Source organism: Neovison vison, chromosome 7 (assembly GCF_020171115.1).
Source record: "Neovison vison isolate M4711 chromosome 7, ASM_NN_V1, whole genome shotgun sequence".
NCBI classification, from domain to species: domain Eukaryota; kingdom Metazoa; phylum Chordata; class Mammalia; order Carnivora; family Mustelidae; genus Neogale; species Neogale vison.
Genome location: NC_058097.1, coordinates 119,777,704 through 119,849,792, shown reverse-complemented (window position 1 = coordinate 119,849,792; position 72,089 = coordinate 119,777,704). Strand labels below are relative to the sequence as shown.

General features: G+C 41.2%; 1 protein-coding gene across 2 annotated transcripts; it reads left to right on the top strand.

The window, feature by feature from the left end:
- Positions 1-21,734: 21,734 nt before the first annotated feature.
- On the top strand, positions 21,735-62,588 carry SNX19 (sorting nexin 19). Of its 2 annotated transcripts, XM_044258218.1 has the most exons (11): positions 21,735-23,931; positions 26,093-26,231; positions 27,732-27,832; positions 27,949-28,068; positions 29,962-30,092; positions 31,406-31,502; positions 31,930-32,110; positions 34,802-34,931; positions 58,472-58,656; positions 59,884-59,971; positions 61,064-62,588. In XM_044258218.1, exons 1-11 carry the CDS (start codon positions 22,228-22,230, stop codon positions 61,194-61,196), a joined length of 3,009 nt encoding a protein of 1,002 aa, XP_044114153.1. In that variant the 5' UTR covers positions 21,735-22,227; the 3' UTR covers positions 61,197-62,588. The 2 variants fall into 2 exon arrangements, with proteins under 2 accessions (XP_044114153.1, XP_044114154.1); XM_044258219.1 differs by lacking the exon at positions 58,472-58,656.
- Positions 62,589-72,089: the final 9,501 nt, after the last annotated feature.

Sequence of the window (72,089 nt, the reverse complement as noted above, 5' to 3'; positions counted from 1 at the left end):
GCAAAGATCTGTGGTCTCAGGAGGCATAAATGGGTACAGCACAAAGGATTTTTAGGGCAGGGAAACTATTCTGTATGAAATCATCATAGTGGGTACATGTCATAATACATTTGTCAAACCCATCAAAAGCACAACAGAAAGAGTAAGCCCTAGATCAAACTATGACCTTTGGGTGATAATAATGTGTCAGTGTAGTTTCACCAGTTACAACAAATGTACCGTCTTGATGCAGGATACCAATAGAGGAAGGTTGTGCATGTGTGCAGCCAGAGAGCATATGGGAACACTCTATACTTTCCACTCAATTTTTCTGTGGTTATAAAACCACTCTAAAATATTAGGTCTATTTTCTGCAGAACTTGAATAGCAAATCTCTCCAGACTAATGTTTCTGAAGTCCTGACTCCTGAATAATCAAATTATGACCAGGACTGAAGTAGCAAAAGGTCATAATACATTGTAGATTTTTTTTTTCAAAAATCGTTTTTCTACTACTTCACTAAATAGTTATTGAAGCACTGAGCTAATCTCTGAGGGTCTAAAAATAATACAAAACCCTGACCCTGGTCTTTGAGGAACTCACAGTGCAGTGGGAGAGACAGACCTGCAAACAATCATTTGTACCAAGTAGTAGAGCCTTAATGCAATAAATTTTTGAATTGCTGCAGGAGCCCTTAAGAGAGATGACAGTTGGTTTGGAGGAAACTTTTGATTAATGCTCAGTGAACCATTATTCATTGACACCTTCCTACATGCAGTAAGTGACAACTCTGCTGGGCACTGACAATAGGGAAACAATAGGGAAACACAGCTCCTATTGGTCAGGAAGATCACAGTTTAAAGATCCCTATTTTAATTACCAAGGAACATAATATTTAAGCTGAAGCAGGAAACCCCTCCCAAAATGTCTGGTTACTAAGTAATTTTTTTTTGTATGTTCCAATCACAGACAATTAGAATTAAGAGGGACATTAGAGGTGTTCTATTACAGTGGTTCTCAAACCTAGTTATACATTAGCCTTATATGGCGCTCTTTCAGGAAACACCAATACCTGATTTTCCACCTAGTCCAAATAATTCAGAATATCTGGTGATCGGTAGTAAGTATTGATTGGTGCTTTTTAAATTTCCTTAAGTATGGGGCACCTGGGTGGCTCAGGTCATGATCTCAGGGTCCTGGGATTGAGCCCAGCCTTGGGCTCTCTGCTCAGCAGGGAGCCTGCTTCCCCCTCTCTCCCTCTGCCTGCCTCTCTGCCTACTGGATCTCTGTCTGTCATATAAAATCTTTAAAAAAAAAATAAGAAAAGAAAAGAAATGTAGAATCTAGGGCACTAACACAGATCCACTACATGAGAATCTTCATTTTAACAAGATGCCCACATATTAAAATTTGATAAGCACTGCTCTAAAGACTAATTTTATCATCAGATTTATCCAAGTTGTTATATATAGGTATAGTTCTGTGAATGAGTATTTTGGATATTTCCAGGTATTTTTTATATTATGGAAAATATTGCTATGAATAATCTTCTATGTCTCCTACTATACAGGTGAAGAAGTTTTGTAGAATACATACCTAGGATTGATGGAAAATAAACTACATAAATATTCAAATTCACAATGCCAAATTGCTTTCCAAAGTACTTTTAGATTCATGTACCTACTGAAGTATGTAAGAATTTCTATTAACTCACATTTTCTCTCACATTGAGCATTGTCAGGTTTCTTGATTTTTGCCTATTTAGTGAATGTACTTACTGTAGTCTTGATTTATATTTCTCTGATTTATTAATGAGTTCAAAAATAATTTTAAATGCTTTCTCACAATTTGTGTTTTCTCTTCTGTGTATTTTTCCAGTGTATTTATTGCATTATTGGGGTTTTTTTTTTCTTGTTGGTCTGGGGTTTTTATTTATAGATACAGATGTGTTTTCAATCACATGTTTTGCAAATAATTTTTTCTAGTATATACGTTCTCTTTCCACTTTCTCCAATGTGACTTATGATGAACCAATTCTAAGTTCTACCATAATAAAATTTATTTCTATCTTGGTTAGTAATTTTTGCCTTTTTTAAGAGATATTTCTCTACCCCAAGATCTAAAATATATTCTCACACATTTTCTTCTCACATTTTTAAAGATTGAGTTTCATATTTAAGTCCTTAATCTATCTGGAATTAATTTTCATGCTCTTGGTACAGTAGAGATGAATGTCTTTTTTTCTTTTTCTTTCTTTTCTTTTCTCTCTTTTTTTTTTAGTGTGGAGAATCAGTTGTCCCAGAACCATTATAGAATAGTCTCTCCTTTCTTCCAGTTGATCTGCAAGGCTCTCGTGTGCTGTATATTCATCAGTCTGTTTCAGGACTCTGTCTTATATCATTGAATAATTTCTCTATTCTGGCAACAATACCCCAGAGTGTTAATCACAATTTTATAGTAAAACTTGGTATCTACTAGGGCAAATCCTTCCAACCTCTCTTTGTCCTTTAATATTTTGTTTATTCTTAACCCTTACAATTTCCATTCAAGTTATAAAATCAGTCTGTCCTATTCCACTCAAAATATTGTTAGGATTTGTATTTAGACTATATTATAAATCAACTTGAGAAGAACCGATATCTTTTATGATATTGAGGATTTCTTTTCATGAACATTGAACACTAATATCTTTCAATCAAGTTTTATAATACTCTCCATGGTGTTTTTACATATGTTTGGTTAGATTTATATCTAAATATCTTTTTAAAATTTTGTTATTGTAAATTTTATTTTTTAATATTATTTTCCAATGTTCTGCTGATAAAGTGCAGAAATGAAAATAATTTCTATGCACTATTCTTTAACCATTTAGTCACTTAGCTAAACTGTCTCATTATTTTTAATTATACATCTATTAATTATCTGAAATTTATTTTTTTATATTTCTTTTTTCATTTTTTAAAATCATGATAATTGTATTCTTTAATCCCCGTCATCTAGTTCCCCTATTTGCACCCCCCACCTCCCCTCTGGTGACCATCAGTGTGATCTCTGTAGTTGAGAGTCTGTTTCTTGGTTTCTCTCTCTCTTTTTGTTTTCCCTTTGCTTGTTTGTTTTATTTCTTAAAGTCCACATATGAATGAGGCCATTTGGTATTTGTCTTTCTCTGACTAATTTATTTCACATAGCATTGTACTCTCCAGCTTCATCCATGTCATTGCAAGTGGTAAGATTTTATTATTTTCATGCCTGAATAATATTCCATTGTATATAAACCACATCTTTATCTATTCATCTATCAATGGATACTTGGGCTGCTTCCACATATATAATGCTACCATAAACATAGGAGGGCATGTATCCCCTTGAATTAGTGTTTTTATATTTTGGGGGGTAAATACCCAGTAGTATGATTCCTGGGTCATAGGGTAGTTCTATTTTTAATTTTTGGAGGAACCTTTATATGGTTTCCGCAGTGGCTGCAACAGTTTGCATTCTAGACAAGTCACTGTCTCTGAAAACAATAATAGATTTGTTTCTTATTCTAATCTGCGTATGTGCCAAGGACTGCTTACTATGTATATATATTCTCTTCTCTTTAGTAATATAACACTGTGAATCTCAGTTGGGATAATTGCTGCCTTGCAGCTAGGTATGAGTAAATGACCCTGTTCAAGGCAGTAAGTAAGCTGTGAGCAGAAATGATATGTGAAACTTCCATATCATAACCATAAGGACGGAGTATTGACTAAGACTTGGATATGGTATTTGGCTGTTATAGAAAACTCAACTGATTCCATATCCCCAAACAGCAGGCAGGAGATTGATACTCAGAGTCTTTCTCAAGAATCTCCCATTAATTGTTTCCAAGGACTGGAGAATGGGAGATAATCTAGTGGCAAAAATCAGATTAAGAATGGTGCCTCCTTTAAAATGAACAAGTCAGGAAACAACAAGTGTTGGTGAGGATACAGAGAAAGGAGAACCCTCCTGCACTGTTGGTGGGAATACAAGCTGGTGCAGCCACTCTGGAAAATAGTATGGAGTTTCCCCAAAATGTTGAAAACAGAGCTACCCTACAACACAGCAATCACACTACTGGGTATTTACCTCAAAGATACAAATGTAATGATCTGAAGGGGCACGCACACCCCAGTGTTTATAGGGGCAATGTCCACAATAGCCAAACTATGGAAAGAACCTAGATGTCCATCAACAGAGGAATGGGTGAAGAAGGATATATATGGGGGGGAGGGATGGAAAATTACACAGCCTTAAAAAATGAAATCTTGCCATTTGCAATGACATGGATGGAACTAGAGGGTATTATTCTAAGTGAAATAAATCAATCAGAGAAAGACAATTATCATATAACCTCTCTGATATGAGGAATTTGAGAAACAAGACAGAGGATCATAGGGGAATGGAGGGGAAAAATGAAACAAAATGAAACCAGAGAGGGAGATGAACTGTAAGAGACTCTTTATCTCAGGAAACAAACTGAGGGTTGTTGGGGTGGGGGGCAGGGTGGGAAGGATAGAGTGGCTGAGTGATGGACATTGGGGAGGGTATGTGCTGTGGTGAGTGCTGTGAATTGTGTAAGACTGATGAATCACAGACCTGTACTCCTGAAACAAATAATACATTATATGTTAATTAAAAAATTAAATTAAATTAAAAAGAGAAAGAATGGTGCCTCCCTACACCAGTCTTTGCAAATGGCCTCAATACAGCTATCACTAAATTGACTGAGTTATGAGCTAAGCACAAAAGATAAAACCTAAAAGAGTTTTGGAAGATATAAAAACTATAATCTGAAGAGATCATTGGGTGTGTTAACTTTTAATGGAATTGATTAGAAACTCAAAAATTGAAAGCTATTTGTATGTGGGACATTATATTAACACAAAAACAAAAGTATTGCCTGTAGAAGTATAAAACTGTTCAATCCTTAAAGCCACAATTGGGCCCCAAACTTGGACTAATAGGAATTGGACTGCAAAGATTTTGCAGTTCCAAAAAAGGCACAATTTCTGATGCTGACTCTAACTATGTGTATAGAGACCCATGGAAAGGGGGGGGGGGACACCCAGAGGGCAAAACAAGGAAAAATGAACACTGAACTTACTTCCAGAAGGCAAAAGCAAGGGCAGTCAACTGTGCTAAACCAGGAACCTGCTCTGCTCCCAGGACAGGAGTCTCATAATTCATGCCCACCAAGATTTGATGACCTTTAGTATTTTTCATTATTTGCTTTCCAAGTGAGAGTTTTCATTCTAATTGTATTTTTCTTACTTGTATTAGTAAAGCTATAGGCTGAGCTGTTATAGAAAAAGATTTCAAAATAGAAATTTATTTTGTTCCAAGCTAATAATCCAAATAAAGTGGACTCTGAGAAGCAACCTCAGGTCTTAAGCTGACCAGGTAGAACTGTTGTCCTTAATACATGATTGTAACCTCTTTTTCGGTGTCCAAGTTGTTATGAATTTCTTACTAGCTACAGGTCCAGAGTAAGCATGCTGTCTTTAAGGGTGTATCACAGAAGGTACACACATTACTTTTACATATATTTTATTGACCCAAATTTTGTCACTTGTCAGCACCAAGCCCCAGGGGAGTTTAGAAAATGTGGTCTCTAGCTGACCAGTTATGTCCATCCTGTAAAACTACTACTGATAGAGGAAAAGGATAATGCCTTCCTTGAGACAATCAACCATCACATTATTTTATGTGTGTGGCGTACTGGCATGAAGTTACTTCTCCCTTTATTTTGTTCTTTAGTAAACTATAAGAAGCTAAGGCCTCATGGAGAAAAATATGCATCATCCAGATAACCAGAATTTCAAACAAGATTCATTAGCTGAATGGGATTTTGGGTTATTAGAGAACAGTTTTACTCCGTGTGTGAAGAGAGAGAACACATGAAAACTTAGATGTCATAAGGTGAAAACTGTAGTAGTTATCTCACTCAAGTCTATGAGAGAAAATGTGTAAGGATATTCATCACAGCATTATTCAGTGAAAGGATGTAGGAGTAAGTCTAAGTGTTAATCTCTGGGAGAATAAATACATAAATGTGGTAGATGCACACAAGGTTCATTATTCAGCAGAGAGCAGCAGTAGATCAGATGCATACGTGAGAATATTGATGCATCTTAAAGGCATAACACTAAGTTAAAAAAGTGATTTATACCTTAACACCATTTATATAAGGGTAAAATACACTTTAAAATCTAACAATACATATATTGCACAAAGTCTGACAAAAATATACAAACTAACCCTATTAAAATGGCTACCTATGGTGAGGAAAGAACTAATAGTAAGGATGGAAAGAGAAATGTGGAAAATTAAAATAAAAGAAGATCCTATATATATACCAATATTATTGCCTGACATTAACTGTAAAGAAGGATTAAACACCCTCTGAATCTGAGTTCTGAAAAGAAAAAAAGAATGACTTATGAAAGAGGAGTAGAGAGCAAGTAGGAGTCCCACTACTGAAAAAGACCAAGTAGTGCAGCATAACATATATGCTCAATAATATTGTAATAACTCCCTCCATCCCTCCAAAACAACTATAAACCAGAAAAAATACACAAAATAATGCTAAGATGTTGAATATTAGACAACAAAACAAAGGGATCCCTCAGCAACAAGAACAAAGAAGGCTAATTCTACAATTGCCCTGCTAATGGTCTGAAGAGGGATTCTAGGCCACACTGCAGATAAAAATAGGCAGCCTTCCTGAGTTGAAAAGATGGAACTGGAAGTCTGAAGGCTAGGATGGCTAGAGCTTACGGAACAGAGTACTGGAGACAAGAAAGTTGAACAAAGAGAGAACTCCATTATCTGCAAAGGATCCTACTGAAATCTTCAACTGAGTACTGATGAGCACATGTAAAGGAGGACACTACTAAAAGCCAGGGGGAGACATACCAGAAATTATTAGAGGAAACAGTATCCAGCACTGACAGAGGATGGGAATAGTATCAGACTAGAAAACCTAGTGTACATGAGGCAGAGTACCCAGAAGGGCTTTACCTAAGCAGTAGGACAAAATCAGTCCTAAGCAAAACACTGCTCTGATCCCACCTAGCAATGCTATAAGATTAACCCTCAAAAGAATCAATTGTTTCCAAATGACTTAACCGTGTTCTAGAACAGCTCAAGGATATTTATAGGAATTAAAAATATTTAGCATACAGCAAGGTAAATTTTTTCACTTATGATATCCAATACAAATTTACACAAATTTGAAAAGGCATATACTCCCCTATGTTTATTGCAGCATTATTTAAAATAGCCAAGATATAGAAGCAGCCTAAGTGTCCATTGATAGATTGATAGATGTGGGATGTGCATATACACACACACACACCACACATATACATATATATTGATATATATATGAATATTATTCAGCTATAAAAAAGAATGAGATCTTGACATTTGCAAAAACATGCATGGACCTAGAGAGTATTAATTGAAATAAGTCAGATGGAGAAAGAGAGACACCATATAATTTCACCTACATGTGGAATCTAAAAAACAAAACAAATAAACAAACAAACAAAAAACATAAATAGACTCACAAATACAGAGAACAAACTGTTGGTTGCCAGAAGGAAGGGAGTGGGAAGATGAGCAAAATAGGTGAAAGGGATAAAGAGGTACAAACTTCTAGTTATAAAATAAGTCACAAGAGTGAAAGGTGCAGCATAACATTTATAGTCAATAATATTGTAATAACTCTGTATGATGACAGGTGGTGACTATACTTATCAAGGTGACCATCGCATGTTATACACATGAAGCTAATATAATATTTTATTATGTCAATTATAGTTCAATAAAAAAATTAAAAATAAAAAATTATCAGACATACAAAGTAGGAAAATATGCTAAATAATAAAAAAATAAAAATGTTAATCGGATAAATTATAAAACTTATTTTATAAATTATAAATTTATAAATAACTGAAAAAAACCAACCCATACAAATCACATCAAAACCACAATGAGATACCACTTCACCCTAGTCAGAATGGCTAAAATTAACAAGGAAATTAACAAGGAAATAATAGATGTTGGCAAAGATACAAAGAAAGGGAAACCTCTTCCACTATTGGTGGGAATGCGTGCTGGTACAGCCATTCTGGAAAACAGTATGGAGTTTCCTCAAAAAGTTAAAAATACAGCTACCCTATGACCCTGCAATTATACTACTAGGTATTTACCCAGAAGATTCAAAGATAGTAATCCAAAGGGGCACCTGCACCCCAATGTTTATAGCAGAAATGTCCACAATAGCCAAACCATGGAAAGAGCCCAGATGACTATCAATAGATAATGAATAAAGAAGTTGTAATTCATACACACACACACACACACACACACACACACACACACAACGGAATATGACTCGGCCATCAAAAAAAAAAAAGGAAATTTCGCCATTTGCAACAATGTTAATGGAATTAGAGAGTATTATGCTAAGCCAAATAAGTCAATCAAAGACAATTATCATATGATTAGAATTTAAAAACCACAAAAGAGGATCATAGGGGAAGAGAGGGAAAAATAAGATGAAATCAGAGAAGGAGAAAAACCAGAAGAGACTCTTAACTATGGGAAACAAACTGGGGGTTGCTGGAGAAGGGGGTGAGAAGATGGGGTACTGAGTGATGGACATTAAGGAGGGCACTTGATGTAATGGGCACTGGATGTTATATGCAACTGATGAATCACTAAACTCTACCTCTAACATATATGTTAATTAATTGAATGTAAATAAAATTTAAGTCAAATTTAGAAAATAAAAAAAACTGATTTTGTGCCCCCCCACCAAAAAAACAACCCATAAATGATATGGATGATAGGATTAGTAGACAAGGACATTATAATAACTACATTCTATATATTCCACAAACTAGAGAAAGAGTTAACATGTCAGAGATAGGGAAAACTTTTTTAAATTCCCAACCTTCAAGAGATGATAACTACAATGTCTGAGATAGAAAATATAATTGGTGGAATTAACAGTATATTAGACATTGCAAAAGAAAATATTAGTGAATTTGAAGAAATTATCCAGCATAAAACATGGAAAGGAAAAAGATTTTCAGAAGGCACATCATAATCAAATTACTTAAAGCCAGAATTTAAGGGAAAATTTTAGAGCAGCAAGAGATAAAAGGCATATTTCATACAGAGCAACAAGATAAAGATGATAGCAAACCCCTTATCGGAAACAATGAAAGTCAAAAGAAAGTGAAGCAATATTTTTGAAGTACTGAGGAAAAGAAAAAAAACGTCAAACATCCTTGAATTCCATACCTAGAAAATACATCTTGCAAAGGTGAAATAAAGACATTTTCAGGCATAAACAGGTTTGAAATTTTTTATTACTAACAGAATGTCACCAAACGCACACGGAAAAAAAGTTAAGGGAAGTCCTTTGGGCAGAAAGAAAGTCATATCAAAAAGAAATGCATGTACACAAAGAAAGAAGAGCACCAGATTCGAAAACTACACAAGTAAATATAAAATTCATTGTTATTACTTATATGTCTTCAAAAAACAGCACGTTCTTTAAAGCAAAAGCAAAAACACTAAAATATATGTTGGGATTTACAAAATATGCTGAAATCGAAAGTATGAAAATACTGCAATGTTCAGAAATTGAAAAATTATATTATAATATTCTTAAATTATATATAAAATGATATAATATTTTTTAAAGATTTTATTTATTTATTTGAGAGGAAGAGAGAAAGCTTGAGTTGGGGAGAGGGGCAGAGGGAGAAGCAGTCTCCTTATAGTGCAGGGACCCCAATGCAGGGCTCAATCCCAGGACCCTGAGATCATGACCTGAGCCAAAGGCAGATGTTTAATCGACTGAGCCACCCAGGCACCCCAAGTGATATAATATTTTAAAATATTTTTTATTTTAAATCCAGTAAAGTTAACATACTTATATTTGATTCAGGTATACAATATAGTGATTCAACAATTTTACACATTATAAAGTGGTATATTACCTGAGGATAGACTATACTGCTTTAAGGATGTGTATATAAACCTTAAATGAGAGGTTCCTGGGGCCTCAGTTGGTTAAACAGCCACCTCTTAGTTTCAGCTCATTATATACATACATAAATTTAAACAAAACCTTAAATGAAACACAAAAAATATTGCAAATGAGGCAACAAAGAAGAAAATATGGACTTTGCCCTATGGTATACCAAGGCAGTTCTGCCATGTCAATTTCATTTAGTGTTGGCCAATTTTTGGTCCATGTTTCAGCTAACAAACCAAACAAACTATTAGGGCCCCTTTCAAGTCTTGGAGCTGTACTATTAAAATGAGAATCTCTGCAAGAGGACCATATTAATAAATTTGCTCTAATCCAATTTTATGTGCGTTCCATCATTCTTCCACACCCTTCATATCTATTCCCACACATATTCCTCAGATTTCTCTCTGTATAAATTGGAAATGCATTCTGTTATTTTAGAATGCATACACTTCCTTTTATCTCACCCTTAAGGGCCTGCTGAGACTTGAATCTTGTAGATCTAGAAGCAATGAGGGGTCACATGGGGGTAGACCCTGAGAAGAGTTAGTAGTATCTTGCAAAGCAACTACCTCAGGAAAGTGTTTTATAGTTCCCTTAGACAAAGCAGGTTAATCTCTTCAAACAGGGGCAAGGGCAGCAAAGAAGTCTGCTTGCAGAGAAGACTCAGCAGAACTTAAGGGTTCACGATCTCCAGCTTCATCAGGATCTGTCCACATGTCCCCATCCTAGTTTTCAGGATCCTATTCCTTCCTAGACAATGTCCTTAGTTTAACAGAATATACCCTATAAGATTGAGAACTCAATTTGCTTTGTAATTCAGCTACTTGGAGGATGAGACTCTGAGTCTGGTTTTAAGATAGTATCCAAAAGATTAGGGAGATTATAATGTTATAGTGATTTTACCAGGTAAGATCTACTTGGGCTCTATGGGAGGATCCAAGTGACATCCCTTTCACCACAACTATGAGAAATAAATAATGAGGTGAGCCCCAGCATTCTTATCTTGGGTAATTCTTCTCTGTAGGCCAGGGATTACAGTAGGATGTGTTGCCTCTAAATGAGGATATTAAATGAAGGGAAATAATTGGATCCCAAGGTAGCATGGTGTTCAGCAGTGGCACTTAATCATCACAGAAAAGATGGGTAGACAGCATGTTCAAGGCAGTAATCAGAATAACCTGACACAGAGACTACACCATTGGTTCTTTGATCATTGTCCCTAGAAGAGATATAGATGGGCAATCTACTAAGTCAAGCAGAAGAATTTAGGCCAAGTGAACAGAAGTCTAACTTGAATCACCAAAACAGAAAATATTGCCCCTTCAATCAATTTTCAGACTTAATCAAGTTTTACCAGAGTGACTGTACATTGGAGAAAAGGAAAATAATTAGACTTTGGGGGATTATTGAAACATTGACTCTGAACTGTCACTGATTTTAGGAGATCCAAAATGTCACTGTGGCCCACAAGTCATAGTAGGAGCTATGCAGGTCAGATTATCAATAAGGCTCTAATTCAAGTCTATCCAACAGTGGGTACAATGGATCACCAAACACAACCCATGGTTATTTTCACAGTTCCAGAATGCATAATTGGAGTAGACATACTGAGCAACTGGCAGAATCCCCCCAGTTTCCCTAACCCGTAGAAGAAGGGCTAACTGTGGTGGGAAAGACCAAGTGAAAGCCACTAAAACTGATTCTACCTGGGGAGAGAGTAAACCAAAAACAATACCACATTCCTACATGGATTTTGGAGACTGAGGCCATCATCAAAGAGTTGAAGGATATAGGGGCAGTGGTCATTCCACATATTTCCATTCAAATCCCTAGTTGGTCTGTGCAGAGAACAGATGGATCTTGGAGATTGACAGTGGATTATCATAAATTTAATCAGGTAATGATTCCAATTACACCTGCTGTTCCAGATGTGATTTCATTGCTTGAACAAATTAACACATCCCTGATACCTAGTATGTAGCTATTGATCTGGAAAAATGCACCTTTTCTTGATACCTGTTAATAAAGCCCACCAGAAGCAATTTATGTTCATCTGGAAATAAACCTTCACTGTCCTAATTTAGGAGTATATCAATGCTCCAGCCTTACGTGATCATTCAGTCCACAGAAACTTGATTGCCTTTCCCTTCCACAAAGTATCACTCTGCCCCATTACACTGATGACATTGATGTGTTAGTAAGCTAAAACTGGCCACTATTCTAGATTTACTGGTAAGAAATTTGCATGTCTAAATATTAAAAAATTCAGATGCCTTCCACCTCAGTGAAATTTCTATAAGTCCATTATTGACATCTATGTCAAAATATTCCTATATCTTCTAGGTACAATACTTAGTGACCCTCTAGATTTTAGAGGCAACATATTCCTCATTTGGGCATATTACTCCGGCCCCATATACCAAGTGATTCAAAAAGCTGTTTTGAGTAGGACCCAGAACAAGAAAAGTCTCCGTAACACATCCAGGCTGGCATGCAAACTGCTCCGCTGGTTGAGCTGTATAATCCATCAGATCAACGGTGCCTGAAGGATCAGTGGCAGACAGGAACGCTACTTAGAGCCTTTGGCAGACACAGGTATTTTCTTAATAGAAATAAAAGGATATCTCCATACAAAGAATTGCACCCAAAAACTCACACCAGCATTGCCTGATATCGTTATAAACATTAAAAAATCCAATGTCGGGCGCCTGGGTGGCTCAGTGGGTTAAGCCTCTGCCTTCGGCTCAGGTCATGATCCCAGGGTGCTGGGATCGAGCCCCACATTGGGCTCTCTGCTAGGCAGGAAACCTGCTTCTCCCTTTCTCTCTGCCTGCCTTTCTGCCTACTTGTGATCTCTGTCTGTCAAATAAATGAATAAAATCTTTTTAAAAATTTAAAAATAAATAAATAAATAATAAAAAATCCAATGCCCAGTAACTGCTAAATGAATAAAAATATTATGACATATCCATTCAATGGAACATTACTTAGCATAAGAAGAATGGATCAAAGAACAACGGATCTGTGCTACAATGTGAGTGAAACTCAAAACAGTTATGCTGAGTAACAGAAGCCAGACACAAAAATATTTACAGTAAATGATTTCATTTGTACGCAATTCTAGAAAATACAAACTAATCTAAAGTGGAAAGAGAACAGATCAGTGGTTGCCTGGGGGGAGAGGGCAGAGCAATGCTGAGTGGGCAGGAGGAACGTTTTGAAGATGACACATATGTTATTACTGTGGTAGTGGTTTCATGGGCGTATATATGTCAAAGCTTAATCAACTTGCACACTTTAAGTATGTGAAATTCATTTAATGTCAACCATACCTTAATCAACTTAAAAATATTTACATATAAGAAAATAATTGCTTGGGGAAAATGGTTTTCTGTTTCCCATTCAAAATGATACTGTAGGCTAAATGTCTCTTATTATATTATATTATTATATTGTTATGAGGTTTGTTTTTTCCTTTTATTTTTATCTTCTTAAGAACTTTATACAAGAACTTTATACAATATAAAATTAGACAATATTATATAAATTTGGAATGACCATATTACATTTGGACTTTATTTGGGAGAATTGGCTAGTAAAACTCTCCAGTGTTTTATTTGTGACAAACTTTAAAAATATTATTTAATTTTTTAATAGATTAGACTTATCCAGACATCATTTTTCTTCTTGAAATTATATTTTAATTTACATTTTTCTAAAATTTTTCCATTTTGTCTCAGAGTTTGCTGTCGTAATTTTTTATCTTTAATATCTCCTATACCTGTAATTATGTCTCTTTTTTCTGACTTAATATTGTTATTGTGTTTCTCTCTTTTAGTCCCACTTTATTTCACTGTATTTTTTCTTCTTTCTATAGCAATCAACTTTAGAATTTCTTACCATCAACTTTTGGCTTTGTTGATCTACTTTTTATTAATAATACTGCCTGAATCTGTGTATATATGTCTTCATTCCAGTTCCAGAAAATTCTCAGCCAGTAGCTCTTTAGATGATTCCTCTTCTCCAGTCTATCTATGTATTATCATATATCTTATCTCCTTGTTCTTGTGAGGCAGTCTAAGTAATTTATTTAAACATATATTCCAGATCATTAATTTTCTCTTCAACTATGTATAATCAACTATCAAAGACATCTATTAAGATTTTTATGTCGGTAGTGTGATGGAGGAAAACCTTTTCCTCTACCCTCCTGGGTTCTGTGACTAATTTAAGAATTACGTTGTAATTGGGGCACCTGGCTCAGTTGGCTAAGTGGCAGACTCTTGATTTTGACTCAGTCATGATCTCGGGGTCCTGGAATGGGGCCCCACTTCATGCTCCACACTCAATGGGGGGTCTGTTCAAGGATTCTCTCTCTCCTTCTTCCTCTGCCTTTACCCCTGCTCACATGCTCTTGCATGCTCTCTATCTCTTTGAAATAAATAAACCTTAAAAAAGAATTACATTAACATATAAGGGATTAACAGAGAAAAACATTTTAATGATGAGTGTGTGCATGGGAGTTTCATAAAAACATGAGAGTCAAGGAGGCAGCCAGATGATTGGGACTTACACACCATCCTGAGCTAAGGAAGAGAGAGAGGTGTTTCAGGCTTCTGCAGGTGGGGAGGCAAATGATGGGAAGGAGAGGGAAGGAAATGGATGATAAGTCAAGTTTGCCACATTACACAGTTAACTGCATAACTACTCTGGGAGTAGCTCTCTTTCTGGTACAGGTACATTTACTAATGGAAATTTCATTTTTTAAAGTGTAAATTTCCTTTATAAAAGGGGAAAATTAAGATTTATTTTAGGCTTTTTTTTTCATTTAGCTCAAAATAATCCATATGCCAAAGTGGAATATTTTAGGGTAGCGTGCTGAACTCCACCAGCAGTTTTTTTCATTTATAGAAATTCTCTTTGGCTATTTTTAAAAATCTGTATGGCCATATTTGATCATCTGTCGTTGTTAGTATTTATGTTTCATTTCTTTGAGTTCATACATAGATAAGCATCAGTTAATTTCCATTTCTACAGTCCGGGTGGTCTAAATCTGATCTGTTTGTTATTTCTTCTGATTCTCACCCAAGGTGGTTTGCCTTCCCTTATAGTTGATGACTTTGAAATTCATATTCAGTTTATATTAAATGTGAGGTAATTCGGGGGGCTTAAAATGAGAATATTTTCTCCCAGGAAGGATTTGCATCCATGTCTTCCAGGAGCTAGGGAAAGTCACTGGTCTGGAATGTCTTCAAACTTCCCTCAAGGACTATGATGGCTAAGACAGGAGTCAGGGCTCTGTTCCACCTCCTTCTGCTGGAAGAAGGCCCATAACCTGGATTACTGTTCTGCTAAAGACATCTGTCCTTAGGACCACCCTGCCCACTACTCCCATTCTGCCTTCATCTCAGAGTTTGTTTTCTGTTCTCTCCAGTTTGGGGAGAGGAACAAGATAGTGTACTGTGAACTCACCTACCTCTCCTCTCTCTCTCTCTTTTTTTTTTAAATAAAGATTTTACTTATTTATTTGACAGAGAGAGATTACAAGTAGGTAGGGAGGCAGGCAGAGAGAGAGAGAGAGAGCAAGGAAAGCAGGCTCCCTGCTTAGCAGGGAGCCTGATGCGGGGCTCGATCCCAGGACTCTGGGATCATGACCTGAGCTGAAGGTAGAGGCTTTAATTCACTGAGTCACCTGTAAGGGCCTATTTAGCCAGGGCAATTCCATCCAGTTAAACAGTAATTTTGTTTATGCAGTAAAACTTAAACTGACCCTGCCCCCCCCACCAGGGGAACTTACTTAAAAGCCAGTCCGGGAAACCAGTCCTAGGTAATAAAGCCCAAATACAAGGGTGGCTCAGGTCAGGTGGAGATAACGGCCAGAATGCAGGGATGAGTCGGGCCAGGTGGAGACATCCAATCAGTGGAGTGCGCCATACTGTCTCCCTAGCTACCAAGGAGTGTGGGCCCCACCTTTTGGGCGCCAGTTCTGACCAAGGTGATAGGCTGGTTCAAATACCTACTATAGGGTAAATTGTAATTCAACTGGCCACCCGTGTGTGTGATCTAGCATGACTGTGCAGCTTTTTCTGTGTGTTACAATCTCATTGGCCACCTGTGTGTGGCCAGGCCCAACCACATGGCCTTTGCTCTATAAGTTAGTCTGTAAGGCAGGGAGGGGTCGCCCTCTCTTTAAGAGGTGGCTGGCCCTGAATGGTCGGTTTGATTCTCGATGCTTGGCGAGAAATAAAACTTTGCTTGACCTTCACTTTGTATCAGTCTCGCTCCTTTAATCATGGACCCATTATTGGGAGACCTTTCACCACCCAGGTGCCCCCCTACCTCTCGTCTTATGAGCCTATAAATTCACCAAAAAGTGTTTTCATTCAGGATCCAGTTGTTCTATTGTGGGAGGGCCTAGTAGAGCACTTAGTACCATGTGTTGTCAGGTGTGAAACTTAAGTCTATGTCTCTTTGACTTGTTCAATGTTATTTTTAATTTTTATGCCATGAAAGCTAATGTTGGCAGATCGTAGGACTTCTCAGCCTCACTGGCATGAGCCAGTTCCTCACAATGAATTTACATATACCCGTGTGTGTGTGTGTGTGTGTGTGCATACATACTGGTTCTGTTTCTCTGTAGGATCCTAAGAGAAATTTAAAGCTGTGATTAAAGTTAAGTGAGGTTATATTGGTGGGCCTTAATCCTATATGAGTGCTGTCTTTAAAAGAGAGACACACCAGGGAGGTACAGACAAAAAGGAAAGACCATGTGAAGACACAACAAGATGTCAGTCATCTGCAAGCCAATCAGAGAAGCTTCAGGAGAAATCAACCCTGCCAACATCTTAATATTGGACTTTCGACCTCTAGAACTGTGAGAAAATGAGTTTCTATTTTATTAGAAATAAAATATTAGAAAATTAGACACCACCCAGTCTGTGATATGTTATTATAAGAGTTTCTAGCAAACTAATACGGGAGATTTCTTGGCATTCCTCATGTTTTCTTTATTCCTAGAATGGCCCGTTCCTCTTGTCGTCATAAGAAATTTAACCCATCCTTCAAGGCTAACTCAATTGTCACCTCTTCTGTGAAACTTTCCCAGATTCTCTGTGTTCCCATATTTTGACATATTTCTTTTATAGCATTTTTAATATTGTGTTGGTGCCTGCCTCTTGTACAAGACTGTGAACCCTTTAAGAATAGCAGCCATACGAAGTCCGTCTCTGAATTCCCAATACCTAGTTTAAATGCCTGTTGGATGAAGATATATGAATGGATGAATGAAAGAATACAGGAGACACAATTTCCCCTTAAGATGCCATATTCCCCGGGCACCTGGGTGGCTCAGTGGGTTAAAGCCTCTGCCTTCCACTCAGGTCATGATCTCAGGGTCCTGGAATCGAGTCCCGCATCAGACTCTCTGCTTAGCGGGGAGCCTGCTTCCTTCTCTCTCTCTCTCTCTGCCTGCCTCTCTGCCTACTTGTGATATCTCTCTCTCTCTCTCTCTCTCTGTCAAATAAATAAATAAATAAAAACCTTAAAAATTATAAATAGATTTTTTAAAAATGCCATACTCCCTGCTGCCCTCTGGTGGCTATTTATTCTACAACACTGAATCTAAGGCAGTTTCCCCATAGCCTATTTTCCAACTTAGGAAAAATACTCTGCTCCTATTTTGGTATTACCACAATCTACTCTCCTCATTACATCATCCACCCACTTCCGATCATCCCCCTCATTTACTGAGAACATTTGTACCAAGATCCCAGTCCTCACTCCCCTAACATCCGTGACTTCCAACGACATGTAGATCATCCTTCTCAAAGACTGATTCAAAATTTCTTCCTCAGCCCTAGCATGTTATCTAATTCTACTTCAGTAACTCATTACTTGGCCACACCCAGACTTCAGTGTCACAATAAGATTTTCATATCTGGATATCTTGACTCTGTAGTAAGTTGAATAACGACCCCCAAAGATGTCCACATTCTACTCCCCAGAACCTGCCACTGTGTTACCTTTTATGACAAAAGAGACTTTGCAGACGTGATTAAGGTAAGAATGTTGAGATCAGAAGATAACCTTGGGTTACCAGGAAGGGGGGGCTCAATATAATGACAAGGGTCTGTATAGGAAATATGCAGAAGGGTCAGTGTGAGAGAAGTGACCACAGGAGCAGAAACCTAAGTAATGTGAGGCCATGACCAACAGAAGACAGGCAGCCTCTCAAAGCAGGAAAGGGCAAGAAAGCAAGGTCTCCCTTAGAACCTCCAGAAAGAACACATCCCTGCCAACTGGGTTTAGATTTATGACTTTCAGAAGTGTGAGAGAAAAAAAAATGTTGTTGTAATCACTGTTTATGGTAATCTGACAGAGCAGCAATAGGAAACTAGGACAGGCTCTAACAGACCAATCTCTAACCACAAGTTTTTAATCATCTGGTTCACTCCATTTCTTTCAGTACAACTAACCTTATTCTCACAATTGATACTCTCTCTCTGGCTACATTTTCTTTCTTAGACACAGAGACACCATGATTTAAAATATTAATATCTCTCCTCTCAAGACATCAAGGTCCTAACCCGAGCTAGGTCCTCAGTCCCTCTTTATTCTTTTTTTTTTTTAAAGATTTTATTTATTTATTTGACAGAGAGAGAGATCACAAGTAGGCAGAGAGGCAGGCAGACAGAGAGAGAGGAGGAAGCAGGCTCCCTGCTGAGCAGAGAGCCCGATGCGGGACTCGATCCCAGGACCCCGAGATCATGGCCTGAGCCGAAGGCAGCGGCTTAACCCACTGAGCCACCCAGGCGCCCCCCTCTTTATTCTTTATATGAACGTCAGGAGCTCCTTCTGTTTCTCAGAGCAATAATTACAAACCAGGTCACCTGCCCCATCACTACTGCTGTCTTTAGGAAGTTACTTGACTTCTGCCTTTGAAAGAAAATCGAGGTGTGGCATGAGCTGCCTCCAGCATGCCCCCTTGCTGGAGTGCCTCCCCCTTGCTCTCACTGTCCTGCTTATTTCTCTCTTCGGCCTCTCCTAACAGACCTTCCTGCTCTCTTCCCCTTGCTCTCTCTACCCTCCATTCACCTAAAATAACTCACTTACTTCTTTATCTTTTTCCAGTGTTTTCCAACTTTCTATGAAGACTTTATTGACACCACCCAATTCCCCGGTTGACCACCCCTCCTTCATGTTCCCATTTTATTATACATTCTTCTACTGCAACTGTCATACCACCCATGATAATGTTTTGTTACATTGATTTATGTGTCTTTCTCTTTCAACTAGACTGCAAGTCTCTTGAGGTGAATTACTATGTCGTATTTGTCTCATTATCTCTAACACGTCTACCACTCTGCCTATAATGTTTTAAGAAATGGTAAGAAGGAAAGTAGGAAGGACTTGTGAGATGGTGAGTGATATAGCCAGACAACAAGCTTCCTCCCACCACATATACATACCATGACCATCACCAAACATCAGTTCTGCCTCTCCCCTCCTCCCTGTGATTAATCTGTTTGGAGACTCAGGCTGGTCCCAGATCTCTAGGCAGAAACTCATTCCAGTCAAAATGACAAGTGCACTGGCATGTTCATCCGAGAGTCCTATTTCATCCAATCCACTTCAGAATCAGGAAGGCACTCTTGGCTACCTACGTACTCCAGACCATCTGGTCAGGTGGCACAGCGCCCACTTACAAGGTCAGTTTCTTGCTGCCCTGAACACTCCAGATTATGCTGCAGAGTAAACTTTCTCTCTGAACTATCACAGGAATATCTTCAGAATCACACTAGACTCCCTCTCATCCACTTCTTTTAGTTCTTGGTTAAATGGCAGGGATATTTCTCCAGAGCATCATTGCTATGTAACTGTCCCTCTGACTGAGGACAATGAAATGGTCTGGGAGGACAAAGGATCAGCTCCCACTTCTTATATTCCTTTTTTGTGGGAAGGAGACACCAGTGAAGTGGTCTGTGCCACGGAAATACCGGACCACATTCTTTCATCTCAGGGATGTGTCCAGTCAGCTTCGTGGACATTCTGATCCTAAATCAAACTCTTCGTATTAGAATTGATAGGCATTAACTATGCTTCACGTCTAAATGATGGTTCCTTTTGTATTCAAAAGAAATCATTGCCCCAACAGTAGGCATGAGAGAAGCTAAGGTATGTTTGCCTCTTGTTGGCACAGTTTTTGGTTGGACTTTGCCTGAAAGTTCCTTTAAACTTCTGGGAACTAATGCTATAATGATAAAGCCTGCTAACATCATAGAGAAAGCTGAAGATGAGTAATCATAAATAGTTTTATACGAATTATATGCATCCTGTGCCAAAATAAAAAGGATAGCGACCTTGCTAGCAGAGCTCCTGGAGACCAAGATGGGGAAGAAAGCTGGCTTCACACGACACCGGCACGTTCTAACACACGATCAGTTCTACTGTCAGGTATTCGATCTTCCTGTAGGTATTTCTGTCTGGGTAGATTTCAAAGCAAATAGATTTGAGGACTGTCTGAAAATACATCTCTACTTCTGCCTTCTTTTCCTATTTGTTTGAGAAATGGGGAAGATGACATGAAAGGGGTTAGAAACCAACTCTCACCCTTGAAGATCCATCATAAAGGCTACCTGCTCTGTGAGGTTCCCTCTAAACCACTGGAAGCCCCAGTGATCTGTCCTTCCCCTGAATACCTGTTAGATTTTGCATTTTACTATATACCACACTGACTTGCGTTATCAGTTACCCATTCATGATCCAGGAAATTGTCTCCCCAATGAGCTACCAGGTCCTGTGTTGTTGTTGTTGTTTTGTTTTGTTTTGTTTTAGGATTTTATTTATTTATTTGACAAAGAAATAGAGAGCACAAGTAGGCAGAGCAGCAGGCAGAGGAAGAAGGAAAAGCAGGCTGTCCGAGAAGCAGGTAGCCAAATGCGGGGACTGGATCCCAAGACCCTGGGATTATGACCTGAGCTGAAGGCAGCTGCTCAACCCACTGAGCCACCTAGGCGCCCCTATCTGCCAGGTCCTTGAGGACAAGGACTGCTCTATTCGTCCACATTACCTATTCACAGTGACTGAATACAGCACATGTTCAAGGTATCTGATTGCATGGGTAATGCCACCAGTAAATAACCCCCAAGTCCCAAATATGATTTTGTTACAGAGTATGTGAAATATAAGGAAAAAATCTATCTCTGTATTAACTTTGTACGCCTTGTGTTCTGCAATTCCTGAGAACAAGGTACAGGAGCGGTGTACTGGGGGCTGCAGGGGGGCCCCAGGAGGGAGCGGGGTAAATGTTAAAATGTATCAAGTCAATTAAAAAATGTCCGCATGGGATTAAAACAAACTGGATTACTGAGAGTTTGCCTAAGCAGTAAAAAATGCTGGCCGACTCCATTTAACAAAGCTAGAAGTCTCAGTCTTCGAGGGTTACTGCCTGCAAGGCTCCTCTGTGCTCCACACGGCTTTCGGAACTTAGCTCACCCTTCAGCAAGGCTTCTGCAAGCAAGGGTTTGGGAGACCCCTTTCCGCTGGTGTTGTCACGGCCGATCCTCACCACCAGGGGGAGCCGCGCGCAGCGCCGCTCCTCGGGACGCGCGGCCGTTCTCCCAGCATGCCCCGCTCTGCCGACGTCGACCCGGAAGTTGTCGCCGGCAGCTGCCGGCCGGCAGCCGTGACAGAAACCGGGTGGCTGATTGCAGTCGCCCGGGGAACCGAGCCCGGGGGAGAGTTCCTCCGAGGGCGGCGGCGAAGACACTGTTGTGTACCCCACAAATCGGGGTTCGGTCTGGGCGCGCCCCCCCCCCAGCGGTGTATGACCCGGTGTTCGGCGTCTGTAAGTGTTGGGTGAGGGACGCCGAGGCCCAGCCCCGCCCTCCCCAGGCAGTGCGGAGGCTCTCCGACCTCTGCATTATGAAGGCCTCGGAGTCTCCGAGAGCGGCGTCTCCGCTGGAAGGGGCTGGAGCGAGGGGGAGAAGCGCAGCTGCCTCTGTGGCTTTGCGGTGCGTGTAGGACTCCGAGGACCCAGAGTCCTGCCCCGGTCCCTGAATAGCAACCCAGATAGCTTTGTCTCCGTACGTTAACGCCCCATTCCCGAACTCAGGTGAAGTAGAAAGAGGGCGATCGATCGACTGGGTAGCCATCTGCCCCTTTAAGCCATGAAGGCGGAGACAGTGTCCTCGTTACAAGAGGCTCCAGCTGGGTCGAGCTGGAACCTCAATAACCTGCTGAGTAGCCGGAAGCTGATGGCTGTGGGGATTGTGCTCGGCTGGCTCCTGATCATCCACTTTCTGGTCAATGTGTGGCTCCTGTGCCTTTTGTCCGCATTACTAGCGGTGCTGGGAGGATGGCTGGGCTCAAATGCCATTGTGGGGGCTTCAGGTCGGTTGCACCTGGAACGCTTCATCCCAGTGGCCACCTGCCCTCCAAATCCTGAGGCAGAGAGGCAACTGGAGCAGGAGATCGACCGCACCATCCAGATGATTATGCGGGACTTTGTGTCATCGTGGTATCGCACTGTGAGCCAGGAGCCAGCCTTTGAGGAAGAAATGGAGGCTGCCATGAGAGGGTTGGTCCAGGAGCTCCGGAGGAGGATGGGCATGGTGGACAGTCATGCTCTTGCACAGAGGGTTCTGACTCTCTGCGGTTGTCACCTGCAGAGCTATATTCAGGCGAAGGAAGCCCTGGCTGGGAAGCAGAGTGGTACCATTGATCCCTCCCAGCTCTGGGAGGCTTACTGCCGAGCTGCTGCCCCACATCCTGCTGTACAGAGCGTCACCACTGAGGTCACCTATACACGTGGCATTGTAAATTTGTTGCTTCAAGGATTAGTGCCAAAGCCCCACTTGGAGACCCGGACCGGTCGCCATGTCGTGGTGGAACTCATTACTTGCAATGTAATCTTACCACTGATCAGCAGGCTGTCAGATCCTGACTGGATCCACCTTGTACTTGTGGGCATCTTTTCAAAGGCCAGAAATAATCCGACAGCAGTGGTTAAATCGACTTCCCAAGCCAGTGCCCTGGAAAAGCCCTCAGTGCCCACATCTCTGCCACTGATTGTTGAGGTACAGAGCCTCCCGGAAGTGAGAGCCCCTTCTCCAGCAGCAGCGCCAGTGCTACTAAACTGTAGTGAGCCAGACGGGCCTTCCCACCACTCCCCGGAAGTTGAAGAAGGCCGTGAAGCAATAGAGGGAGAACTGGGTGGCCTGCCAGAAGAGAGAAAAATAGGAAACAACTCATCTCATTTCCTGCAGCCAGATATTCGAGGCCCTTTGTTTTTATGTGAAGACACAGAGCTGGAGTCTCCATTGTCTGAGCTGAGCAAGGAAACCATCATGCTCATGACCCCAGGCAACTTCCTCTCTGACAGGATCCAGGATGCCCTGTGTGCCCTGGAGGGTCCCCAGTCTCTGGAGTCTAAGGATATTGAGGGATCCGAAGGAATTGAAGGAGCAGAGCCCGAGGAGGGCCCAAGAACAGAAACAGAGACAGGGCTGCTAGTCTCCATGCTGACTTCCTGCCCAGAGATCCACATTGACACAGCAGACAAGGAAGTGGAACAAGGAGATGTCACCTCTCTTACAGCTTTGCTGACAGATCCAGAAAGGACCTGCCTCCCACGACCCTCAGGCTTAGAGAAGGATCTCACCAATGACGGGAGCTCTGTAGATCCTAGTCTGCCACAGGTTCTGCTTTCCTCTTCTCCAACTGGTCCTCTCACCTCAGCCACCTTCAGCTTTGAGCCCCTGAGCAGTCCAGATGGCCCAGTTGTCATCCAGAACCTTCGTATCACTGGTACCATTACTGCTCGAGAGCACAGTGGCACTGGATTCCACCCATACACACTCTACACAGTGAAGGTAACAGGATTAGAATTACGGTCACCCACTCTGTGCTGGGAATGGGTTTGGAGAGCAGAGCCAATGAAGCTAGTGTTCTAAAGGAGAGAGGCTACTCTTCATTTACTATGTTCAATTCAGCATTCTATATGTGAATGGTCTGAAGATCATTTGTAAAGCAGAGCTGGCTTTTCTTCAGTATCTATGCAAACAATCCTAGAATCTCAGGGTTCTTAGGATACTGAGGGTCTATATTTTTCAGTGGTTCCAATATAGAGGCTTGTCCAGAAATTCTCTTTCCAAACCTCCTTGTTAATTTCTTTCTTTCCTTTTTTAGTTACTAGTATCTTTTGTACTTTGTTTAGGATATATATATATATATATATAGTCTCAGAAGGTTTAATAGCCTCCTCATTCCTAGTGGTATTTAAGCACAGAAGTAGGAACTACTTGGCAGAGATGATATGAAGGGGTTCATGTATTAGATGGTGAATTCAGTTACAGCAGTGGCTCCCTGAAACTGGCGTTAGGGTAGACTGCCTCCCATTCACCAGAAGAGGGTATTTTTATAAATTTTCATTCAGCTCTATCAGAGCCTATCAGAATCTATTTAAAAAGAAGCCCAACTCATTTTTGAGGAGTAGCCAGGTTTGGAAATATATGTGTGCTGTTAGTGTCACTCAGGGAGCAGACCTTTCCACAGAAACTCCCAGGTGCTCCAGGATTGAGAGCCCCACCTTGAATTCTGTCTGGGTCTCTTACCCAGGCCTTTCCTTCACAGTGCTGGTCTGAGGGACTATTACTTTGCTTATGTCAGTTCATGATGAATACTTCACTCTGGCTCTAGAAAATTTTAACACAGCCTTAAACCCACCAACAAAGAGATTATGTGTTCCATCACTTGCCCCACAATATAATGCCTCCTCCAAACAAAAATGGTAACCCACCCCTAATGAGAACAAGTACATACATAGTTCTTGCACATCATTTCATTATATCTTAACTACTCTGTCAAAAAGTCTACCCTGCACTGAGTTGCAGCTTTCATGCTGCTCAGGGTGTTTGCTCTGGGGGAACATTCAGTACAAGTTCTCTTTCCCCACATACTGGCCCTCCACACATATGAAGACAGGGAACTTTGACCCCTTACAACATCTCCAGTATTCATGTGACTTACAATCATACAGATGATATGTGCTTAGGGGAAAAAAAAAAAAAAACAATTTAGCTCCAAGAATAATAATTAATCTGCCCAAAGCAAAATAAAAACACATGTTCCTCTAATACATTCCAGGCAAACAAATGATTTTATTCATCAGCTGTTTTGGATTATTTGTTCTTCTCCCTAAATAACATAAATAATCACTGGTCAAGTATAATGGCAAATGGTTATCCTTTTATAATGTCCAACCTATAATTTAGGAGTGAAAGAGGTGCTCTTGTACCTTCTGTTTTATACTCTTTGAGATTTGAAAAATATTAATATAGCCATTTTTTGAAAAGATTTATTTATTTCAGAGAGAGAATGATAAGTGGGTGGAGCAGAGGGAGAGGGAGAGACCATCACAAGCAGAATTCACTCCAAGTGTGGAGCCTGACGCAGGACTCGATCCCATGGCCGTGAGGTCAAAACCTGAGCTGAAACCAAGAGTTGGACCCTTAACTGCCTGTGCCACCCAGGAGTCCTACAGCTGTTTTATAAGTAAAGAAAGTTTTTGTAGGAAGGGGTTTTGAGGGAGAAGGAAGGAATGGAGAATAGCAAAACTCATTTCTCTTTCTGGGCCACATATGTTGGGGAGCACATCTCATTCCTTAATTCAGCTATCCTGGGAATTCAAGTTATTTATTGCAACTCAGAGCAGCAGTCGGATCTAGTAGGTTCAGAAGTGGGGCACTTGGGTGGCTCAGTAACAGTTAAGCTTCTGCCTTTGGCTCAGGTCATGATCCCAGGGTTCTGGGATTGAGCCCCACATCAGACTCCCTGCCCAGTGGGATTCTGCTTCTCCCTCTCCCTCTGCCTGACACTGCCTACTTGTGTATGTGTCGCTCTCTGTCAAATAAATTTTAAAAAAGAAAAGGAAAAAATAAAGAGAATAGAAACTTTTCCCTCCCTTTACCTCTGCTGTGCTCTTACTTTGTGGCCATTGAGCTGATGCCCTAAACAAATGTGTTCATTCAACAGTATGAGACGGCCCTGGATGGTGAGAACAGCAGCGGCCTGCAGCAGGTGGCCTACCACACTGTGAATCGCCGCTACCGCGAGTTCCTGAATCTACAGACTCGTCTGGAGGAGAAATCAGATCTCCGAAAGTTCATCAAAAGTCAGGAGTTTCCCAGCCCAGACTGCCTTCTTGTTTTCCACATCTAGCCCCCTGATCTGAGAGGCTGGAGGCCTAGTAGTTTGTGGGGAGGGATACAGGAGGAGAACACAGCAATAAGGGGCCCGTGTTCTGCCAGTTTGCTTTCATATGTTTTGGGTTTTAGTGCTGGATAGCACTGACCACATTCTTTCTGAGGTACTTCTTTGCCATTTAATGCTTTGTTCTGTGGCCCATCTAGTTTAAGCTTAAGAAACTTTCACGTTTCCACCTGTGTCCGTGAGGTAGTGTAAGGAGTTAAATCAACTTTTCCACATGCATGCAGACATGGATTGCTCTTAAATATTAAAATAGTATCCAGAAATACTCGCCATCCTTCCTTTAACAACCAGGCTTTTTGTGTGTTTGCTATTTGACACCCATAAGGCACAGGAACAGTAAGAAAATGTAATAAAATTTAACTCTAAAAATAAGCTAGTAAGCCAGCTACTTTGATTTAAAAAAAAACAAAAAAAAAACAAAAAAAACCTACAAAACTGATGATTACCCAAATAAACCTTTTAATCAGTTTAGGCATAAGTTGGGGATTTCAGTAATGCATTTTCTTTCTTTCATTTTGCTTTTTTTAAGATTTTTTTTTTTTTAAAGATTTTATTTATTTATTTGACAGACAGAGATCACAGGTAGGCAGAGAAGCAGGCAGATAGAGAGGAAGGGAAGCAGGCCCCCTGCTGAGCAGAGAGCCCGATGTGGGACTCGATCCCAGGACCCTGAGATCATGACCTGAGCCGAAGGCAGCGGCTTAACCCACTGAGCCACCCAGGCGCCCCTTAAGATTTTATTTATTTGATAGACAGAGATCACAAGTAGGCAGAGAGGCACGCAGAGAGAGAGAGTAAGGGAAGCAGGCTCCCTGCTAAGCAGAGAGCCTGATGCGGGACTCGATCCCAGGACCCCAGGATCATGACTGGATCCGAAGGCAGAGGCTTTAACCCTTTGAGCCACCCAGGCGTTCCTGCATTTTCTTTCTTAATAATAATAGTTACCACTGAACTGAGCTTGAAAACTTTTGCCAGGTTCTCTTCTAAGTACTTTACACATATTAGCTCACTTAATTCTCTGAACAGCTTATGGATTAGATAACTGTCATTATCCCCACTTTACAGAGAGAAACGTCAAAGAAGGATTAGGCAACTGCTGAAGGTCATTCTCATAGTAGGGATTGGAGCTAAAATTTAAACTTGGGCAGCTGGACTTCAGAGCCCTCATTTGTAACTCCTGAGGCATAAGGCTTCCTCTACCTTATCCTGAATACTGATAACAAGAGTAGAGTGTAGGTACTATATCCTTGGGATATATTTGGAACTCCCTAAATAAAAAAAATAAAATAAGGTCTTAGGAATATATTCGACCATTCTGTTTTCTTTGCATATATGATGTATCTTATATGGAATATCTCTCAGTAAATGTTAAGTGAATGAGTTTGTGTTTTGTTTTTTTAAGACGTGAAGGGTCCTAAAAAGCTCTTTCCGGATCTTCCATTTGGCAACATGGATAGTGACAGAGTAGAAGCCCGAAAGAGCCTCCTGGAATCCTTTCTAAAGGTCAGCATCCTTCTGTTTTGGCTGTGTTCTCATTCTAATTACCAGATACCCGAGCCAACCTGGAAAGACCTGGGGACCAGAATTTCTCTTTGAAATCCTTCTTGTGTCTTTTGCAGCAACTCTGTGCCATTCCAGAGATCGCTAACAGTGAGGAGATGCAGGAGTTCCTTGCTCTGAACACAGATGCTCGGATTGCCTTTGTCAAGAAACCATTCATGGTGTCCAGAATAGACAAGGTACCAGCAGGGCCACTGTGCTCAGCTTTAGTTTCTCACCAGAGTGTATGCAAGGATTAAAAAATAAAGGAGTTTGGGGGTGGGGAGAGACAGCAGAGAGGAGTCCATGGAATGTGGATGAGAATTTTTAAGACCTGTTGCAAATATTGGTTGGACCATCACTTTGCTGAATTACAGTGGGCAACTATGACACTATATGTGTTCACACATCTCCTAGACAATATTATGACATTGTTGTTATTCAGTGGAGGAAGATAAGGATAGATCCGTACTTCCATAGATCAATGGTGGCAGAAAAGTCTCCTGGAGGTAAGGATCATTCCTGGTGTTGGTCACTCAGGAAAAAGAGCCCCAAGACAGGACACAAAGCTGGATTTAGACTGGTGTGGTGACTCTCTGTTGGAGAACAGAGCATGGAAAGAATTATACTTTTCAAGAGGTTAGCTCAGAACCTTTGGAGATGGTAGAAGAAGGGCATTTGTACAACACATTATATCCTGTAAGCAGGGATTACCAGATGATTTTAGAGTCTCCAGGGCACAAGTCTGAGGTTTATGTTTATCCAAAGATGGCATGTGTTTAAAAAGGTTAGAAACCACTGACTCACTGGAGAAGGTGGGTCTCTCTCTAGATTTCAGGAGATAAAATGGAAAAGTGGAATATCGTGGTAGGAATTAGGAGACATTCATTGCTATGAAGAAAAAGCTGCAAACTGAAAAGGGAGGGAGGAAGTAGAATTCCCAGAATTCCATGAGGATGTGTCCATCTATACAGATGTGTTCACTCACTGACTTACCAGCCACTTACTGTTTCCCTGGTCAAGTATGAGCTTGACCATGAACAGGACTAACTGCTGGTGATACAAGAGTGAACAGAGCAGATAAGAACCCTCTCCGCAACTACAATTTTGTGAGCCTTGAGAACAAGTTAAATTTTCTAAGCTGCATTATCAATTCATGCTGTCCTCTTGTTCTTTCCCTGGTTTGTTACCCCTGTTCTTTACCGTCATCTTACCCCATCACTTCAGCCTTGTCTCTGCTGTGCTGGCTATGTTCTTTGTAGAGGATAAACACAGGCAAGAATTAAGGAAGGCATGATGCTGCTGTGAGCCGGCAGTGTTAATTAGCAAGGAGCACCAAAGGAAAAGTAAAGATTTCTCTTTACTTCTTTAGTATTTTAGGGTTTCTTTTGTGAATTTTCCTTTTTAGCATATATCTTTGTGCCGTTTTTCCATTCTGAAAAATATACACAACTCTTGCTCTTCAGTGAGGATTGTTTTATTTGGTCTTTACGAGTAGTTTATGTCAACTCTTACCAATTATTCCTTAATTTTGACATGAGTAATTTTTGTTACTCTTTCTGTAAAGAAGAGAAATTGTGTGGATTAACTGAAAAAAACAGTTCTTTACTCTGTGAATTACTCTGAGCGTGTTAATATTATATATGCTTCTAGAATGTATTTCTTATTTGATAATCTTTACTCTTTCTCTTTTCCATATATTCCTACCTGTATCACTTCCATTTATTTATATCTTAGTGAAAGTATTATTGATTTGGAAATGAAAAATCATTCCTTCATATGCAAGAAAAGAAATTGAAAAATGAAAAGTATTTCACCAGCCTGCAGAACTCCCAGCTTTTTATTTATCTCATTGTTTGTTTTGGCTTCTTTTCCCATGGCATTGTTTGTCTTAACTCTGTGAGGAAGCAGATTTTTATGGCCACTGAGAAAAGGGGGGATAGTTGCCAGGAAATCTGTCTGGTATCTGACTATGCTGATGAAAAGGCTCCATTAACTAGCCTGGCTATCTGCTCATCTTCATTGCATAAAGCACCATAAGACAACTGCTCATTTGGTGGTTTCTGTCTGACCCTGCACCTTGACCCCTGCAGATGGTGGTAAGTGCTATCGTGGATACACTGAAGACAGCATTTCCTCGCTCCGAACCCCAGAGCCCCACAGAAGAGCTGAGTGAGGCCGAGACAGAAACCAAGCCCCAGACAGAAGGCAAGAAGCCCAGCAAGTGAGAATCCCTTTGGTCACGCGGGGACCCTTTCCAAATCTCAGGATGATTGCCAGTCCTCAGCCAAAGTCTATCCCCACTTTCTGGCCCTAGGAGAGAGGAGATGGGACATACATACCAGTTTTTATACAAAGCCAGACCCCACACTCTTCAGTGCTCATCCCAAAGGAGCCTGAGATCCAGCATAGGTATCCCTGCTAAATGTTTGTCTTGCCATGGGAACCCAGGGCTTAAACTGACTATGGAGTTTTGACTAGAAGGAAAACTGTAGAATATGGATATTCTTCTTTTCTATTTTCCTGGAAAATTGAAATGTTTCTTTCCTATTAAGAACTAAGACTTATAACTGATCTCTGTCATCATTTCTGGAAATCTTAGCTCAGAAGATGCACATACTAGCAATAAACAGGAAAGGGCCAGGATGAACACATATAGGGCCTATTTTAGGCTATTCTGTCCTGTGCTAGGGTCCCACATCTATCCTTCCAAAACCAGCATGTGGAAGGGAAGAGCATCACACTTACCCCTAACTGCAGACTTCATATCTGTACCTGGACCATTATGAAGAGAAAGAGTAAGTGAGTGAGTGAAAGAGAGAAGAGAATGTGTGTGTGTATGTCTGCACACGCGCGTGTGGGTGTGTGTGGGTGTGTGTGCATGTGTTGGAGGAAGGAGAGGGAAGGGTGGAGAGTTTGTCTGTCTGTTTCTGTATGTCTGCCTGACTGTCTTTTTCTATGTTCGTGTCTCATGGACCAACAATAACACAGTTTTTAGCCTTTTTTAACTGAGCCCATATTTTGAAGGATGACTGTGATATCTGTGCTTATAAGAGCCTTGAAATATGAGGTTAGCACTTGTGGTTCCTTCCCTACTTTTATTTGGAACACTGGGAGAGTAAGTGGATGTATGAAAAGGGCATGAACAACGGCAACAAAAACCTTGGTTTATGCCACTTGTCAATTTAATCTCCAACAAATTTTTAATGAGTAGATAGTATATGCTAGCCATTTTTTAGCTTGTGGGAATACAACCAGGATAGGCTGGCCCCTATTTTACATTAGCAAAAGCCTTTTCACAAATGCATTGTGGACATAGCTTAGTGCAGTGGTTGCGCTATGTATTAAGAACTGCCAGAATGTATATCATTTTGGGAATTTCAGGACCAGGTCTCTCCTGGCAACTCTGATCATAGTAAGCTCCCAAGAATAAGTATGGGTGTTCTTGTTTTTTTAAGGTATCAATACTTATCAGCCCTTTGTTTGGAGATCAAAGCCATAAATTATGTTGTTTCTGCTCTTTTGTGTCAATACCAGGTCCAGATTGAGGTTCTCCTCCAGTAAGATTGCTCCAGCACTGAATATCACTGAGGCACCTGAGAAGATTCTCTATGGTCTCCAGGAAGGCAATGTGGTAAGAAGTTCCTAGATAACTCCTGGAATTAATAGCTGAGATGTTGATCCTGCAGTTACATTCTCCAAAGTTAGGAGAGATAAAGATGCCTTGCTAAAGGACTTAACCAGCATCTAGATCTCTAATTTTTATTCTAAACTCAGGGGTCATGGGCTTATAATAAAAGATGGCAGAATGAGAAGGAAGGCCAGTTCCTGGGAGAGAACAAATGACCCAAATGTATTTGCAGTGAATGAGAATACAAAGGCATTGTTTTACTTGGGATTTAGGTAGAAAGTGAGAAGTTTCCAAAGGTGGCCACAGAGTTAGTTGGGTTCTATACTCATGATACTTAGTGCAGGCAAGGAATAGGAAGAAGCTGAAAGGCCATGGTTACTCTCCTATTTTCTTCATTCTTTATGTGATATGACACTGGCACTTTCTTCAGGAGTCAGAAATCCTATCCACATCTGTGATGGAATCCTTTATTGAAAAACAGACAAAGTTATTAGAAATGCAGCCAGCAGAAGCCGCAGGAAAAGATCCAGAACAAATCCCTAAAGGTTGTATGGATGGTTACTTGTCTGATGCAGCTGTGCCTGCCCAAGATCTCCGCAGTGGTGATCCAGGTATGTGACAAGATCTCCGTCCCCACAGAGAAGGGAGGCAGGGTGTGACAGTCGGGATTCATTGATGTAATTTCTTTTGTGTTCAGCTAAGCAAGCCATGTATTAAACACCAGTGTTTGAGGTACTGTGCTGAGTCCTGGGATACAAAGAAGAATTTGACACAGTCCCCAGAGCTGAGTCAAACAGGACTCAGCAGGGGACAAAAACAGGGAGTTCTGGTCCAGCAAAATAAGATCCATGAATATAATATTATCTTATGTTATTTTTGCCATGGTTTGGCATCTTTGGACTCCCTTGACCTACGAACTTTCTTTTGTGTCTTTGGTACCCCTTTCTGGTTTTCTCTCTACCTCTCTTGTGATCTCTTCTCTGTCCCCTTTGTTGGTTCCCTAAGTACCCTTCCAGAACTTTATTTTTGGCTCTCTGTTCTTACTCTGTATACTCCCCCTGAGTGATCTCATTTGTATTCTTGATTTTAAGTCTAACATGTGCTGACGATGCCGAAATATTGGATGTCATATTTCCACTTGCTTACCAGAAATCTCCACTTTGATGTACCATAGAGCAACTGAAAGCTCAAGATGGAATTCTCCCTTTTTCCTGGATCTTTTCCTTCTGTTTTATTTACTACTGTAACAAATGACACCACCCGGTTCCCCAGCATAGAGCAGGAAGGGAGAAGAGGTGAGGACAGGGAGGTTTGCTTCCCCCAAAAAATGCAGTTGTTTTTTGTTTTGTTTTGTTTTGTTTTGTTTTGTTTTTTTACAGAGGAAGAATTGGGAGCCCTGGGTATTAGTATGTTTGCTAAGCTAGAACTTATAAAAAAGTTTTCAGTTCCAATAAGACAGTCTCCCATTGAAAAGAAAAGATCACAAAATCCTGGGGGAAGAGGGGAGAAAAAAACTGATTTCAGCATTGTTTCTCAGGTGTACTTGAACAGTCACCTGACCTCTGCTTTATGGACCTCAGCTTAGCTGTGTGAAAAAACCCACATATCTGATATCTTCCCACATATCTCACTGGTTAAGTAAATGAAGTGTTAAAACAGCAAAAGCATCAGAGAGCTCTAGGAAGTTACAAATAAGAGAAAGTCAAGCCTGTAAATTTTGAACATCATATCTCTAAGGGTATAGTTTATGTGTGAGGTTTTCTTCTAGCCCTGAGAAACAAAATGCTCACATGATGCGAAACTTAGCGTTTTCTTCCAAAGGACTCTCTTCCCTCTGTTTTCTCTTATTTTTTACTGCTATGACAGGCTATCACCACATGGTGGCAGCTCTAGGTAAATGCTAGACTTGAGAAAATCATAAAATCCAGAAGGGTGGCTGATGCTCTGCATGGTACTGTTTCCCAAGGAACTGAATATCCTGTCTTTGAGGAAATGACTGGAAATAAACATACCAGTTCCCATGCCCCCTTGAAATGCATTGCAGAAAAAAAAAAAAAAAATATATATATATATATATATATATAGAGAGAGAGAGAGAGAGAGAGAAATATATTAGATGAGATTAAGAAAAAAAGTAGGATTTGGTTCTCAAAGATTCATCCAAATCTGGAGTTATTAATGTCGTAAAGAGCCCTTTATGGAAGAGAGTTTGGGCAAGCTGGCTAAGACAATACCCTTTGGTCCAGGACTAACAAAATTATTGTTGATGATTAATTATGATATTAATCACAGCAGTAGCACCAGATTGCTGAGATTCATTCTGGAACATTATGTATTCCTGGGGACATCTCCTAGGAAGCATATCACGGATGACATGGGGCCCCCTGAACGGGGTTAAAGAATGGATGCTTCCATCCATAAAGTACATCTGTTCAGGAGCTTAACATGGGTGTGAAGTTACTTGTGGTCTTACCGTTCTTTGAGAGAGGAAGAAATCAGTCATTGTTATGGCATATGTTACCAAAGGTGGAGTGTTCTTCCTCAAACCACATGTTATCTCAAAACCAAAAACTAAAGCCTTCTGGATCCCAACCCAGTAGCTCTGTGTAATGGAGATACTTTCAAAGCAAACTTGTTTACAGGGGAATGAATCCCCAAAATTTCCCCAAATCTGTTGCCCACAACATTTCCATGATGCTTTGTGGAGGCCAGTGGAATATAAGAATGGAAGAGACTGAACTTTGCCAGTTCCAGTTAGTCATTATTTGGGAGTAGTTACTTGGAATAGAATGTATTCAGTTCCTGCGGGGGAAGTACAAAAGAAACAGAAGCTAGATAGGCAAAATAATTATGTGCAAAATCTTTTAGAAAGATAAATATTACTGAGTGACTAAGGAATATAAACAAAGAATTATAAAGAAATACAGAGCCTGTCACTGAACTTCCTAGATATAAAGTAAACCATCTCTTGATTTGAGTACAGAAGAATTACAGAAATATAAGACGATTGATAAAACGGTGAATACCTGGTGCGTTGAAATATGTTCCTCCAGAATGGGTCTCTTCTGGGTTACTTTTTTTTTTTTAAGATTTTATTTATTTATTTGAGAGACAGAGATCACAAGTAGGCAGAGGCAGGCAGAGAGAAAGAGGAGGAAGCAGGCTCCCTGCCAAGCAGGAGCCCAATGCAGGGCTCGATTCCAGGACCCTGGAATCATGACCCGAGCTGAAGGCAGAGTTTTTAACCCACTGAGCCACCCAAGTACTCCCTGAGTTACTTTTGATGCCTTTTCATTCCCCAGGAGCAGAGACAGAGCTAGCTGACACAGCCCTAGATCTGCTCCTCTTGCTGCTGATGGAACAGTGGAGATGGCTATGTACAGAAAACATTCAGAAAGTTCTTCATCTTGTATTTGGGACCTTAGTTCAGAGGTAAGATGGTAGAGTTCTTCATCGTATTAGAGTCTCAGATTGGACAAGAGTTGGATATGATGCTGAATTCTTCACTGGAGAGGGAAAGAGTAGAGTCCAGGAAACCTGCAGTCATGAGGAAAGACAGAGACTCTGTCATAGGTGCATAGGATGAAGACTGCCTGAAGAGTGCCAAAAGGCTTGTCTTAATCACCTCAACGTCTAAAGTATAAATGGGTCTGCTTCTCTAAGACTTCTGGCATAATCCACTGAGTTACACTGTCTGTGATCTTAAAACACTTCACCTCAACTCTTCCTACTCGGGGATCGATTCTCCACCCAGTTATACCCCCTAGACCTATACCTTCCAACGTTGCAATGGACATTGCTCTTCACTGACAGCATCTATTTACTGTGATGATAAACAATGAAACAAGGAGAAAACAGATCAGTTCTCTGAAAATAAAGATTGTTTTCTCCAAAAGGCGTGTAAACATTCACAACTAAAGAAGTACTTACACAGGATGGTAAGGAGTAAAAGTATTCTTGTATATAAAGCGTGGACTGTGATCCCAACACCACTTGTATCTCCTAAAAGATCTGCACATGGATGGAGTCTTTAGCTGCTGACTTCCTAACCATGAAACTAACACAAACTCTGCTAAACTCAAGATGGTCAGAGAGACAGTCTCAGAACCAGACAGGTATACACAATGCTTGTGTTTTGACCATTCTTGTTTTGATTTCTCCCTTTTGAGACATCCTGGCAGATCCTAAAGGAAGAAGTCAAATTCTGGACTTCTTCTCTTAGCATGTGGCTCATGATAATAGGTCACTCCAAAAAGAAAAACTCTTTTTAAAAACAGAATTATGTGTCCATTCTACAAGTAGAAAATCCATTAACAAGGAGCAAGTAAATCTCCCCTCCCACTCTCAGAGTTACTTAAGATAAGAGAAGCTTAAGGAGATTTAATAATAAAAAGACCTAGGGAAAGAAGACAGTGCACTTTTATATTTTCTGAGTGCTCATCATATGTCAGCACCTGACCTCTGTGTACATATATTTTCTTGTAGCAGCCAAGTGAGGTAGGCCGTCCCATTTTATAGAAGTAAATAGAGGTTGGCAAAGTCAGCTAGCATACATAAGGTCATAGTTAATGACACCTTGACTTTGAAGCTAGATGTGTATAACTCCAAAGCAAATGTGCTTTTTCCTACATGTTGAAGCTGACAACTGGTCTCCACGCGAAACCCACATATAAATGCTGACAATGGCCATGCCTTTTGACTTTCCCCCTTGTCCCTCTTCCATATTCAGCCCTGCCACTAGAGTGCTTTTTCCAAAAAGCAAATATGAATATATAGTCTGCACTTAATATCCTTCAGTTGTGCCCTATTGCCTACAAAAGTGATATTTCTACTATGTTTCCCAGAGTTCTAGGGGTTCCACAGAGGTGCTTTAGAAGCTAAGGGAAAACTGAGTAGACCATGATCTAATCAAAGAAATTTCATTTTGGTCAGTGTAATAGGCTGGAATCTGGGTTATTTTTTGTTTGAGAAAGGGCTCCACTGTGTTTAAATATATATTTATTATATTACAATTTCTCCTTTCCTATGTGACATGGCTTGGTCCCAGCCTTATTTCTAATTCTCCCCCATGCAAACCATTCATCGTGGCCCATACACTCTGTGGTCTCTCTTTCTTCAGGTCTTTATTCATCCTCTTATCTCTACCAGAATGGTCTTTTTCTGTTCATTCTTCTCCTCCTCATTCTATCTCTCTCATTCTTTCTCATTCCCTATGTCCAAAACTCCTCCTTTTCTTGTCTGCTGCTAAATAATTTTCAAAAAATTAAGCATTAAATGTCATTTATTCTGTGAATCCTCTCCCACCTTCCTCCAGAACTAAGGAGCTCTCTTTTTTACTCTGAAAGTTCTGATGATTATACTTATTACAGTATACAGAGAAATGATTTTCTTTACCTAAACTAGAGGTACTCAAGTTGGGGGCAATTTTCTTCCAGGGCTCTTTGGAACATCTGGAGATATTTGTGTTTGTCACAACTGAGAAGAGAGGCAGAAAGCTATTTCATCTAGAGGGTAGAGGCCTGGGATGCTGCTAAACATTCTACACTACACAGAACAGCATTCTCCCCCCTTGCCCCCCACCCCAAACAACAATGAATCATCCTACCCAAAATATCAGTAGTGCAAAGGTGAGAAACTTTGCACTAGACTATCAGTTCTTTAAGGACTAGACGTGGCTATATATCCACAGCAACTTACACGGGACCCAGGACATAGAAGGTGTTCATTAAATGTTAGAGAATGCAATAAACATTTCCTTTCTCATTACCTTCATACTTGAAGTCAAGCCTCTGTATTTTATTCAGTCATCTGTGAATATTGCTAACCGATGCTTCATTTCTTTCTTCCTCTATTAAGTTTCCCTTTTCTGGTCTCCTAGTTCCTTTCCAAAAACTGGAAGATTCTAAAACAAGCTAGTATGTGATAATTGATTACCCTCTGTCCTTGAAGTCATTTGCTTGATGAATTGGTTTCAAAACATAAGAAATTATTCAGAGGAACAGAAAAGTATGGATGAGTCAGTAGAAATTTTATAAAAAGATTAAGATTCTTATATTAAATATATGAAGGTTACTAAAGTTTGAACAACTCAGAATATTAAAGGGCTAAGCCAGTACCAGGTAAGGAGAGAAAAATATATTTGAGAATTACAGACAGATCATTGAAAAAGTAGTATCTTACATAGTTAGGGTTCTATGGGAAATTAAATACAAGGAAATTTCAGACTGAGAATTCTAAGCCAGATTGCGTTTACCTCAGTGAGTAATGATTATAAATTCTCTAGGGATAGGGAAGAGACCGAGATAAAGTGGAGCAGATGAGATGTGCAGAAGTAAATATATCGTGCCCTCTGGTATAAGCATACTGGTAGACCGTTGTCCAGGCTGTTTGTAGCATTCATCCACTTTACCTTGAACTACTCTTACCTCTCTGTCCAGCTAGAAGATTGTTTTGGTCTGACTCCTTTATGCACCAGGCTGGTCAATAGCTAATGAAACGGACTCAGTCCCGACTTTTCACATTTTATACAGTCTCTTGGGGTTTAATACTGAGGGCCTTATTCATGATCATTAGGCTAATGTGTTGTGGAGCCAGAAATCAAAACCAGGTAGTCCAAAGCCCAGATTCTTATCTACATCTTTTACTACTTCTCAGCTATAATTAATCTCTCTGAGCTTTGGTTTCCTCATCTGGAAAATAAGAATAATAATAGTATCAATCTGTTTAGGTTTAGGTTCATAAAAGGTGTCCAGTAGATGTTACATCTTAATAGTTACACTTCAGGAAAAGGAAGGAAGGATAAAAAGTATTTTCTCTTTCTAATTTCTCCAGTTAGTGGCCACAAATTTGCTCTACTTTTATGTCTTCAGGATGGCTTTTGTGTCTTCAGGATGCCCACTCTATACTAGTTTCCTCCCAGAGCTACGATTGTCCCCGCAGTGCCTGTCTCCGAGTTAACACAGAACAGAGTACCTAACCAATAGAGACTTCGTAAGTCCTTTCAAGGTGACTTTGGGCCAGTGGGCTCATATGTTAAAGCAATAACCGGAGTGTTCCCGTGTCTTACATTGGGAAGCAGACCACCTGCATCTCTTTATACCACAGACAAGCGTAGATTAAGTACACAGAGTTCAGTAGTATTTTTTTAGGATTACTGGTTACATGGGTGGGGAGAACTGCTGGAATCAAGTAATGCCTTTCCTCATGAAAAGAACTTTGAATCAAGCTAAGTTTTAACCTTTGTGTCCCCCTCTATTGACACTTCCACGAGAACCATACTTCTGGTTAGGGAGAGGGCTTACAACTAAATTTCTCTTGACTTTCCTTTTACCGTTTTTTTTTTTTTAAATGAGGTGGCATCTCTATTTGAAAGGTGGAAAATTCTGGATATATTTGAATGAAGCCAATATGAATCTTGTGCAAGAACAGAATGTTGTGGCTATTGCTTTTGGAAAACTCTGTTATAACTTACAAAGATAACTCTGCTATCTTTTGGTCTGTTATCTTTGTTCACCATAGATTTGTCCAGGTGATATTTTATACCTATTCAGTTGTCTAATATCCCTTCCTGTCAAAAAGTTCTTACTTATTTCTAATCAAATTTTATCTTTAAGTCCATTTTGTTTTGTGTTAACTGCAATAGAAATAAGAACACAGCCAGCTGACACCCTTCTCACCCTGAGTCTCCACAGACTAGAACTAAGAGTCTCATCCTTCCCTGGTCAAGGTTTTTAATCTTTCCCTAGAAATCATTCCACCTTTTTTAATGATATATAAACATGCCCTCTTCTCAGATATCTTCTTCTGGGTTCACGGTGCTCTTAAAGCTTTTTTTAAGATAGGAGTCAAGAAGAAACTGGATATCTGGAAAAAGAACCCCAATTCCCTTTCCAGAAGCTTGAAGGATCTGTGGTGTGTGGTCTCGTACCAGCAAGGTCCCCTGTGCGTGGTAGATACAGAAAAGACAGGATTTATTGCAGGACTCAAAGTTCAGACCTTGGTGACATTGTCACCTTCAGGATATTTAGTATCCAACAAACCTTTGTTGAGAGTTTACTTTGTGCAGACACTGTGCTGAACACACAAGCATATTGTGTCACTAAATTCCCCCAAAAGCCCTGCAAAAGAGGTGTTATGATCCCCATTTCAAAGATGAGGAAGCTGAAACTTACAAAGAATTGTGGCTATTTAATCCAGATCACAGAGCTATTAAGTATACCACAGGCAGAATTTGAACCCATGTTTATCTGATTTTCAGCTATAATGACTTTCTCTTTTAGGGATTGCCTTGGGATTTGAAGGGATTAAAAACCAACAAAAATATTTTCCTCAGAATAGTCTGCATTCCTCAAGAGGACAGTATCAGTCACTTTGTAAACTCTAAATCATGTTTCTGTGGGTATGCACATTCACATGTAGTACAAAGGGTCCTGCAGCATCCTAAGGTCAGCCCATGTTACTTCTCCCCTGGATAGCTTACATTTCTTTTTATTTTTAAAAAGAGGTTTATACAGTGCTATGTTCTTGGGCTTTACTTGCTTTGGTAAGCGAATAAGCTGGAATTTGATATCCCCCCAAAGCTACAGCACCTTCCCTGCCACTCCACCTACCATTGCTGCTTGTGCAAGAGGTATGGTATGGTCCCTGCGTGCTTCCTGCTTTGGTGTTGGCCTCTCTGAGACTGTCCCCCTGACTGCTGCCCGCAGAGCAGCATGTTTGCTGTGGTTCTGAAACCACAAAGATTGCAGCTATATCCTTTTGCAGATTACGTGGGCTCTCCTTTGAGCACTGTCCTTTAAAGAGAAGGAGAGTCGGTATTGGGGCCACTGATAGATACTGCTGCTTCTCCTCATTGTGAGCTCACTGAGCTGGGATATGAGGGACGGTACAGCTATCTAGATTTACATTCATCTTTAAAATGTTCTAATTTTCCAACCTCCTGCATTATCATCTCTAAGAAGATAAGTTCTGCCCTCAGCTTTGTTTACTCTCCTTGCTCCCTTAAAAGACCTATATATGCGTAACTGTCTTGGACGCCAGGGACTCTTGGCAAATCACGAGTGTGTGCTGCCTCACTCTCGAGCTCTCTCTCTAGCCTGCAAAAAAAAGGAGAGTAAATTCAACCTCATGACCCCGCCTTCTAAGCCAAGGTTGGAAGCGTTCTGAGTTGAGCCAGGCTTCATAAATCTCCCTTGATTGTTGATGGTGTGGAGAGAGTGGGGGAAGGGAGCTGAAGAGAAGTTAGATGCCCAAAAAAGGCATTTTTAAGTCAAGGGGAAGTCTTGCACGCATGCGCGCCTGACCTCATGTGTCAGCTTCTGTGCTGGGAACATCCAATTATGTAAGAAGGAGCACTCCTTGTTTGGAACTAGAGACAAAGGGAGGGGCAGAGGAGTGGGGGTAGCAGACTTAGCCAAGAAGTGAATCCAGCTTGTGCAGACTGTTCATGTCCGAAAACAGAAGAAACTTACCAGTATCCCTGCATGCATCAGAATCAGGGTTAGGAAATTGGACAAATACTCAGACATGACTAGGTTGGAAGGAAAGAGGAGAGATGTACCGTGCTCCATTGATGGTAGAAGGTTTGGGGCAGGAAGATCCAGCCAAGGTAAGGGGTGAGATTATTATGGAGTCCTGATGTAGAGCAAAGGAATGAGAAGAAGCTGGATTGGTTCCCTGCCTGGATGCCCAGAGCAATGCCACGATAAAAATACGAAGCAGGCTAGCGGTAGAGTACACGAATGCCACGTCCTGTGGCTCTGCCCTCCCCATGGCCCCAAAGATGGCATCAGACTCTGTGTCAAAAAGGCAGCAGACACATTCCTGGCATCTACATCAGGATTTCTTAAAGAGTGAGCGAGTGAGTGTGTTTGTGTACGTATGTGTGTGTGGGTTGGGGGGGGGCACGTGAGAATAGAATAGAGTGGTAAAAAGAGGAAGGAAAAAAAAGAGAAGGTTCTGTAACCTGTGGGCAAAGGAGAGTAGAAAAGTATGTGGAGTCGAATTCTATAGAGATGAAGGAGAAAAGAAAGGATATGTCAGGTTTAAGGAATCCAACACGCATTGGACCCAGGAGAAAATGAGGTGGCAAGCTCTGGACTTTATGCCAGGCCATGGACTTGTTTTCTTAGAAATTCTGTCTCTACAAACTATCTCTCAGGAAAGGTCAGGAGCAGGCATGCGGAAAGAGAGGAGGGGACCCTTGCAGAGGTTCGCACTGCCAGGCACGCTAGTTCATCTTACTGAAAGACAATTATGAATGATTGACCACATACTCTGCTTGCACCAATTCTTATAGGTCACTCCAGAATCTCACGTGTTCCTTAAGTGGAGCCCATTCAAGGGCCTCTTTCTCTGTGGTCATATCTAAGTAGCAGATGGTTAAAGGGTCTTTCTCACCTCAATTCGATCTTAAGAGAAACTCCAGGCCTCCCACCAAAGGGTACAAGCAAGTGGCACAGGAAAGGAGCTGACATTTATTTAGTACTAACTGTACCAACTAAATAACTCTGTGCTTCATGGACTGATGTGCAGTGCAGTTCTGTGAGATAGACCTGTATTTGCACATATTACAAGTGGGGAAAAGGATATTAAGCTTCCCAGAATCATAGAGCTAGTAAGTACCAGCCCTGAGATTCCACTATAGTCCTCCTGGCCTCAAAGCCCCTGCAGTTTCTGCTATTCTGTACTGCCTCCCCACTCTGCAGGGTTTCTTCCCAAGCCATGGCCACTAGAACTGTCCTCACTTGCAAGTCCCTCTGCCTTATTTACATCTAGTCTGTTTTGCTTTCATCTGTGTGAACTCAGGAAAACAAAAACTCAGGAAAACGAAGGTAGTATATAAATTGATTTCCATCAGCATATTTCTGATTTTTATTCTTAAAACACTCTTGGATCAGAGATAATCTCCCTTAGGTATCCCTATTCTGCATCCTGTTCTCAGAGAAAGATTTTCAGAGTTAAGACTCAGCGTTTCTCAAGGAACATAGATGACAGCTTTTCTCCTTTGCTCCGTAAACTTCTCTTTCTTGTAATTCAGTTCTGGCGCCTTGTGGTTTCTTATACCTGATCTCTTTCTTTGAAGTTTCTGTAGGAAAGTAGCATACTTTTCAAAAGCCCCAGATACAAACTAAATCTCAAAATTACCTTAAACTAAGTCTCTAGATTTTCCTGTCAGATTATTTTCTTGCCCTCTCATTATTGACTCAAGTAGTTTTTAGAGGTCCTGAAAATAATTTTTTGCTCATGTTCTGTTGTGCTTCCTTGAAGGAAAAGGGACACTGCTTGTGTCATGCCTCTCTCACTAGATCTTGACAAAAGGGAGGTTCTCAACTTCTGTAGACTGGGCCTGGGTGGGCCTCAGGAGTCTTATTAATGAGTGGTCTCCCTGTCATTTTCTTAGGTGTTACTTATTCTACACCTACCTTCAGATGAAAATACCATGTCTTTTCTATCATATACTGACAGTTTCTACTTGAGTACATCTTTAAGGACGTAACAGATAGGTGCCTGTGTGTTTTTGCAGTTCTGCCTGTAAATTCTCATACACTCAGAGGCAGAATTGGTCATTGCATCAGTTAAAAATAAAGCAGAATCTCATGAGGTATTTAAACCTAGCACCTTTCTTCAAGTCAAGTTACTGGTATCTCTCCCATCTGTAACTAAACAAATAGGAACCCAGGACAGTTTGAGACTGTCGGGATCCTGAGTTGGGACCCTTGCCTTATTCATCTTTCTGTCGTAAGCTCCTAATCATATACATGGAAGGCATGTAACAAATTTGGTCCAATGAACATCACATGCCATTCCTATCAAATCAGTCCCTCTGTTTATCACTAGTGAGGATCCCAGGATTCCTCAGTCATGGGGAGACAAGAAACACCAATGTAAACAGAGTTTCTGTTTTATCCCTCCCCAACAGCTCTTTAAGTGAGCACCTCAAATTCGCAAAGCCATAGTTAAGCCTGAGAGGAGGTTTTTCCTTTGTGCCCTTCAGGCCCTCTCCTATCCTAGTGGCACTCTTCTTTCCAAAAGAACATAGTGTCCTCTATGCCATGGGTCTCCTACTGTGAGACCCATCTGAGCTGGCCCTCTCTGGAAGCACGTCCTGCTAGTGTGCTTCTCAGCCTCTTTCCTTCCACACAGGGAAATAAGAATATGGACTTTGAAGTCAGACAAATCTGAATTCAAATTATACTTTGCATTTTACTATCTGTGTGACTATCTGTGTGAGTCTCTTAACCTCCCTCTGCCTCAGTTACTCTCTAAGTGGGAATAACAGTGCCTGGCTCATAAAGTTAGTTGGAAGATAAGCAATGATAACGAATGCCTCCTGAGGCATACCTGGTGCATGGAAGCACTCAGTAACTTTGGTGAGTTACTGACCTATGACACATCCATATGGATAAGTTCTCATCCCATCTTTACAGGCTCCATGTTCCGTTTCCTTGGGGATTCTAAATTGCCAGGGCAGTAACATACCTCATGTAAAGAATATGTTTACATTTTAATGTGGGTTGTTTTTTTTTTTTGAAAAGTTCTTTATAGTGTTCTTGCTTTTGGGATCTGTTAGTAGCAAAAGACCCTGGAAGACAGAAATTCTTTTCTGCACCCTTCAAGTCAGGATCCCTTTCTTCATATGATCTCTATCTGTACACTCTTCCATCCTGTCTTACATACTTAAAGTCTTCCCTGGTCATATCCAGAGCAGAACCTCAGAGTTTCTTCAGAACCAGGGTACTGCCCCTAATCCAGGTGCCCCTAACCTTCTTCATTTGCTTCCTAGGAAACTAACTTTATGCAGTTCTTGTTATGGTGACCTCTTTACAAATGATTTTTGAAAAGTCTGTATAAGATTTGATGCCTGTGTGTACTTATTAAGTAGCAGCTGCCTGCTAGCTCTTTAGATCTAATGTGTGACTGTTTCTACTTCAGGGGACTTGGCAGCCTAAGAGAATAGAGAACCCTTATGAATCAGAAGTATTGAACAATGTGAGGTTAAATGACATGGCATAGGCTGTAAATGCAGTAAAAAAAATTGGGATTCTTGTTTACATAAACGTTAGGGAGGCTTTATAGAGGAAATTAATTATTTAGAGCCAGATGTAAGATAGGTATCATTTAGACAAGTTTAGTGTAAATATTCCAGACACCAAGCATTTTAAAGAGGGGGGAGGGCATTATTTCTGCTTTTAAATAAAAAGTAATCTTTAAAAACATTTTAATATATTCATCCAGTCCCCCTCTGAGAGAGACAGAAGCAGAGTGTGTGTATGTGAGAGACAGTGTTCATGAGCATAGAAGACAGAGGGAGAACATTTTGTCAAATACATCTTGGAAAGTGCTGCAAGGTTTTGCTCCTTGTGGGGAGTAAGAACAGGAATTCTCCCTTTGGTCACCAGGTGGCGCTGCAGGTTAAACTATACCCATTTGCCTTCTTCGAGGGAGTATTCTTTTTGTGATTACAGGTCTTGTCTCGGTGGTGATAGTAATGAAACCATTCTCTGTCTTAGTCCATGATTCAGAAGCTACTTATCTGCCCTCTGCTCTGGGCCAGTGACTTTTAGATGAGCCCAATTTCTTTATCTTTCACCCTCCTCCCCTCTGTTCTGATCAGTCTTCGGACACTAGCTTCTTTGAGCAGTATGTACTGCCAGAAGTTGCCCCTTTGAGTGCATTCCACTTCTCAAGGAGTCAGTGCTGGAGCTGATTCATTTAAGAACATTTTTGACTCAGAAACCCAGAGTAAACCAGAGAGTCTATGGTGATTAAACCAGCTGAACATCCAGAAAAAATTTGTTGGTATTTTCTGTAAGCTACTTGGTCCTATACTCAAGTCCTTTTTGGATACCAGAATCCTAGATCTCCATCTCACTGAGGTGGACACTGTCAGGGCTAGATTGCACTGGTGTTGGGAATCTTACCTACCTCTCAAATGATCAAGGGTGTTTCCACTGCTTTCAGCCATGAATGGAGATCATTTGGCTCTTTCCTGTTAAGTTGGTGCTGGCAACACAGCCATATGTTAATTTCTTGAGGTTCTATCTTTACCTCTGTCCTTATATATAGATTCAGCAAGTGCCCTGTGGAGGAGTAGGCCTGTATGGTACTAGCACAGGGAGGGAGTAGGGGGTGAACTAGTAGGAAATACACCTAATCTAGTGCTGATGTAATTATGATGCCACAGATTTTCTTGGGGGAATTTAGCCCTTCCCCAATAAATATATAATCTCTATAAACATGGTATGCTTGCTATACAAATTGAGCTTCAAGATAAGTCCCATGTCCACCTCCTCCCCTGCCCCCCTTGTTTTCTAACCACAGGTGGTGCCCCCAAAATCCCTCCTACTATGTGGAGATTCTGGAGTTGTCGCCACAGCTGTGTTCCATATCCTTAATATCAGAGTGGATAACCTTCTCTTTGGAAAGGTTTTAAAATTCAGGCTATAGACAAGAAATGGGTAACAAATACTTTTGGGTACCTCTTCTTCCCCAGGGTGCTTCTGTCCATTTTATTTCCTTTTCCTCATGCTCCTTCCAGTATTTTCCCTGTTTCCTTAACTTTGACATCTGCTTCTGTCTAAACCTTGTTCTCTTTGAGGGTGGTCTATTCCAGCTTCCTCTAGCCATTTTCACAGCATAATTTGGAACACTACCATGTCTGCTTATTTAAACCCAGTCCCTAATTCTCTTCCAGATCTTGGCTGAGCATACTCTAACCTGTAATCTAGTAGAAGTTGGGAGCCAGTCCCATCATGTACAGCAGAGTTACCACCTTTCCATCCTCCACTTCTCCCTCCTCTTTCTTTTGTGGTGGTGGGGTTTGCCCAGAGCAGAGTCTAGACTTCTCGCTGTGAGGTAAACTCACCAGGAACAATAGGGGTTTGGTTGTCAAGACAACAGTGAAATTCCTGCCTTCTGCCCTCCTTTGTGTCTTGCCTTTCTTTCCAGTGCCCCAGTTCTAAGTGATTCTCTCTCTTTCCCTGCCATTTCCCCCTCCATGGACTCAGTATTCCTCTGAATGAGTGGCCATTTTAATCAGTCTTGCCCCTCTTCCCCCATCTTCCAGCCCTAGGCGCTGAGAAAGAAAGGCTCAGGATAGCTGCCTGATGACTGAGAATGACCCAAGCTTGCTGTTCACATGGGAGTGAGGAAAGAAGGGGAGAGAGAGATTATGGACCTTGAAGTCCAGTCCTTGCAGTAAAAGTCTCACTGTTATAGTATATAGAGGGCTTGTTTTAGGAAAGATTCCAAAATATAATCTTCACATTACCCATAATCCCCTGGGGTTTCTCCCTAATATTCCTAAACATACAAGACAGAAATGGTTCACTGTTCTAATATTTATACCCCCTAAGCCTGCCAGGAGGGGATTCCGTTTTGCAAAAGGGGCGATTCAGGCATGAAATGCAGAGCTCACTCGGGATTTTTTCATCATTTCTAGGACATGGTGCAGTTTTTTAAAGAGGATCCAAAGGAGTCTTCAATTCGGGCACAAACACACAAGCACTTTCAAAAATGCTTTGTTTTTCTCGCTTGATCTTGATATAACTTTGTTAAGAAGGCAAGGCAGGAATTAGTCCATTTTATTAAGAAGGAAGCCAGACCTCAGTTCATTCAAGCGGTCAAGCCAGGCTCAAAACTGTGGCTTTACAGTGTTATTTCCATTCATTGCCAGACACTGCCTGTGTGAGGCCTTTCTGGCTTTCTGACCACTGAGTCTGCCTTTCCCTAGAAGAGTATGAGCTACTTTTATACTCAGTCTTGTCTTGAAAAGTGTGGTGACAGAGGAATCTATTGGCTTTGGAGCAGAAACATGGACTGTTTCAGAGACTCTAAGGGGTTTTCTGGTTGTGAGACAGATGTCCTACTGCTTCTTTTGCATGGATCAAACAAGGAGCATAGGCAGTCATCCAAGAAACATGACTTTGATTTTGCCTAGCTTTCAAGTCCATCAGCTGTGATGTTTCAGAGCTGGATTATGGTGCATTAACAACATAGTAAGGGGCCGAAAAAAGTTGATCTGAAGGTCTTCAGAGGTACGCTACAATTTGTGTAAGAAGCTTTTGAATTAGAATCCTAAGGGTATCACAATACTCAAATCCAGAGCAAATTTCTAGAGCTTCTCCCTTTGCAACTAGTCTCATTTATCCCATGAATACAGAGCTTCTCAAATGTGTTTCTCTCCTTCTGTGTTTGTTAGAAAGGTAACCTGACCCTTGCTTTTGGTCACTTTTTTTTTGGGGGGGGGTCACTTTTTACCCAAACATTCTGCTACCTTCTTTTCTTCTTACTAGTTTCAAGTAATGGGCTGGAATCAGTTTGATGCTGTTCCATCCATCAGGGGCACTTCCCAAAATACAAGTGTGACTCACAGTCCTTTGCTTTTCCTTGACTTTCAGTTTCTTCTGTCCTCTGGGCCTATTTGCCAGGAAAAGTGACAAAAACATAGACTGCTGGCAGGTGTCTCTCTTCTTTAGGATTTAAAGAATGTGTCAGAAACAGAGGATGGCTGACCCACTCCCTTCCTTCAACCTCCCTTGCCTGCCGGGGAATGCATAACCAGGTGTGAATTGCATGGATTATTCATGATGAATTCTTAATTCTAGCTCAGCTGTCAGCTTAATGCCCACAATACTGACAACATTTACCCTACAGCTTCTATGTTTCCACACAGTTTAGTTTTAATGGTATCCAAACAAAAGGTTATTAGGAAAATAAATCTGCTAGTTGTTTACATAAAACCTACGAAATGCCCAATACAAAGGATTTCTAGATTGTCCACTATTTTTTAAATCTCTTACTGCCTTCCTCCATAAGCATGAATAATGAAGAGCTTACTGTTCTTTTGCTGCTTGAAGTATGAGGATGTTTGCCTTTTATAAAGCTTATTTTGAGCTGCATGTCATCCATTAAGACCATTGTTTGTCCCACAGAGAGCATTAATTCCCTTAGTAACTAATATTTATTGATTTCCCATTCTGATCAAAATACAGAACAAGACCCCACATTCCTACCCTAGGAATTTAATATCCAGTTGGAGGGACAATCTTATAAAGAGTTAGAATATAAAATTTAGTATTTTTAAAAAGACTCTCTAGGTGATGAATAAAAGGCATGAAGTAATAGATGATGAGAGGCCCAGAAAAGGCTCACAGGAGAGATGACTTCTGAGACAGGATTGAAAGGATGAAGGGAAGTTGTGAGCAGACGCTGGAGAACAGAGTGTTGGTGGCAGAGCAGTGAACAGCCTGGCAGATTTGTGCTACTCGAAGAAGACAGGTATGATTAGAAATAGAAGGTGTGCAACAGGAGGGACCAGATTACCCTGAAGAAGGTGCCGACTCATAGAGAGCCTGTGAGCCATTCAGAGATCAAGTTTGCCCCCATTTGCGGGGAAGCCTTTTACAAAATGCAAACAGGTGATGACAGGACCACCTTTGTAACTTAGAAAATCACTTAAATAATGCCCTGGAGGACTAATAGAAGGAGGCAAAGTTAGAACCAGGGAGACAAGTTAGGGAAAGGGTTGTACCGGTAGAAATGGAAGGTGATGAGGAATTGCTATAAAAATGGGAAAGGGTGAGGAGTGCCTGAGTTGGAGGAGGTAGCATCACCTAGATTTAGTGATTTTTTTCAGTAATTCTGTGGTGTTACAGGAGGGTAGGTAGATTCGGAACAGGGAAATGGAGGAACCAAGGATGACTCCTGTTTTCTACCATGTAGCTTGAGACGCATAGCTAAGAGGATGATAGAGCATCCTTCTGCCCAGCATATCTGACATGTGATTAAAAGTCTGTGGCTGCTCATCAAATCAGTACATTATAATCTCCTTTTGTGTAAAAATAAATGACAACACATGAGGAAGCAGGGACTGTAGTCCTAGTAATTTTGAGATTTATTGATATAAGGCTTAAGGACCCATGAGCCCAGATTGTATTTTTCATCTTTTCTTTTATCTGCAAGTTCTTTTGTCTTTGGAAGAAGAAGGAAAATGTAAAATGGTATAAGCTGGTACAAAGGGAAATTTTTCAGAGTTTCTGTTCTTTGGCACATGATACTCACAAGGCAGATTCCCAACTCAAATAGAGCATACTCAAGGAAAATAGAATATACATGGCAGAAGACCTGTCAATTCAGTGAAGAGCAAGACGCCTAAAGAAAGAAAAAAAAATTTTTTTTTGAGATAAAGCTAACTCTGGATATTATGGAAAACAGCTGACAGGAAAGTGGAGGTAGTTGAAAGGTTAATAAAATTCATGGGAGAACAGAACAGAGCATGAGAAAAAATAATACCATTTTGTAGGCTGTAATAATGAGTTAGCTTCAAATTCTAACACTCAAAGTTATCACTGGGAATTGCGGATTGATTCATTCAGTACTTGATAGCTTATTGAATGACTCACACTATTATGGTAAATGCTGAGGAAAATATCAAAATGAATTAAGTAAGATCCTCTCCCACAAAACCTTAGAATCTTAGTCTTTTGGCACTTACATGAAGCTCCACCAATATGTGTGGAGTAAATGAAATAAACTAATTAAACACAGAATTCCAGTGAGGAAAGGAAAGAATCAAGATCAGATGAAACCAGTATAGTTAACTGATTCTAGACGTATGCACATACTTTTAAAAAGAGGCAGAGGAGAGGACACATACTGAGTAATGCAAAATAGTAGTGATAGAACTAATGAGAATGGTGTTCAGTAAGCTTAAACTCAGAGTTGAAGTTGTGAATAAATGTTAGGAAAAAAGACTTAAAAACAGCAAAGAAAATACAGGTAAATCTTTTGAAATAGGTGCTATAGTAGTCACTGGCTACATTGAGAAAGCATTTATTTATTTATTCAGCAGTGAATTAGTCTGTTTGCTAAGCTAATTTCTAGGTTTTTTTCTGTCAAGGAAAATGGTTTGACAAGAATTGGACAGACACGATTAAACTAGAAGACTAAAATAGGAATGCAAATAAGAAAGCACTTAGCCTATTTTTAAGTTCCTATACCTGATCCAGATGAATTATGTTCTACAGAACTTAAAATTTGTATTTATCATTGAAGACCTAAGATCATTGAAAAAGTTGGAGATGGACAAATATCTTGCCTTTTAAAAAATGGATACAGGTCATTGATCCTGACATTTATCTCTAGAAATTTCTGAAGCAGATCATTAAATAGATATTTTGTGAACATGTGCAGAGAGGGAAATGACGAGCCCCAGAAATCAGTATGTATTCAGTGAGAATGTGCCCAACCTGATTAGCATAGTTTTTTTCTTTCTCTGGCAGGATTATTAAACCATTAAGGTAAAGGAATGCATTGGTTATTAAACTAGGTGGAGTTCAACAAACTTTTGCCATATTCTCATAAAACCCATGTGGACAAAATGGACATACATGGCCTGGACTGTAGTACTTTAAAAAAAAAAGGTTTTATTTAGAGAGAGAGCTCGTGTGTGAGTGGGACAGGGGGCAGAAGGAGACAGAGAATTCCAAGCAGCCTCTATGCTGAGCACAGAGTCCAGCATGGGGTTTGCTCCCACAACCCTGAGGTCATGACCTGCGCCGAAATCAAGAGTTCAACGTTCAACCGACTGAACCACCCAGGTGTCCCAACAGACTGTATATAGGACTTTTAAGTGATTCATGGTTAGTTGGGTTTCTTTAGCCCAAGAGTATCTGTCTAACAAATTTATGTCATCTTGGAGGGAGATTTCTAGTGATAGAGCATTTTTCTTGTTCTTATCCTGGTTAATTTTTTCATCAGTAAATTTGCAAGTAACAATAACATTAGAAGTATGATTAATACTCTGGGTGACAAAAATCAGGATTTGAAAGGTTAGAATAATAGGTGAAAACCAACATGATGGAGTTAATAGAAAGAACTGTAGTCAGAATTTAGATTTTTTTAAAAATTGCACAAGTGCAGAAGGGCAAGACCAGGCTTAACAGAGGAGCATGTGATTTTCTTGTTAAAGTACATATGTGGAACTAGGGTCCTAGTTGACTGCAAAACTCAGTATGAGTCAGTGCTTTGAAGTGTGTGCCCAAAAAGCCAACACAGTCTTCGACTGTATTAATAGAAGTATAGTGTATGGAACAAGGAAGGCACTAATCCTCTGCATTCTTTCATCTTTTGCTGGTCAGGACACATCTGGAGGTTGTGTTTGGTTCTGGGTACTCCATTTTAAGAGAGAATAAAAAGTAGCACACACCCAGGGGATGGAACCAGGATGAGGAATGGTTCATTTCTCTTCAGTACTTTATTGAGTGTATTCTGTGTGTTCAACTTTGACGTTGCCAGAATCAAGGATGTGTATCTTATAAAAGAGACTTAGGGGAGAAATAACAGTTGAATTTAAAAATGCAAAATGTTTTTTCAGGAACTCTGCCCATTTTTAATTGGGTTATTTAGGGTTTTTTGGTGTTGGATTGTGGGAGTTCTTTATATATTCTGGATATTAACCCCTTATCGGGTATATCATTTGCACATATTTTCTCTCGTTCAGTTGGTATCCTTGTCCTTTTATTGATAGTTTCATTCTCTGTGCAAAAGGTTTTTATTTCAGTGTGTTACTAATAGGTTAATTTGCTTTCATTTCCTTGCCTGAGGAGACATATATAGAAAAAGGTTTTTATGGCCAACATCAAAGAAATAACTGACTGTGTTTTCTTCTAGGGTTTTATAGAGTCAGGTCTCACATTTAGGTCTTTGGTCCATTTTGAAAGAGATTTGACCTAGTAACTTTAGTACTTCCCATTAACTCCAGAGGGTAGAAGTAAGAACAATGACCAGAAGTTACAACGAGGCTGATTTAAGGAGCATCTCTAATAAATTTTCGTTCTCCTTTTCAGGAATTTAAGCAACTTCCCCAGAGTCACATTCCTAATTGGTGGCAGAGCTAAGATAAAAGCCCAGATTTTTCTGCATTCATGGGCCAGAACCCTTGGCTCTGCCATGATGCTACTGAGGAGATTTAGACTCTGGGAGGAGGTGAGGTAGGGATCACCTGTTTCCTTCCAGCGGTGAAGTTGTATGTTCCTATAAGCCTTTTGCTAAGCACTGCTTGTTTTTGGTTCTCTGTTTTCATGTGTTAATAGGTGAGATTATTGGAATAGATAACCTCTAAAATTAAACAGATGATTTCTGTAATTTCCTTCCTCGATTCAAAATGCTTCAATTCTTAACACAGATTAATTTTGTAGCTGTAACTTGTACGTTACTAACCAAAAACAAAACCTGTGGCTAGATACAGAAGTGTGGAACTCGGGTTCTTAAAGCAGGGTGTTTAGGCAGTATGTAGTTTTCCCTTGAAGCACATGTTTTAAAGATGTGGATCTATGATTTAAAACATGAAAGCAAAAATCAAAGAAGAAATTGTGTAGAGTCTGAGCCATTTTAGATTTCACAATAGTTATTGGGAAAAAGAAGCAGGGGTTTCTTGCCCTTGAAGTTCATTTTCTCCTCATTCTTCTCCTCACACAAGGCAGGAAAGGATGGTGACCTAGATACACAGTCAGAGGGCAACAATGCTGAACTTTCTCAGACACAGCTGAGTAACCTGGGCATGGCCAGTTCTAGGACTGAGAAGGCTAGAGCCGAGAGCTGACAAGGAGGAACTGTCTGTAAACACGAGAAGGGGCCATGGCAGGAAGGCAGAGAGGCCTGGGAAAGGAATCAGAGGGACTGGAAGTGTTACTTTTATCAGGTGTGACGTTGGCAAAAACAGCTTGTTTAATGGGAAATGCCCTGGATCCACAACATCACCCTCAAGATCTCCTTTCTGTCCACCCTCTGCGTTGGGGTTACTGATTTAATGAGCAAATATTTGTAGTACTGTGCTAGGACTGTGGTACAGAACACAATGTTCACGATCTATGCCATTGTAAACATTTTACAGGGTACTTGGGGGTGGGTGGAGGTGGGGAGTGTTTCCAGGAGGCTAAAAATGTAGCTTGGGCTTTTCCCCCCTTTCCTTGGAACTCCTAATTCCTTATACTATATCAGTGTTTTTCTTGCTATTTTTAAACTTCAACCCACAGTAGGAAATACATGTACATCATGACCCACTGTGACCACATAGTACATGCAGGCACACACAAATATATCTGATAGATTCATATAAACATCCATATATGAAACAGAGGGTCCCGAAACACGAGATACACATTCATGTTTTCTCATCTATTTCTGCTTAGCTGTTTTTAAATGTCACAAACTAGAGTGTTGAGTGCATGGCCACCTCTAATGCTGTTGAGCCCACAGTCTGAGAAATGGTGTGCTACAGCAACCAGAGTTGAAGTGAATGGAAATGGCCCAACACATGGCTTCCAACATCCTAAGTCTAAGGCAGTGATTCCCAACTGGGGATGATTTTGCCTCACAGAGGATGTGCAGCAACGTCTGAAAACGTTTTTGACTGTTACACAAGAGGTACCTGGGAGGGCAGGAATTCTGCTAAACATTTGACGGTGCACAGGACAGCCCCCCACAACAAGGAATTAGCAGTCCAAAATGTCAGTAGTACCAGGGTTGAAAAACTCCACTCTAAGGGTAATAAAATGAGTTGACACCTCTACTGTAAAACTGTTTAGAATGGTAGGAGCTTTAACCTGATCTTCTTTTACCCTCTCTTTTTTCTTTGAACCATGTTTTGTACATGAAAATGAGGTGGAAGTGTAATCGCCCTTGGGTTGCCTACAGAGGTAGCCAGATGGATAAAAAGGGTACAAGGAGTAAGTCTGTTGTTTTCTTTTGTTTGGACTGCACCAGGCATTTTTGTTAGATTGTTACTGCTGTTAGGAATATTTTCTGTTTTATGATTTCATGATCCTCCCCATGGGCCCCTCCTCACTCAGCCACAGCAGCTCTTAGCAAAGAAGTGAAGGGACGGTGGGTAATTAGATTAAACATCGTCCCTATAAAGCTTTTTCTCCTTAATCGTGAGATTTGATTCTGTTGTTTTGATGGGAAATGACCTTCGGCTAACCTTGAGGTGCCATCTTAAGCCCTTGCATTAAACTGTCTCCTTTTTAGCTATTGCTTCATTCCTCTATCTGTAGCTATTTCAGACCAGGTTCCTGTGAACATGGACTGGACATGCACTCCCAGTGTAGTGGAAAGCCCTCATCTCCACATCCTCCCTCCTTCCATGTCTGGCATCAGAGAAGATCTTGAATATCTCCGTGTCAATCTGTTGTTGCTTTTTTCTCATTTTATTGGCTATTTCTAGGCCCACTAGGAAGGCTGCCTTGTGCTCAGAATCATCCAGGGACATCCTGACAGAACAGACCTGGTTTGGCTTTTTTTGTTCTTCTTTTAATGGTGAAAAAAGGTAGGATGGTAGGCAGAGAGATAGCTATAAATCTAATATCAGAACTGGAATAGTAGTAGAAACTAAAACCAATGCTATTTGTGGCTAGTCTCTACCATATTTATTTTAGCGTATTTACCTCATGAGTCTTGAATTACATAAACAATAACATTTGTATTTAGTAAATGAATTCTTATAAATAATTTACAATAAATAAACCAAGGGATATGTGTGTGTATCCACCTTGAAACTTTAGATTTCTGTGAGCAGTACCAACAGATTCCAAAAACTGATGCTGGAAAAGCTCCTGTGGTACGTTGGACATCAGACACACGCATTCCATTCCTTTTGCTTCAAGAGAGGCTATAGGGACACAGATTTCTTTTTAACTTTCCCACTTGTAGGTTAAGAATAGAAAGACAACATGTGGAATAGAGAGATGAAGGGAATTAATAAGAAGCTAAGGCGTCAGTCTGTTTTTTATTTTTCCAGTGTTAATCTCTTCGCCTTATCTGCTCTAACCCATTTTCAGAATGAACTGAGAAGGATGAAGGGAATTAATAAGGCTAGATAAAGCACTGTGGTGGGATGTGTGGCACTACACTCTGGAGAAGGATGATAGAATAAGAGGAAAGGAAATGGGGATGGAAGGGGTAGAAGAGCTCATTGGATGAAGAAATCCCTGCCTTCTTCACTGTCATCAGTTGTTGATTCTATGCTAGGTGTTAGGCAAGGCAAATAATACCGGATCCCCAAATCTGGCCATTGACAACTTAAAAAAGGCATTTTGTGGAATAATAAAACATGCCTTGGAAATTGTTCTAAAGCTCACAGACTTGTTTCTATTTTGTCTGAGGGGCAGGGCAGTTTGGGTGGTGGAAGTAGTCGGCACTGGTCATTTTCTTAGTTTCAGCTATATCCTTTTTTCCTTCCACTTTGGGATGCTCATCACCCATGACGAGAGAGTATACCTCAGAAGTTCTGTGAGGCAAAGCAGAAAGCTTTGCTGCCCTGCCTCTTTTCCATAGGCTGCCTGGGGCTAGGAAATAAAACCTGGCTAACCCCAGATATCCAGGAGAAAGGCTCCTGTTCTTAGAGGAGGAGAGGTGGGAGGAACCTGGGCAAGAGGAGAATCCTGAAAAGAGTGGATGTTTAAATCTTCACGGTACCAGGGTGTGTGGTTGACAGCTTTCGCCTTAGGGGTATGGAGAATAGTAAGACTAACAGAAACCATAGTACTTCATAGGTAGAAGCCTCATTCTACATGATATGCCTCTTTCTAGACATGCAGTTTGTTTCTTTTCTGCCAGTTTGCACAAGTCTTATATTTTCTTATGTTCATTACATTCCTGGGACAGACTCTTCTGGAGCCCTCTGTTGATCACTTCTGTGCCTCAGGGTTTATAGTGCTTGACAGTTTCTTTATCAGCAGCTGACATTCACTTGGAGACTTGAGTTCTCTCTGTTAGTTCTGCTTAATGCCCGCAACTTGTCTTGACTCACTGACTCATCCTCATCATCAAAGGGTTTATTTTTACTTTTTCCTACTTTGGTTCTTCTTCCCAACATTCCCATTTAGAGTTTAATAAGCTTTTGTTCTGTAGATTTATATACATTTATACATTCATATTTTCCCACGTGCTAAAATTTGTTTTGCACCCCGCTGGTGTGCTTGAGTCACTGAGTTACGATGGAAGAAAACAAAGAGGACATCCTTGCCATGGTGCAGCACAGGGGCCTGTTCCTGTCAGGTAAATTAACAGTAGTTCAAAAGAGTCAGTCTCCTCTCTTGTAAGACAAGCCCAGAAGGTGACCGAGGTACCCAGATTTACTGGTGAATATTCTGTTCTGAGAAGGATTGAGTGGATGTTGAGGTGCTCTGTAGAGTGGGGTCACAGGCATCAGTGGCCCCAGAGGACAAGAGTCAGGGCACACTGTGCAAATGTGAATGAGAACTGAGCTAGAACTATTCCAGCTGAAGGCCTCTGGCTTAAGACTCTCCTGACTTTTCGAAGGGCTTAAAGATTTTGGTTTTCAGGTGTTCACCCCCGCCCTCCAGTCACTCAGATGAGACCCTGGTGAATGTTATTCACCTTAGCAGAAGTCATACAAGCATTTGTGGCTCGAGGTGAAGAACGAGAGTTGGGTCACCTGATCCCCTGCAGAGAATCTGATCAGGGCATCGTATCCATCTCCCTTTGCTGACCCTCTTCTATAAACAGGAACAGAAATTCTTGCTACTGGATCCCTTTCATCAAGCGTCTTAGGCTCGCTGAATGAAAAGCCCTATAAAAAGGAGATGCAGCCCTAATAATAACAAATACGATCGTGATGGCTATTTTGGGCAAGAGCAGCTTTGTGCCGCTCTTGATCTCCATCAGTGTCTGCCATTCCTGCCCTGCCATTACCTTTCAGACTTCCTATTCTTAGACTCGTTTGTGAGCCCTCAGCCTGGGGGATCGCAGCCCCCAAGGCTGGAATGCCTAGCTTGAGAGGAATGCAGACTGTCTGGCAGAGTGGAGGTTAAATAAAGTTTGCCTTGGCAGCCCCCTCTGCTCTTGGATGGGCGACAAGTAACTCGGGTATAGGAGCAGTGGCATGAGCTGCCACTTGGTGCAGTACCAGCAGAGGAAGCGTGGCTGCTGGTCCGTCCATTCCAGGCAGAGCCCGGCCAGTCTCAGCCCTGCTACGTACTAAGGAGGCCTTGGCAGCCTCGAACCTCAACTAGTAACCATATTGCTCTGAAAACATGCAGGAACAAATAAAGAATGAGAGAGAGAATGCCCTGCAGGAGCTGTAGATTTGATGTTTGCCCCCTCTCCAAGTTATTGCCTCATTTTTTTAATGTGAGACAAAGGAGGAAGGTTTCATCATAACAAGAATAATTGCAATCAGTCAACAAACATTTCTTGAGCACCAAAGCACTGTGGGGAACTTTTTAAAAGTGTAAGACCTAGAACTCTTGTGATGCTTATAATTTAGTCGGAAAAGTAGAGCTGTAAACACATGAGGAAATAATTTCTGCTCCAATGTAAAATATGAGTTCCAAACCTATGCTGTAGAACTAAGTGCCAGAGGGGGTCTGAGGGGACGAAGAGGAGCACTTCTGGCTGGAATGATCAAGAAGAATTTTGTGGAGGAGGTGGGATTCAACAGGTCTTTCGAGAATAGCCGACTTCTGGAAAGAAGAGGGCCTTGTCAGTGAGAGGACTTCCATGAGCAAAGGACAGATGAAGGGTACTCTCAGAACCGCTCATGGGACATGAAGAGCAGCTAGAAGTGGACGGGGTGGCAAAGCAGAGAAATTTGTGTAAAATCACCAAACCCTTAACTGTGAAGTCTGTGTGTGCACATCGCTGAGAGGACAGTGCTTCCCAAGAGGACAGTTGGCAAGCTCCAGTCCTGCCCAGGGACAGGGGCCCTTCTAGTGCTCTGTTCTGTGAAACCCCTAATACAACGTGGAGCTCCTAGTAGACACTCAGTAAATAACAAGATTATTGTTATTACTCCTCTTCAAATTCTGTGGCCCAAAGTTGTTGAATTGGCTTGATGTCACTTGTGAGAATTGGTACTCCCTTCGCTTTGCCCTATTCTGATTGCTCATCTGCCTTGCCGTGGTGTTTCCTTCAGATTTATCGGACCTTTCTCCTCTCTTCCACTACAGGTGGCTAGAGGTGCAAGTGGCTAATCTAACATGTCCACAGCGCTGGGTGCAGTACCTCCAGCTTCTTCAGGAGTCCATCTGGCCTGGTGGGGTTTTACCGAAGTGTCCACGGCCTGTGAGGACCCAGGAGCAGAAAGTGGCTGCTGAAGAACAGGCCTTGCAGAGCCTGATGGGAATCCTGCCAGGTAATTGAACAATGAGATTGGTTATACTGATAATTATTCCTTTCCCATCCTGCCTTGCCACCATTACCCCACACCCTTCAGAAACCTAGACTCAAAAATCTGTTGGCCCACCATTTCTCAGACTGATAGGTAAATGCTCAGAGCTGTGATTCTTCTATCCCTCATTCAAGTGATGCTGAGGGAATGGAAAGGATCACTGTGACCACACCATAAATAGTAGGTGAGAATCCTGCAGCTCTGAGGTAATAACGGCTCTGCCTACACAACAGAGGCAGGTCTCAGAACTGTTCCCAGCAGATGAAGATTTCAGGTTCTCTGCCAACTCATGGTATTTGGACCAGGGAAGAAAATGATAATGTCACACAGAAGCTCGGCCTTGATAAATTGGGGGTCGTTGAATAAGGCATATGGTCCTTAGCAGTAGATAAAAACCAACTCTGAAGAGGATTTTTTTTCTTTACTTTCTATAGGGTCTTAGGAGGTTGGGAAGGCAGTTTGTTACCTATGGCTGTGCTGTGGTAATGAGGGTATAGTAGTGAATGGCTAGCTCTTAGGACAATGTTATATACTCTTGTTTTTCTGTTATATTTATTTTTTATTTAAATTCAATTAATTAACATGTAGTGTATTATTAGTTTCAAAGGTAGAGTTCAGGGATTCATCAGTTGCATATAACACCCAGTGCTCATTATATCCCGTGTCTTCCTTAATGTGTATCAGCCAGTTACCCCATCTCCCAACTCCTACCCCTCCAGCAACCCTCAGTTTGTTTCCTATGATTAAGAGTCTTATGGTTTGTCTCCCTGTCTGATTTTGTCTTGTTTTGTTTTTCCCTCCCTTCCCCTCTGCTGCTCTGATCTTAAATTCTACATATGAGTGAGATCATATGATAATTGTTTTTTTCTCATTGACTTATTTCACTTAGCCTAATACCCTCCAGTTCCATCCATGTCATTAGATACTCTTACCAATCTCTGTTCTCCACCCTAAACTGTTACATCAGACGTACCTGAGTGACAGGTTACAGAATTATTTCTTCAGATCCATCCTTTTTTAAACACTTAAACACTTTTCTTAGCTTTTCCCTGTTTTAGTTTGGTTGTGTGGTTCAGAAGTTTGCCAGAAGTTCCCAGTTTGGATAAAGATAGTAGATATCATGAGATAATCTCCTTAGAATCTCAGGTTTCAGTGTTACTGCTGAAACCACATCTGTTTTTTCCTCTTCAGATATTGTGGTAGAAATCCTTGGGGCGAACAGATGCCGGCTGAGCTGGAGTCTAGTCTTGGAGTCACTGCAGCAACCCCTTATCAACAGGTAGGGTGGAAGGCATGTATGCAGCATTTCTACCGCTGGAGCCATCTGTGGTCTCAGGTGTCCATGGATTCTAAGTGAGCAGCCCACATGGAGGTGGATAGAACCGCAGTCTTTCTCTGCCCTAGGCCCTGACTGCCGATTGTGATGTCCAGGTCCATACACACTAAGGAAAACCCACACTGCCTGCTTCTGAGCAGATTGTCATGCTACTGTGGGCCAGTGTTGGGCCAGCCACCGTTTCCATGTGGAAGAACTCGATGCAGGCCCCCATGTGAGCTACTGAAAATGCCCTGTCACCCTCCAGGCTTATTCAGTGTGCTTAGCAATTCTTTCAACACCTGCCTGTGAACACTGTAAGAACATCCCCTAGCCTGTGTACGACAGGCTGGATGATTATTTTCAGCTCTGTGTTCAAGGCCTCACCGCAAAGCTGATTCTGTGTTAGAATCAAGAATTGTCTTTGCTTAATAGGAAGGAGACAAGATAATGAGGTTGGGCTCTGATAAAAGGACCCAGAAATACTGAGTGAACACCCCTAGAATAACCCAGAAGAGGTAGGTATTTTCCTTGCTGTTACCTCGGGATACCAGTGCTTCTGAGAAGTATTCAGGACTTCCAGTCATTTCTCAAACTCTGTCCCAAAGCAGACTATACCTATTAACTGTCACTACACAAGGGTGCTGGCTTTCGCTTCATTGCCTGTAAGGTTACTGGAGATCTATAATGATTAACTATGAGAAACAGCCATAGTCAGAAGCTCTGAAAATTCTTAATAAGTTGATATCACAGGGATTTTTCCCTCCCTCACAGTCTTCAGGGCAGTGCTGATATGCTAAGGTAGCTATAGAAATAAATGTGGAATTTCCTGAAATTTAGTCTCAAGTTCTGTTTCCAGCTTCACTGGGGTCATAACCTTTATTCACCAAACTTTTATTTCATGGCAGAGGCTTCATCAGGCTATTGAAATTTAGAGTTCACTAAGGATATCAGTAATGGGGAAGGGGGGCGGGAGGGAAAATAAATGTCATAAACAGGATCTGGTGTCTGTTGACTGAGCCAGACCCTCTAAGTTGTTTTGTCCATTTGTTTCAGGCACTTGGTTTACTGCCTTTGGGACATCATCCTGGAATTCTTGGATCTCAGTGCTTCTATTGAGGAGTCAGCCATAACCACCTCTGCCTCAGATACCCCAGGCAACCCCAAGAGAATGGGTGTCTCCCCTTAGCCATAGGTTATTCACCCATTCTTTGAAGGCTGGGAAAGGAGGGTTGTTGTGCCACCCCATGACACAGGAACCTGTGCCCCCTGCAACTGGACTGTAGCTCAGAAGACCTAGGGTCCCAGGGACACAGTTCTCCAAGCTCTAGTCCACAGGGCAGGTGACATAGCAGATGATGGGGGAAATATGTACCAGTCGTATGCATATCCATTTCCGTACTTTTTTGTGGTGTTCAGATTGTTGCTGGTGGGTAGATCCTGGAAAAGGAATCTGTGAGGTAGAAGAATGAGCCCCTTTTGCCTCTCCTTTGCCCTCCTCCCTAAGATTGTTTGCCAGGAGCCTGGCCCTGTGTATACATGTTCCTAATCCACCAACACACAAGCTATAGATGGACCAAGTGAAAACTGATAACCAAATTTCATGGAGGAACAGACAGTTTTCTAGAGCTCTCTATTCCTACCAGGAAACTGCAGTTTCTTTTAGGACCACTCCTAAAACCAGACCCCCCAAGTTCTGTCTAGTTTCCCAACAATTCCAGAAGACGGAGGGAAAACATTTCTCAAGGGACTTTTTGGTGATTGACTATTCTCCAACACATCAGCCCTATGGAGGATGTCACTGAAGGCTGCTTCCCTGGGTGGCTACACTTTTTTCTGCTCAGAAGCAGACTGCCAAAGCTTCTTGGTAGATCCACCCCACTCTCCACACCCTTTTCTAAAAGAGAGTTGCAGCAAAGATGTTATTTATTAGCTTTACTCCTAAGCCCTCTCAAAGAGCAGTTGAGTTTTGGTCTCTGTGACCTTCTCTCTGTCTTCCTTCAGCAGAATCGCATGGCAGATTGCTTATTCAGCCCAGTGCTTCCAAACGGAAAGGAGACACTGGGAATGCCCAAAGAGTAGGAAACCCAAGGGGCTACGGGCTTTGGTCTTCACAAGTCTCCAGTGAGGGACTTTTAAACTGAACCGATAATATTAGCAAACCTGCAGGGAATTGATTACCCACAAAAAGCTTTTTACTTCTTGTTCTTTAAGGATCTAATTAGTCTTTGAGAACACTTGAAGATGAAGGCAAAGGTGCTATATCATGCTGTAGTGTCTTAGAAGAATGGAACAATTAGGAGAAATTGTTGGTAGGAAAGGAGGCAGACAACGTGACGTTAAATGCATGTCAGTAGCTGACAGAAAAGTTTTAAGGAGGTCATGGGAGACCTCTGCCCCCTCATCCCATTAGCTTTGCGCCTGCCTATTCGTGTCCTGCTGTCACTAAATTATGGATCCTCCCATTTGGAGGGGGATCTTGGGATTAGATTGATGAGAATGGGATGGGTCTAGAATGGGCATCAGGTTCTCTTAGACTCTGAAGTAGATGATGTGCACACAATTAAAGTGGTTTATGGGAGAAAGTTGTGCCAATCTTACATTCTTTTTTCCCCCCTCTGGAGGCTTTTAGCCATAAAATGAGTCCTGCTATGGTTGGAAGGCTTTAGGTTGAATATTACTGCCTAAGGACAAGGAGATGAATGAGATCATGTCTCATGGCACCTTCTAGTCTTAAAATTTGATTGTTGCAATGACTTTATGGCTCCAGAGCTCTCCCACCCCGGACATTCGCAGGCAGAAGGAGCTCAGCATTTCTAGGTTTAGTAAGTATTTGCAGGAGTGTGGGATTGCGGGGAGTTCAGCCTCACTTACAGAAGCCCATCCTTCACCTTTTTCAGCTCAGGCCAGGTTGCCCTTTGGGAGAAATGCGGTAGCTGGCTCATTCCCACTCACCTTCTCTCCTCATACGTACTCAGCCATCTACATTGCTTTGAATCTCTGTTGTTAGTTCTGGTTCAGATGTCACACAGAGCCCCAGTATGTAAGCTGACACACCACAAAATCCCTGTGGCTGTAAATTCTAAGTAATTTTTTAACACTTCTACTACAAAGAGAACTTCCTTTTATTTCATGTTACATAAGAGATGCCACTTCTGTTGTCTGTGCCCCAAAACACACACATAAGTTGTCCTCAGGCCCTCCTACCTAGAAGGAAAATCATGGATGTCACCAAGGAAATAATCAAAACCCATTTGTCAAGTTTCGGTAGCAGGCACAGTCAACAAGGGAGATCAGCACTTGGGAGAGAGCCACAGGTATCAAGAAAAGATGCTCCCAGCTGAGAGAGTGATAAAAGGCAATGACGAATTGGGTCTGCATTGACCCAGGACATCGTGATTTTTCTTTGGCTCTACCCAGCACATTCATTTCCAGTTGTTACTCTTTTCTTTGCTCATGGAACCCAACAACAGTTGTTAGGTTCTGGGTGGAGTAAAAATATGTGTATATGGCTATACGAGTCAGGGTGCTTTGGACTGAAGGAAAACTTGTAGGAAATTTTATTTTCTTCCATAAAACGAGTACCTGAGTAGGTAAGCCCCAGGGGCTGATGGATTCAGCAACTCTGACCTCATAAAGGGCCCAGATTCTTCCAATCTGTTCCCCTGCCATTGTAGACATGCTTTTCCTGTTCTCAGAATGCCTACCTTCATGGTTGCTGCAGTTCAGAGCATCACATCCATATATAACAATATGAAAGAACAGAGTCCTCTCTGTTAGGGTCCGTAATCAAAGGAGCGAGACTGATACAGAGCAAAGGTCAAGCAAAGCTTTATTTCACGCCAAGCATCAAGAATCAAACTGACCAGTCAGGGCCGTCTCTTGCAAAGAGGTGACCCCTCCCAGCCTCACAAACTAACTTTTATAGAGGTAGTTTAGCCAGGCTATACACAGGTGGCCAATGAGATTGCAATACACAGAGAAAGCTGCACAGTCATGCTAAGTCTGCCACACACAGAAAAAAAAAACTGCTAGGTAACACACGGGTGGCCAATTGAATTTCAATTTACCCTAGTAGATATATGCGCTCCCCACTGATTGGATGTCTTCACCTGGCCTGACCCGCCCTTGTATCTAGGCTTTGCAAGTAAGTTCCTCTGGGGGGGCAGGGTCAATCTAAGTTTACTGCATTGGGTCAATCTAAGTTTGCTGCATAAACACAAAATAACTCCCTCTAGCTAACCAGGCCCTTACAATCTCTTCCTTGTTTTTTATTTTAAAGAATGAAGAAACCTTTTTCCAGAAGTCCTTCAACAGTGCTTTTCACGTTGGCCAGAACTGTTACCCCTAAGCCAATCCACAGCTACTGAAAATGGCATTACCTGGTTGACTTGCAACAATATCTCCCCCCACAACCAGAGAGGAGGCCACCCTCCAGGAAAGTTAGATACCTAATAGAAGTTAGCAAGGAAGTAGCAGAGAAAGGGTGTTAGTAGATAATGTCCATTATCATAATCATCTGTATAACTTCAACAGTTCCCCCATGGTACTCTAAAAATATCTGGAACCAGCTATAAGGGAGAACATTTGCTGAAGCCACCACATGAAGCTCTTCCACTTCACCTGGAGTGACTCACTTAACCCATACACAACCCTGTAAGGTAGGTTCTATTATCTTTTCCCAGTTCATAGATGAGGAGCATAAGGCACAGAGGGATTGTGAGTTGCCCATAGTCCCTTGAAAAGAAATGGCAGAGCCTGGGGCACCTGGGTGGCTCAGTGGGTTAAAGCCTCTGCCTTCAGCTCAGGTCATGATCCCAGGGCCCTGCGATCAAGCCCCACAAGGGGCTCTCTGCTCAGCAGGGAGCCTGCTTCCCCCTCTCTCTCTGCCTGCCTCTCTGCCTACTTGTGATCTCTGTCTGTCAAATAAATAAATAAAATCTTTAAAAAAGAAAGAAAGAAAGAAAGAAATGGCAGAGCCTAGATAACGAATCCTGCCAGTCTACCCTCAAGCCTACATGTGTAATAACCATTATACTAGTCTGTGTTTCTTCTTACAAAGCAAAATAAGACCTGAATCTCATTTTTAAGGAGCTCACGATCTAGTGCAGAAGTTCACAGACCTTTTTGGTAAAGAGGCAGAGAGTAAATATTCCAGGCTTTGTGGCCATATGGTGGTCTCTGTTGCAACTGCTCAGCTCTCCCACTGTAGCATGAAAGCAATCATAGACAATACAGGAAGCAGTATCAGTGGCTGTGTTCCAATAAAACTGTATTTACAGGAACAGGCAGCTGACCGGGTTTGGCCCATGAGTTGTCTGCAGGCCTCTTGTCCAACGAGTTAGAACAGTGCTTTTCAAACTTTCATGTATGTGTGATTTACGGGGACCTTGGTAAAGAGTATGCTGAATTTCTAACAAACTCCCAGATGTATGCCAATGAGAATGCAGATCTTCAACCCCATGTTGGATATCAATGGGTTAAAACATGGACAACTCTCAATTGATTGATACACTCCTAAATATATAAGAAGGGCACTTCACTGAGAGTAGAGAGCCGTGGAGAGCCTGAGGTGATAATATCTGAATTGACTCCTGAAAGATTCCTGAGAATTAACCAGTAAAAACAGGGGGAGGGTGTCCAGAGGAACAATGAATAATGTGTGCAAAGACAAAGTCTCAACAAAAAGACAAAAACTGTGTGATTCCACATATCTGAAGTACCTAGTGCGGTCAGTCTCACAGAAATAGTAGAAATGTGGTTCTTGGGAATCAGGGGAATGGGGAGCATGTAATGGGTACAGAGTTTGAATTTTGCCGAATGAAAAATTACAGAGATAGGTTTTATCAACCATGTAAGTAGGCATGACACTACAGAGCCATATGCTAAAAATGGTTAAGATGGTAAATTGTAGATTTTGTTTATTTTACTACAACAAAGAAATGTAAAATGAAAAAAAGCTATGGAGAGCTACAAGGCACAGGCTGCAGGGAGGGAATGGTGAGAGGCAAGGGGAGGCGAGGGCCCGGAAAGGGGCCTTTCTGGGGCAGTGTGCTAAGGAAGCTGGCACTGCTCTACCTCTCTTACAGTGGGGAATGGTTGAGGAATCTTCTCGAGGAGGATTTTTCACCAGAGTTAACAGTTCCTTCTCATGGGAAACATGAGAGTTCCATTGCACATGTAAACAGCCCTTGGATTTGACATCTATCTCAGTCATTTTCTGATCCCTCCCCTGTTCCCATTATTTCTTAGATATGAGATGGCTTTAGGGTCTATAGAGTATAATGACCTGGAAGCAATAACAGCCTGATTGAAAACCTAGCTCTGCCACTTAATCAGCTGTGAGGAAGTGGTCAGGTAACTTAACTTCATTGGGACTTAAATTTTTCTCTTAGAAAAAGGAACAAATACAACCATTTTGAGAAGTGAATTGTAAGAACAAGGTTTATAAAATAACAAGTGCTGTGCTATAAAAATGTCAATGGCATCATCTCCTGCTCATTTGGAGATGCCTGGCTTCGGGAACCATGCAGCTAAGGTGTCCTCTGGCAATCCCCTGTCCCCCAGGCCTCTCAGAACCTGCTGTTTGTCTTGGTCTTCCTTTGCCCTGGAGCAGTATGTGTTCTCTCAGGAGGAGGAAAGGAAGGTTAGCCAGCCCTACTGGATACAGATGGGAAAGGGAACCAACCAAACGAGGAGCAGTAATTGGGGGGAGGAAAGGAAATCATGATGCTTTTGTAGTCCAAGATCCAACTGGGCAAGCACTTCCATAACTTGGCATCTCCATTTCCTTTCCACTGAGACTGCCAGAAATCCCAGGGCAGTAGATGCTTCCACTGCCTTTGTGGACAAGAGAATGAAACCACTGCAGGGTGACTTTCTGCTCACAAGCCCCCATTACTCCTCTGTTGTGTAAGGCATGAGAGAGGCAGCTGCGCCCAGAATTGTTTCTCAGAAAAGAGCCAGTGAGGGGAGACTATAACAAATATTACTTGCATATCCTAAGACTCACCCAGTATTTATTACACAAAGACATCACTGGCTCATTTGAAAAAAAATAAAGACAAAACCCCAGAAGAATGTGTCAAGCGAGTGAAAATCATCAGAGCCCATTTCCTGCTGTGACCCAGCAGCAACAGGGTATGAAGCCAAGGCAGCTCCCAAACAGTGGAGAAAATGTGGGCACCCGCAGCCTTCTTGGCAGATCCGCTGTGCCATTCTCAGGTTTGCTGAGCCTTCTTGCCGCCTCCCTACACCTCTCACCTGTCTCTGGTCTGTAAGTGCACTTGAACTCTGCTTTCTTGGAAGTGCATACAAGCATGTGACAGAATCCCCAAGAACTCCTGTCTCTGATGTCTCTTCAACATGACAAAAACTGGTTTCTCTCCATATCTTGACTCTTCAAAAATCACCTGCAAGTGCTTCTGTAGAAGTCACTAGCACAGTTTCTGAGATGTGGAAGTTTGGGAGGAAAAAAAAAAAAGAAAGGGGAAAAATTAATGATACCAAGATCCAAACTTAGGAAACCTATCTTGAAATGACATTATCTGCTCTGTTCAACTCAAAATAGACTTTTTTGTCCCCTGAGTTTGTTTAGGAAATGCAAGATAATATTAGAGTGTTATAATGATTAAGAAGGTAGGTCTGTGTCCTTTATCTAAATCCATATTGTGGCTTTTTAATTTTTTTTTCCCTTCACCCTTTTTCCCTGTCACTGTTGCAGCCTGTCACAAGCAATGGAGAGCTGGCTATAATTACTTTCAGACACTTGGGTTAATCAATAAGGAAAAAAGCCTATCTAGATAAATCAAAAGTCTGTGATTGCAGAAAAGTTTCTGGTATGTCTGTAGAAGCCATGACTTCGCTGTTCTGGGTTGAATTGGATTTAGTGACCTTCAAGCTCAGGTCACTGGCCCTTTTGCCCGCACTCCTTAAAAAATCATCCTGCCCCAGTAGCAATGAAAAGATTTAACAAAGATTGAGCAAAGTGTCTGCATTTGTATCTTGCCATTTCATATCAATCCTCTAGAAAGGATGGACCTTCTTAAGAAAAAAAAAAATGTTTAAACCCTTTTGGAGTTTACGTTCTTTACCTGTGCTAACGTGGAATCCAAATTCAAAGCAATGGCAAGCCAGTTCCTTCCCACCTTTATGTCCTTATGTTGGAAGTTTGCTTGTAAACGCAAATGATTCAAGAATACTTAGGGCACATTTCATCTAAGTCTGGGAGAGTCACATAGGCTTGGTGGGCAGTATGGATTATGGAGATGGTTGGGCAGGGTTCAATGAGATGGTTTCCTATAAATGTATGGGCCCTCATCCTGCTTTTTCCTACTTCTGTCCTTTGACCCATGCTCTTCCAGCTGTGCACACGTGGACACCCTCTGTCAGGGCCAGTTCAAGTTTCACTGTCTCCGTGGAGCTTTATCTAATGGTGCCAGCCAAAATTCTCTCTCCTTCCTCTGTGTGACTTTACACTGCCTGTCAGTATGATCAAAATACATGTGCATTTTATGGGGTCCTCAATAAGAGATTCTAATTCGTCAAGAGCAAGGAACATACAATCTGTTTTATTCCCATTATATCCCTATGACTCAACCTTCCCATAGACACACCTAATGCATAGCAGGTACAAAATAAATGCTGAAGCTCATTTAGTTAAAGGAGATTATGCTTATTAACTTTTAGAAGGTAAAATATGTTAACAAGTTCACTGAATTTACTGGGGGCAGAAGATGTGAGAGAGGGACAAGAGGGAAGCACATTTTCATTTTTCTGACCTTATGTCTTTGTTCAACAGCAAATACCAAATGAAAGAAGTTGGTTTTTGTATTTCCTGTGCCAAAATCCACACATTTTATAACAATACTGTTTGCAGTCTAAGTATGTGGGCCATAAGGTGCTAAAACTGTAAGCTTTTTAAAGAAAATTAGTCCTGATTTGAAGGTTTTTTTCTAAATCCTCCAGTCACAAAAATACACAACATACCCTGTCTACTCTCTACTCCTCACCTTCACCTACTGGATCAGAAAAAACAGAAGTCTGCAGGAAATAATCTCAGCTCTTGCCTATCACAGACACAAATTTATAAGAAAGCGATTACCATGAAGATAAAGACTTGCTTGCTATCCGACTTCTTTACAATCATCTTGGAAATCCTTTGGTCCCAGATTTAAGATTCTTTATTTCAGATCTTCTCTAACAGCTCATCTAAGCCATGTCTAAAATCCCACAAGGAAAACTCTTCGAAGACGAAGTAATAATCTTGAAGAAAAGAAAGGATAACAGAAATTCTCCCATCACTCTTACAGGTGTTTGCTCTCTTTCCCACATTTCCTACTGCAACTCTTTGCCCAAACACAACAGATCAAAACTAGGCAGCTGCCATAAGAATGAAAACTAATGAATCAAAGACATTTGAATTCATTACAGGTCAACATGTTGGCCCTGGGGGAATAAAATCACCTGCTGTTTTGGAGCCCCAGAATGAGTCTCCAGACCATGATTTGAAAGAGGGCAAGAGCAGGTAAAGAAGCACAGGAGGAGGAAGTTCAGTCTGAGAATTAAACCAATGATGCATTTTATAAAAAGAAGGAAACTCTAGACAATATAGTGCTTGGGTCATATATTATCTTAGAGTAGGTTTGCATAAGAAGAAGCCCATCTGCTGTGGAATGAAGTCCATTCTGGTGCCAGTGAACATTTGTACAACACATGATGTGGAATAGTCTCTGGAGCCAAGATTGGTTCTGAATCCACCCCCAGGCAGGTTGGTCAGTCTCCAGTGTAAACCTCCTTGGGATTAACCACTTATTCCAGTGTTGTGCACTGGATAATTAATGCCAGATCTGTTCCAGACAGCTTTGTACATTCTGCATATGGATGAAGATCCAAAAAAAGTTTTTTGGTGATCTGTTTGGGTGGGGTAGAGAAAGCTGAAGCAGAAGTCATCCCCATGTACAGGTGTGTTACCTTGCATATGTGGGCTTGTGGGTGGCAAATGGCATTTACCAGGCAGAAGCTTGCCTGGACAGGTAAGGGGGGAGAAAAGTGTGCCTGTGTGGATACAGAAGCAACATCTGCAGCCTTAAGGCAGGAAGAGCAGAACTATGTATCTTACAGCAGTTTGAAGAGGATTGAGGTAAGAGTTTGTGATTCAGCAAGGTTTGGAAATGAAAGAATGCCCACTGTTGGGGTGGAATGACCCCAGTTCTTTCAAAATTAGGGTTTCTATGGATTTTTTTCCCACATGATAGAAATTTTCCTCTTCCAGTCTCATTCTTAGCGGGCACTGTTGGACTAATAATTTGCCTAAGCCAATTCCTTCTTTTTTTCCCCCTGATTTCTCAATTCCTTCTCTATATTATTTCTGAAACTCCTCCTTTAAAAAAAAATGTTTTTTAAGAGAAAGAGAGCATGAGTGGAGGGGCGGGGCAGAAGTAGAGGGAGAAGCAGACTCCCCGCTGAACAGGGAACCTGACTCAGGGCTCTATCCCTGGACCCCAGGGAACATGACCTGAGCCTACAGCAGACGCTTGACTGACTGAACCACCCAAACACTCCCTGTGAAACCCTTTCCTTAAACACTAAGTAAGAAAAAAAAAAAAAACTTTTCAAAAAACTGCATATTTCTGGGTCTCTTTTTAGTGTGTGCAGCACCAAAACTGCTTTTCTTCATCCCTAAATTTTTCTCCTATATCGGCTTACCAATTTTCATGGGTTGACTTGGCTGCCCCACTAGTCTAATTGCCTTTTTGATAAATTAATATGAACAGCAACTTAAGTTTACATGTAAATCTTAAACATGATATTTCTTGTACTTGACTCACATTTGGTATTCTATGAGGACGATTGCCCTGTCTCCTCCTATGAAATCAGAATAACCACCAATCCTAAGATTAAACATTTTGATAAATTCTTTCCACGTCCCAAACTGTTCACACAATGTTACAGACTAAATGTTTGTGTCCTCAAAATTCATATGTTGGAGCCCTAGCCCCCAGTGTGATGGTATGTAGGAGATGGGGTCTTTGGGAGGTAATGAGATTTAGATGAGCTCAGGAGGGCAGTGCTCCGATGGTGGGATTAGTGCCCTTCTATGAAGAAGAAAAGACAATAGAGCTTCCTCTTTCCTCATGCATGTGAAGAACAGACCATGTGAGCAGTAGTGAGAAGATGGCCACCTACAAGCCAAGAGCAGAGGCTGTAGAAAGAAAACCACCTGCCAGCACCTTGAATTTGGACTTCCATCCTCCAGAACTGTGAGATATAGTTACTGTTTAAACCACCACTCTGGTATTTTGCTACAGAAGTCAGAGCTAAGATACACAACTATAAAGTTTAGCCACATAAATCTCTTTCCTTCATCAGCTTTTATGTAGTAGTGTTCCAAGAGTCATTGTTTACATATAACACCCAGTGCTCCATGGGTTTATCTTAAATGGTCTGGACTTAACACAACTTGCTTGAAACATACCAGCTGCCTTCATTGAGAAGCACCTAAGTTAGTTAAGTGTCCATCCTACCCTGCACCTTCCATGATGTCTGCCTGTCTTCCTCACTGGGCTATAAACCCCTTGAAGTCCCTCCAGCATTAAGCATTACACCATGACATCTCACTCTTTTCTCCTTATGCTGTCATGTCACAATTTCTCAGACAGCTTGTCTAGTTCCTCTGTCCTCTCCACATAGGCCTGTGACAGACTTGTCTGTCCGTAAATGGACTTGGCAACCTTTTTGTGTCAATGAGTAACAGTTTTCTTTCTTCTGGTAGTCTTGGAATCCTCATTGACATCTGGCAATTTTCTTTCCATCTTCCTGCACACAACTCTCAAAACCCCCTTGACTAGCCAGATGACAAGAACACCAAGTTCCATGTAAGCAAAGATGGACCCTGACCTTGTGTCTGTCCCTGCCCTCCCCTCTGCCGTGAGAGTATACCGACTTCTCAGTTTGATACTGGAGGAGGGTACATGGTGCAAATTTCAAAGCAGCAGCAGGCTTCATCTGAAACTTGGGGACCTCCTATGATCCTGTTGCTGTGGTAACCACCACCACCTGACTCTAATACCCTTTGAGACTG

Bases quoted from the DNA above. Each gene is read 5' to 3' on its own strand.
- SNX19 (XM_044258218.1), top strand. From the start codon at position 22,228: ATGAAGGCGGAGACAGTGTCCTCGTTACAAGAGGCTCCAGCTGGGTCG. The intron at 26,232-27,731 runs GTCAGGAGTTTC...TGTTTTTTTAAG, and splicing joins TCTCCGAAAGTTCATCAAAA to ACGTGAAGGGTCCTAAAAAG. The intron at 32,111-34,801 runs GTATGTGACAAG...TTCATTCCCCAG, and splicing joins TCTCCGCAGTGGTGATCCAG to GAGCAGAGACAGAGCTAGCT.